This window comes from Schistocerca cancellata, chromosome 6 (assembly GCF_023864275.1).
Source record: "Schistocerca cancellata isolate TAMUIC-IGC-003103 chromosome 6, iqSchCanc2.1, whole genome shotgun sequence".
NCBI classification, from domain to species: Eukaryota; Metazoa; Arthropoda; class Insecta; order Orthoptera; family Acrididae; genus Schistocerca; species Schistocerca cancellata.
Genome location: NC_064631.1, coordinates 181,144,907 through 181,216,995, shown reverse-complemented (window position 1 = coordinate 181,216,995; position 72,089 = coordinate 181,144,907). Strand labels below are relative to the sequence as shown.

Here is a 72,089-nt window from a genome sequence, read left to right as displayed (position 1 = left end):
TATGGGGTGCTATTGGTTACACGTCTCGATCACCTCTTGTTCGCATTGACGGCACTTTGAACAGTGGACGTTACTTTTCCGATATGTTACGACCCGTGGCTCTACCCTTCAGTCGATCCCTGCGAAACCCTACATTTCAGCAGGATAATGCACGACCGCATGTTGCAGGTCCTGTACGGGCCTTTCTGGATACAGAAAATGTTCGAATGCTGCGCTGGCGAGCACTTTCTCCAGATCTCTCACCAATTGAAAACGTCTGGTCAATGGTGGCCGAGCAACTGGCTCGTCACAATACGCCAGTCACTACTCTTCATGAACTGTGGTGTGGTGTTGAAGCTGCATGGGCAGCTGTACCTGTACACGCCATCCAAGCTCTGTTTGACTCAATGCTCAGGCGTATCAAGGCCGTTATTACAGCCAGAGGTGGTTCTTCTGGGTACTGATTTCTCAGGATCTATGCACCCAAATTGCGTGAAAATGTAATCACATGTCAGTTCTAGTAAAATATATTTGTCCAATGAGTATCTGTTTATCATCTGCATTTCTTCTTGGTGTAGCAATTTTAGTGGCCAGTAGTGTACGTTTCTCATGGGACATGCACAACTATTGATATTCGTCATCAGTGATAAAACTTGCTGCAGTTGTAGAATTTTACAATTGCGGTTGATGTTGTCATTGATGGCAGAAATTAATGTATAGAGTTAAATAAATTCTATATGTTATGTTTTATATCAGAATACACATACTACAAAAAATTGTAGCTCTGCATCTTTAAATTCACGCAGATGTAAAATAGCATCAAACATCGATTTTTGGTGCAACTTTTTACCTGATCGTGTTCAAACTGTGGCCCATTACTTTTACATGTTTCTTCGCAGTCTATTATCAGATTACAGATTTCTAATAATATCAACATATTATGAACAGCAGTTGCATAACATTATGGCTACTTGATAAACAAGTACCATCGCATACCTGGTTTGAGCTTCGAGCTGATTGGAAGGGAGAGGAAATCCCTCTCTCTCTGTCTTTATTTTAACTCGCAATTCTCGCTAGCTATCGAAAGCACTTGCTTCCCCATTAAGGTACGCTTAGAAAATATTGTGTACATAATTCCGCGTAGTCAGCGCGTACACAACTTTCCCACTAGAGCGCGCCCTGCTAAGTGCAACAGCGCAGGCACAGCGCTCATCCATCTCCGCTCTACGAGATGGCGCTGCCTTAGAGACGGACCAAATTCTGCTCCCGCCGATCGGCGTATTAATATGTAACGCAGCCAATGAGATTGCTGCTAACGTAGAACCTTTTCTCCTCGCAGATCACACTCATGCAGCGATAACTGAATGCGCGAGGTATTATAACGAGTGTACAGACCTCCAATTAGTCAGTCTGCATTAGTCTGTACCAGTCTGCATTTGTCTGTACCAGTCTATAGTCAAGTTTTAGTCTGCGCCTAATAAGATTACCATATTCCTGTACATAGCCATGAAGATAAATGAATAGACACTTTGTCAAGTATCAGAGATATTTGAGAATAAGATTAACATACCAAGACCAAAGGAACTTCAGATTGTCAATTGTAAATAGCATCCAGAATCAAGTTATGTAATGTCTATGCTTTTTATTATTTTAATAAATGTGTGTGAAAATTAATCAAGTTCTGTTTAAAGTTGGTCACCATCAATCTGTTACTCTAAGCGTGCAAGTGGCATTTCTATCATCTGACCTAACGGCAGAAGATAAACACGCCACAATAAGACCACGAGACATACTGCTGACACTCGCCTACTTCGTTAGAGCGACAAGTCAAATAATCTGATGGTGTGTGTACCGAAGGTCTTACAGTATGCACACCACAGAAATGGATCGAAGAAGAGGAAAATTCCATGTAGGTTGCATCACAGTCAGACAGAGATTCCAAAGTCAGATATTGGTCTGTAAGGTATACCCAGGGTCAGATATAAAGTTAGATGTCAATTCACTAACGACGAAGAACGGAATGAAGTTTAAGAGAATCGTCTAGAAGAATAAATGCGGAAAGAAGTGGGACACTGAAGTGCAGAGCAATCATGAAATGCGTCTGATTCCTCTTAAGCTGTAGATACTATCTTAATGAATACCACAGCAGACAGTTCAGTTGAATGGGAATCGATATCCATGGAAAGAGTACCACAGAAGTTGGACAAACAAAGATAGATATAAGGAGGTAACGGAAAAAAAAACAAATGTAGAAGGTACAAAAACGTACAGAGAAAGGCTGGAATACAGCATTATAAGTCACTTAGGAAGGAAGTAACTAGGAGGAGATTGGAAATCAAAGCGAAATGGCTGCTGGAAAAATGTGAAGAAAGAGAGTAAGAAATGGTTGTCTGGACGACTGATTCAACGTACAGAATACTGAAAAGAACATTTCGTGTAATTAAAAGTGAGGGCATCAGTATTAAGAGAGTGATGGGAATTCCGCTGTTGACTGCAGAGGAGAGTGTGGATAGATGGAAAGAGTAAACTGAAGCCATCTTCGAGGGGAAGGGCTCGTCTGGTGACTTGACAGAAGAAGAAATGAGAATGGCAATGGAAGACACTGGAGATCTCATATAAGAGCCAGAGCTTAATACAGTTTTGGAAGGCAGAAGAGCTAAGTAACATATCTTCGCAATTTGCAAATCATTGGGGAAAGAGTCACCTAAGAACTACTCAAGTTGATGTGTAGAATATATGAGACTGGCGTGATACCATTAGACACAACCCCGATGACAACAAGAGCAGATACTTGCAAGATTCATCGCACAGTCAACATAACAGCTCATGTACGCAATTTGTCGACAAGAATAATATATACAGAAGAATGAAAAAATAAATAGAGAAGATGACAGATGAAGATTATTTTGTCTGTAACAAGGTTAATGGCGCAAGAAGAGGCACTTCTGACGTTGCAATTTATAATGGAATGAATACTTTTAAAAAATAGACACATTCATAGGACTTGTAAACCAAGAAAAAGCATCCGAAAATGTAATATTGCGCAAGATGTTCGATATACTGAGAAAAATAAGAATAAGATACAGCGAAAGACTTGTTATTACGTACAAGAACCAAGAGAGAAAAATAATAATGCAAAACCAAGAACAAAATGCTGTCCAATCTTCCTACCAATGAGTTCCATTCTTCGCTGATTCTGTTGAAAACACCCTCATTTCTTGTCCTATCAGTCCATCTGATTTTCAACATTCTTCTGTAGCGCCACATCTCAAACACTTCGATTCTCTTTTGTTCCGATTTTCCCACTGTCCGTGATTCACTTTCATACAATCCCATGCTTCAAACTTAACATTCTCAGTTACTCGTCCCCTATTAAGACTCACATTTGATATTAGTTGACTTCTTTTGGCCAGGAATTCCCTCTTTGAATGTTCTGATCTACTTTTTATGTCCTCTTGTCCATTATGAGTTATTTTGCTCTCAAAGTGGCAGAATTCCTTCGGTTTGTCTGGAACCTCGTCTACAATATTGACGTTAAGTTTATCTCTAATCTCGTTTCTGCTACACCTTATTAATTTAGTCTTTTGTTGGTTTAGGCTCAGTTCATATAGTGTGCTCATTAGACCGTTCATTCTATTCAATAAGTCCTATCGTTATTTCTCACTTTCACTGAAAATAACAATGTCACCAGCTTTTCTTATCACTGACAGCCTTTCAACATGAATTTCAATTCCATTTCTGAACCTCTTTTAATTTCATTATTGATTCTGCAATGTACAGATTGAATGGTAGGGCTGATTACATGCTTGTCTCACTCTTATTCTAATCTGAGCTCGTTGTCCTTGGTCTTCTTATGTTAACGTCTTAGCTGATGTACATATTGCATATTACACTTCTTTCCATAGAGGTTACACCCACTTTCCTGAGAGTTTCGAACATCTTGCACCATATTACATCGTCATAAATTTTTTATGTATCTACGAATGCTACGAACGTGTCTTGATTTTCCTTAATTATCAACATCTTGCACCATATTATATCGTCATAAATTTTTTATGTATCTACGAATGCTACGAACGTGTCTTGATTTTCCTTAATTATCAATCACAAACTCAGAAGACCCTCTCTGGTGCCTTTACCTTTCGTAAAACCACACTAATAGTCATCTAGCACTTCCCTAGTGTTCGTTTCCTTCTTATATATATTCTTGTCAGCAACTTGAATGCGAGAACTCTTAAACTAATTGTGCGAATGTTCTCGCACTTATCTGCCCTTACGACCTTCAAAACTGTGTGGATTCTGATTGTATATCTACAGACCCATAGAGTCTACAAACCAATAGGAATAATACACATAAAAAAAGTTTTGCATCACCTCGGTTCTGAGAGTTTCGGAACCTATACAGAAAACTGGAATAGAGATCAACATAAACATCATTTCAACCCTTCTTATTGCTCATGAAAACCACACAATGCATGTTGTACCACCATACAGCGAGACCTTCAGAGGTCGTGGTCCAGATTGCTGTACACACCAGTACCTCCAATACCCAGCAGCACGTCCTCTTTCATTGATGCATGCCTGTATTCGTCGTGGCATACTATCCACGAGTTCATCAATCCACTGTTGGTCCAGATTGTCCCACTCCTCAATGGCAATTCAGCGTAGATCCCTCAGAGTGGTTGGTGGATCATGTCGTCCATAAACAGCCCTTTTCAATCTATCCCAGATATGTTAGATAGGGTTCATATCTGGAGAACATGCTGGTCACTGTATTCGAGCGACGTCATTAACCTCAAGTTGTGCATTATCCACAAGTTGTGCACAATGGCGGTGCGAACTGTCGTCCATGTAGACGAATGCCTCGCCAATATGCTGCCGATATGGTTGCACTATCGGTAGGAGGATGGCATGCACGTATCGTACAGCCGTTGTGGCGCCTTCCATGACCACCAGCGGCGTACGTTGGCCCCATGTGATGCCACCTCAAAATAGCAGGGAGCCTCCACCTTGCTGCACTCGCTGGACAGTGTGCCTAAGACGTTCAGCCTGGCCAGGTTGCCTCTAAACACGTCTTCGACGATTGTCTGGTTGGAGGCATATGCGACACTCATCGGTGAAGAGAACATGATGCCAATCCTGAACAGTCCATTCGGCATATTATTGGGCCCATCTGTACCGCACTGCATGGTGTCGTGGTTGCAAAGATGGACCTCACCACGGGCGTCAGGAGTGAAGTTGTTAATCTTGCAGCCTATTGCGCACAGTTTGAGTCGTAACACGACGTCCTGTGGCTGCACGAAAATCATTATTCAACACGGTGGTGTTGCTGTCAGGGTTGCTTCGAGCCATAATCCAAAGGTAGAGGTCATCCAATGCAGTAGTAGCCCTCGGGCGGCCTGGGCGAGGCCTGTCATCGACAGTTCCTGTCTCTCTGTATCTCCTCCATGTCCGAACAAAATCGCTTTGGTTCACTCCGAGACGCCTTCCTGGTAGAAAGTAACATTGTGGACGCGATCGAACCGCGGTATTGACGGTCTAGGCACGGTTGAACTACAGACAACACGAGCCGTGTATCTCCTTCCTGCTGGAATGACTGTAACTGATTGGCTGTCGGACCCCCGCTGTCTAATAGGCGCTGCTCATGCATGGTTGTTTACATCTTTGGGCGGATTTAGTGACATCTCTGAACAGTCAAAGTGAATGTGTCTGTGATATAATATACATAGTCAACGTCTATCTTCAGGAGTTCAGGTAACTGGGGTGACGCAAAACTTTTTTTGATGTGTGTAGTTTGGTTCCCATATCACTCAACCGTTTTCGAAATTCCAAAGAACCTTTCCATATGCTTTCTTTTTTAAAAAAATCTTTATTGCAATATATAATAGTAATTATACAAACGTAACCCACTTCCTTAAATGATTAGTGGGTGCTAATTTTATCCAAACATTAATTGCAGCTAGATACAGATTTGACTAATTAGTGAGCTACAGCTATAACTAGATAACAATGGGCAACTAATTTGTTTATTATTGTTAATATTAAATTTATATTACCTACGCTTAACTAAACTCTATTGCCTGCAGCGTCATAGTTGTCAGTAGTTTATAAACCTACTTTTTAGAGCCTTGACCATCGAGTTAATCTCGATGGGCGTGCCCCTGACACTGGGCAGGCCAAGGATGTTATTCGCTGCAGGTTCCTAAACAGCTAATTTCCTAACCTAAGTCCTACTAACTAGTTCTAACCTAAGTCAAGTCTGGTGCTTTGTCCTGTATTGGTGATGTTGTACCCCACTCCCCCTAGTCCTGTACGCAGAAGATTCCAGACTATGAGCAAAGTCGGCCTATCCACGCACAGGCGGTATGGGAATAGGGCGCAAAATTGAGTATTTGGTGTATCTCAAACTGTTAAGTTAGTTTATGTCCCTCAGGTATTCTTTTAACACTTTTCGTGATACCTCATCTGCCAATTGGTTAAGAGTTTGAAAAGTGTCTTCTTGTCTTAGTAAGTGGTATGTGTTATGGTCAAATAATTGGTCACGTAATGTGGATGCTACATCATTGAAAGGGGGCACTCATAGACCACATGATCGGGAGTACCCTCTGATTCACCATATTCAGACGCAGGTGTGGCCCTTTTCCCAAACCTACATAAATATGTCGGGTATGGCCCATGACCAGTGAGAAAATGGATCAGTCCTCGAGTAGGTTCAAAGTATCTCATGTCCAGTCGTTCCCTGACACTAGGAAGAAATTCAAAAGTTCTACGACGTGTTTCTTCAACTTCCCATAATTCTTGCCACAATTGCTCGCCTCTTTGCCTTATCTTACCCTTATCCTCAACCCCAATGCCTAATGTCTCTTCTATCTTCGCGGTGTTCCCTTTCTTAACCCAGAACCACGCAGCCTGTACTCGGATTTTGATGTCCAGGGGGCAGAGCCCCATTATGGCTAACAGGGATCCCCCTGGGGATGTTCTATAGGCCTCCACAGACCTCAGTATCGTATTTCTCTGAACCCTTCCCACTGTCATGGCGGGCACAACCCTCGTGAGCCTGTGTGCCCAGACTCCCAAGCCATAACCCACTATTGATGTTAGAATACTGTTGTGATATAGTTTTATGAGATGAGGGGGAAGATGAAATCTTTTATGTCCGATGGAGATGAGATTGTTTAGTGTTCACATCGCTGAAGAACCGGTGAGCCCTTAATTCTCACAGTTGGGTTTCTAATTAATTGTCCTTTTAGTAATGGGTAAGTTGACTTACTTGGTGATATTTTCATTTTTGTGTTTTGGCACCATAGTTGCAATTTATTCATTGCTCTTTCTATTTTGGGCTCTATGTCCTCGCGACTACGGCCGCCAACCAACAGGAGGAGGTCATCTGCGTAGGCTATCACCTCTAGCACTTCTTCACTTTGTTGTAAAGTATCCAATAACGGCTCTATGTGGATGTCCCAAAACAGGGGTCCTAATACGGAACCCTGGGGGCATCCCTTTGCTATTGATTTTCCAATTCTCCCACTAGGGGATGATAACCAGACCTCCCTATCCTCACAATAGCTCCTCAGGCAGCCATATAGCGGCTCTGGAAACTCTTTCTTCCACAAGCAGGAGAAGAGCGAAGGCCACCACAGGTTGTCGAAGGCGCCACTGATATCTACCATGATGCCCACCACATACTTATGCAGGTAGAGCCACAGACCTCAGCCGATAGGGCGATTGCATCAGATGTCGATCACCCAGGCCTGAAGCCGAAGTACCTGCTGCTCATCCCACACAGCACTCGGTGTGCAGCCAGTCTGTCAGCCAGTAGTTTTTCTAATATCTTCCCAAGTATGTCCAGCAAACATATGGGTCTATATGATTTCGTTTCTGTTGGGTCTTTATCGCGTCCTTATTTGATGATCACAACATTTGCTGTCTCCCGGATCTTCGGGAGCTTCCGTTGTCTGAGGCATTCGTTATACATGTGAGTGAGTGGTGCAGTTAGCTGGGGAGCTAGGAATTACACCACCTCCGCTACAATGCCGTCTGGCCCGGGAGCTTGACCCCTCTTTAGTGATTTTATGTGGGCAGCCACCTCCTCTTCTGAGAAAGGGTAGACTGCCGTCTTATTGTTGTATTTTTCGAGGTCATAATGTCGTAGCTGCCGCTGTCCTTCAGATTCCCCATCTGCGCTATCATCAGGCAGCAGGGATTGGAGGAGGGCCTCAGCAATCTCCTGCCAGGATTCCGTCATCCTGTCCCCATGCCTGACTGTTGACAATTCCATAGGAGAGCGGATCTTTTCTCTGACTAATTTGTATGGTGTGCTCCAGGGGTCTAACGCTAATTGATTCTGAACATAGCTCTCCCAGCTTCTTGTCCTTACTGCTTTTAGTTCCTTTTGGAACCTAAGTTTGGCCACCCGATACTGCAGCAGCCACCTTTGCCGTTCCAGCCAGACGACACTGCGCTGGTAGTGCCTCCTCAACCTCCTGACAGACTGGCGCATATCCTCGAGTTCGGCCGACCATGGTGACGGAGAGGCCACCATGGTCTTCCTCCTTGTTGGTTAGGCTACTTTCACCGCTCTAGTTACTGCGCTCACCAGTTCCTCTGTTCTCTCATTTATGTCTATGTCCGGGTGTGCATCACCCTCTGGCAAGGCAGGAATGTCGCACTCCCTCGCTAGGCGTTCCCAGTCAGCCCTTTTATAGTTAAATTGCACCTCCCACCCCATGGTCCAGAGGGACACTCTATCACCTAGGGTGAATGTTATGAGATTGTGGTCGCAAGTAGTGGCATTTTCTTCGACTTTCCATTGATGGATTATATTTACTACGTTTGGTGTCACTAGGGTTACATCAATGTTTGTGCCTGGTCCTCCTCCCGCAGCGTAGGTAGAAGGGTTGCCGGGCTTGTTTGCCACCACATGTCGTGAGGCCATGATGAAATCTTCAACCTTTTCCTTGTTTGTGTCCCTTGTACTGCTGTACCATAGGGGGGATTTTGCATTGATGTCTGCAGTAATTATCATTTTTCGTTCCTGCAATGCCGTGGTTACTGTGGTCAGGTGGTCGGGTGTCTTTCGATGTCACCGTATTGATAATACATGTTAATTAGTGTTATTACTCTGACGGGAGATTGCAACTCCACGACATTGCAGTGACTAGTCGTGTATTGTGAGAGTATCATTGCTCTCAGGGCTTTGTTTGTAATTATTATCGCCGCTTTCGGGTCTTCCCCTCGGATGATAACCTGCCAGGTCGCGCCTGCAAATGCTATTTTTCCAGCTTGGGAGTACGGCTCCAGTAGGCAGAGCACATCCAACCTCCTCTCATCCACCTCCTTAGCCAGCTCTTGCATCACTAGTCTGCTGCTGTGAGTGTTGAGTTGGCCAATGGTAATTTTGGTCATTAAGGAAAGTAGGTATGTATGTGGTCGTATGTATGTCTTACTCCAGTAAAACGTAAGTCGTTCATTTGCCAACGCAGATTGTTCATAGACGCCATTGAGGTCGAATTTCTCTCCTCATCTTTCAAAAACTTTATTTAGTAGGTCAGGGTAGCCCGTTGCTCCAGCCTCGCCAATTGCATTGTATATTCAATGTTAGGATATACTCTGATCGGGTCTACTGGCGGTAACCTTACTACAGGGGTATCTTGTGAACTCGTTACTGTGCTTTCTTGGACTGGTTTCTGTTCTTTATGATTGATTTCATCTTTTGGGATTGCCACTAACACAGGATGCCCTTGCCGCTGCTGGTCTTTAATCGGCCGCATTCCCCGGCTGTGAGAGGAGAGAGTTGTGATCATGAGGGTGGGCTCTGTCTGAATACCTTTGTCCATCTTTGAGAGCTCAGTCTGAACACCTTTTTCGACTGTCTCAATTTTCGAGTCGCTCGAAAGATACCTCAAGAATTCTTTGAACTTGTTCACACTCATGGCATCGCTCCTCTTTTTGCTGGGGTATTTCCGCTTTGGCATCCTGTTCTGTTTAACGTACTCAACCATAATCGATTCTGTAAATCAATCTTTGTTCCAACATCTGGTATGTAGGGCAATTCCGACCTGTGGCTCCACAAGATTTCTTACCACGTCTCTTGCACGGGATACAGACACCAGCAGTCCTACAACTTTTCGGGTATGACCGCATTCGCCGCACCTGGAGCACGCCGACCCCCTGGTGTAGTGCCTCAGAATGTGGTCCAAGTCTCCGTAATTGTGGCAGCGAGGTACCACGAGATAGTCTCTGACGTTAACGGCATGAAATACAACATATAGTCTGCCCATTGTTATTACTTTCCTCCACATGGGTGCGGTAACCTCGGCAACGTGATGTACATCATCACGATCCCGAAGCCCCGTTTTGAATCTCAGTTTGAAGGAGTTTTTGAATTTCTCATAATTCATTTGCTCAAAATTTTGTTCTTTAATTGTTTCATGAAGTTCATATAGTATGATCAGAGGGTTTCTTTTTCTCGGTGGTTTACACTTGACCACAGAGTTCAGCTTGGGGTTGTTTAATAATTTTTCCTTATCTTCCTCGGTGGCAACCTCAACAAACACAGAGTTCCTAATTGGTTCGACTTTGTTTATTTTGATCTTGTCTCTTTCTGGGTCAATGATTGTGGTTAGTAGTTCTTGGATCTTTTTTACATTAGTGTCTTGGCCAGGCAGGGTCCTGAGAAAGACCGCCGTGCCTGGCCGCTTGGTAACCTTAGCGTTCGTATCTTTTGTGGTTTGCGACTTGGGTGGCGCTTGTGCAACCACTCCAGCCCAGGCCTTGGTCGGTTGCCTCCTCAGTCTGTCGTTCTCCTTTACTAATTCTTCTAGGCGGCCTTCGAGTTTGGCGTGGGCAATAGTCCATGCAGCCAACTCGTTTTTAATGATTGACAATTCCGTTTTTTATATTTTGCTCCAAGAGCAACGTAACTCGCGCATGCCTCTGAGTCACGGTGTATGCTTTTCATATGATCTGATTGCAAGTCTACCTAAGTTCTGTTTGTTTCCATGAGCTGAAGGGGCACGCATCTCGACGGTCGCTACTTCTCGCGGCCTCTCACCAGCTCGTCTGAGAACAAAGCAGCGTCGACGTGACAGCCACAGACAAAAGCGACACCCACCCTTGAATACCCAGCTGACTCTGGCCCTATACTATGCTGCCTGTGGCATGGTGTCTGTGGTAACCACAGATCTCAACCCAGATTCCAACAGTCTGTTTCTGACGATCAGTGAGCTTCCCACCACTCTGTTATCTTCGCCCCACATCGCCACTATACGTTCTACAGCCATTGCCCTACAGCCAAATGTCGCGTAATCTGTCGGTATGATGCTCGCAAGTCCCTTATGCCAAAGATTCGACCTTTTACAAAGTCAAAAAATACCCATAAACTGAACGCGAACATCCGTTGGACATTCTCTTTTGCGATCTGCTGCTGACTTATTCCAGTAGCGTTAGAAACACACAATAACCATCATGTACTCATACCATTCTTCATCTGTAGGTATGTCTTTCTGTACTGAAAATAAGCTCGCATAAGGATGAAATTCGAAAAATAATGGAGTATGATTTTTTAAAAGACATCATAGCTGCCACTGGCTGTAACAATTATTTGTTTTCATGACTGCAGTTTTGATCTTTTGCCCATTATCAAGTGATATACCGCAAAAGAGGAAAAATACAGAACAGAGGGCAGGTATAGAATGGAATTATCATGCCATCCATACGGCAGCTATATTACAAAAATGCTAAAAATAGCACATCACTTACGTTGCGCCTCAGTAGGTGTCAAAATTTACGAATCTTCTGACATGTATATATCTCATCGTCGTATTTGTATGTTGAGTCTTCTAAGTCTGAGAATACATCGAAATTAAACGAGGGTGAGAATCGTAAACATGGTATAAAGTACAGTTATTTACTGTTACCAATGTTAATATTATTAAAACGTGAATTCCCTCAAATCACTGTTGTGTACACCGTTTATATGACAACTGACGCAGTTGGTGAGGGAACATATTCAGAAGCCGTTTCTTCTTTGCTCTCATCAACGATTGCATGCCACGCAGTAAACGTTTTGCATCAGAGTGTCTTAATATCATTTTTATACTCGTCAACAGAATTTGGCATTCTGTATTATGATACAGTAATATGGCACAAGGAGATGAGTTGTTATAGGCCGTAATAGAATATCTGGTACTTATCCTCAAAGACTTACAGTAACTTGGATGCTCATAAGAACAAGGCACTATAATCGTATATCTCACTTAACATGTGTAGACGTTGCATTACATTAACATCACAAAAGCATAAATCGCATTCACGACAACTATTGCACATGAACTAATCCAACAGAACAAATTAAATAAAATAAACGAAGTACAATAAATTGAGATGAAAAGGTGTGCTGAGATACTTCTAACAAATTAGAGAGCATTATCTGCACCATCATCTAATTGTAAAATGTACTATTAGTATGTAAGGTACTGTACATGTACAAATGCAATCATACATTTCCATGGTCCTTAGAATGTTTAGCGGCAAAAGGGTTATTTCAGCTACACTTCTAAAACATGTCATACAATTTTTTCTGAATTACTAAAATATATTAGTTATGTTAAAATAAAAACGTCCTAAATATAAAAATGTGTGGGAGTGCACACGGTTCTTCCTTGTTTCCATGTAAAACAATACAACTCATTGGAAACGCCTTAAGGACTACTCATATTATTAAGCATTTCCCTGATTCTATGCAAATCTTCATGTCCTATTCTACTCAGTAAGTCAAAGTCACATAGAAGGTAACATACATAAGGATGCATAGTTTGCCTATTATTAGCACATAAAACTGACTGGAAATTATCTAAAAACCTCTTATTTCTTAAATCTGCCTGATTGTTGAGCACGTCGTGTGGGCGATTTTTGAAGTAGTTGTGTATTTCCATTTCTTCAAGTAGGTTGATACTTCTACTCTTAGGCAACGCATTTAGAATTTTTATGGTTGAATCTACATTAGGTGATGGAGCTCCTCTCGCTCTACCTGATGTAGTCCTTAAATGTGTTGCTGGAGTATGAGCTTTGTAACGTCTGGTCAAGGTATTCGTACTGAAACTCTTATGATTTCTGACAGTGTATACTGATCTAGTTTCAAAAATTAAATGCTACTTTCATAGACTCTGTGAGCTGGTGCAGGCAGAAAGTGAAAGCTGTGCTTCTACAGAAATCTGATTCACCGGCTTGTTCACTAATATGTCTTCTCCCGTCTTGTTCAGAGTTGCAGACCCAGGCGGCGGTTTTCCAGAAACGCCTCTCCAACTATTGGCGAACCATGGCGGAGTTGTTCGCACTCGGTGTGACGCACGTCTCACAGATGTTTGTTCCCCTCGCATTCGAACAGATGGTAAGTGGTGTTCTTTCCTCTTCTTATAAGCTGTGTTACGTGCACGAGGGGTGGGAAAATGACACACACTGCCTGGTCAGTTCTCGGAGTCTGTTTCCTGATTTACAAGTATCTGGTTCACACTGGAGCTATCTTTGGTTCTCCAACTGTAATGTTAACCACTGCAGAATGCTGAACCCACCTCTGCTTCTGTGAGCCTTATGGGGTTATAACACACAAAGCCTAAGCTCGGAAAGGTTCAGGATGGGGACGAAAATCGTCTGTATCTTTCTTTCTTCGTATTTTCTCACAACTTCCTTAACAGATTTAGGAATCTTTGCATCAAATACTACTTTACAAGCCTAAGCCAATTATCTACATATTTAGTGTAGACTAATCTAGATTCTGTTCTCTGGCATTTTACGGGGTGACAGTTATTGAACTATATACACTAATGGCCATTAAAATTGCTACACCACTAAGATGACGTGCTACAGACACGCAATTTAACCGACACGAAGAAGATGCTGTGATATGCAAATGATTAGCTTTTCAGAGCATTCACACAAGGTTGACGCCGGTGGCGACACCTACAACGTGCTGACATGAGCAAAGTTTCCAACCGATTTCTCATACACAAACAGCAGCTGACCGCAGTTGCCTGGTGAAACGTTGTTGTGATGCCTCGTGTAAGGAAGAGAAATGCGTAACATCACGTTTCCGACTTTTATAAAGGTCGGATTGTGACATATCGCGATTGCGGTTTATCGTATCGCGACATGGCTGCTCGCGTTGGTCGAGATTCAATGACTGTTAGCAGAATATGGAATCGGTGGGTTCAGGAGGGTAATACGGAACACCGTGTTGTCTTCCAACGGCCTCGTATCACTAGCAGCCGAGATGACAGGCATCTTATCCGCATGGTTCTAACGGATCGTGCAGCCACGTCTCGATCCCTGAGTCAACAGATGGGGACGTTTGCAAGACAACAACCATCTGCACGAACAGTTCGACGACGTTTGCAGCACCATGGTCTATCAGCTCGGACACCATGGCTGCGGTTACCCTTGACGTTGCATTACAGACAGGAGCGCCTGCGGTCGTGTACTCAACGACGAACCTGGGTGCACGAATGGCAAAACCTCATTGTTTCGGATGAATGCAGGTTCTGTGTACAGCATCATGATGGTCGCATCCGTGTTTGGCGACATCGCGGTGAATGCACATTGGAAGCGTGTATTCGTCATCGCCATACTGGCGTATCATCCGGCGTGATGGTATGGGGTACCATTGGTTACACGTCTCGGTCACCTCTTGTTCGCATCGACAGCACTTTGAACAGTGGACGTTACATTTCAGATATGTTACGACCTGTGGCTCTACCCTTCATTCATTCTCTGCGAAACCCTACATTTCAGCAGGAAAATACACGACCGCATGTTGCAGGTCCTGTACGGGCCATTCTGGATACAGAAAATGTTCGACTGCTGCCCTGGCCAGCACATTCTCCAGATATTTCACCAATTGAAAACGTCTGGTCAATGTTGGCCGAGCAACTGGCTCGTCACAATACGTCAGTCACTACTCTTGATGAACTGTGGTATGGTGTTGTAGCTGCATGGGCAGCTGTACCTGTACACGCCATCCAAGCTCTGTTTGACTCAATGCCCAGGCGTATTAAGGCCGCTATTACGGCCAGAGTTGGTTGTTCTGCGTACTGATTTCTCAGGATCTATGCACCCAAATTGCGTGAAAATGTAATCACGTGTCAGTTCTAGCATAATATATTTGTCCAATGAATACGCGTTTATCATCTGCATTTCTTCTTGGTTTAGCAATTTTAATGGCCAGTAGTTTAAAATAAAATCGTCGTAACTTCTGAACGGTTTCCGTTAGGGCGTTCAAACTGCACGGTTGGCCGCAGGGCGTCATGGTAATTAGTATGCGCAGTATGGTTTGGTTTAGCGACGAAGCCCACTTTCATTTGGCCGGGCTTGTCAACAAGCAGGATTGGCACATTTGGTAGGCTGAGAACCTACATTTCGCGATCGAGGCGGGGACTGTGTGGTGTACAATGTGCAGTCACGGAATAATCAATGCCGTATTCCTTGATGGCACAGTGACTACCGAATGGTACGCGAAGATTTTGGAAGATGATTTCATCCTCATTATCCAAAGTCACCCTGATTTCGATAAGATGTCGTTCACGCAAGACGGAGCTCGGCCCTATCGAAACAGGAGAGTGCTTGATGTCCTAGAGGAGCACTTTGTGGACCGCATGCTGGCTCTGGGGTACCCAGAGGCCACTGGCGTGGGCCCCGATTGGCCTCCATATTCACCAGATCTGAACACATGCGACTCTGTTTTATGGGACTATATTAAAGACAATATGTACAGCAATAGCACCAAAACCATTTCTCAGCTGAAAACAGTCATTAAGGAGGTCACTGACAGCATCGATATTCCGACACTTAGGCAGGTCACGTGGAATTTCGCTATTCGTCTGCGCCACATTATTGCCAATGATGGTAAGCATATCGAACATGTCATAACCTAAATCCGAATAGCTGTAGTGACATTTACATGTCGAATAAACTGTGTTGACACTGTAGTTTGTAAATAGTTAACGTTTTTTTTCATATAGTTCAATAATAGTCACCCTGTATGTCAGCATCTCCATCTTTGCTTATTCAGAATCTGTATTCCTGATTGAAGGAGGGAAGCGGGGTGTCGGAGATTACATAGCCAGTGAATTGTATTATTTAGTAAGGTAGCTTATAAATAAATTTTTACGTATTAATATGGATACTGTCATGGACAATATTGTTGCGGTTAGTTTCTGCGCACACTCCGCTGCACAGTGAAAATCTCATTCTGCATTCATTACATTGCGGGTTCAGTATTTAAGAGAGGTTTCAGCTGATATAATACCATACCATGTCACATTCGCCAATTATTTATAGATAAATAAACACATTCAGTCACTCCAGTGAATAGTCTGTGTACAGTAGGGTCCCAGGCCTGTCCTCACAGATGAACCATTTGTCCTCATGACGGGACAGCCCTGATTTCAGCTGGAATGCAGTATACACCTCATGGCCTCTCGATCGATAGACTATCTGATCAGCTTTTGCAGCTGCATATTTGATCCTTATCCTCTCTCTGCATATGTCCCCTGTGGACATCCGTCAGAACCCTCCAAATGGTAGACTTTGTTGTATGGTTTACTGCAGAGGTTGTTTACATCCAGGAAAAGGATGTAACTCAAATCGTCAGATGGTCTGTACTATTTGTCGCTCACTGGCAGGTTATTCGCCTTGGCATATGTATGCACGAAATGCCAAAATTCTCTGAGAATCGAATGTTCCAAGAAGACAAGCATGTCAACGTTGGTCAAGAGTTCGATGCTGACATGTGTCTTTGTTAACATGGCGTCCCACGAAGGCCCAGGCATACTCTCCAGACTTCTCAAAGATGTCCATGAGCAGATGTACATTGATGTTCATCATTTTACATATTCTCCTAAATCAGAGATGCCAAACTCCACCCATACATTCACTAAGTGCTCATTCTCTGCTTTCATTATGGACGTGCCTCTTAGTTTACTGCAGAATCCAGATATTACTACAGAAAGACCTCTTCTTTGTCACAAGATGAAACTTTGTATCATCGAGATATATGGCTCTGATACTATGCATATCTTCAGGACGCAATGACACAGCAAATTTCTAAAGAGACAAGTGCATGAAGCGTTGTGAATCCAGGAAGCGGAGCATTATTCTTGGTGTGATTCTCTTTGAAATGAGATTTCAGGAATGACAATAAACTTATCATCCTTCAACCCAAAATCACCTAAGTGCTGAACTAGAAATTGGGGATCATATTCACTTAATATTCACTTAAACTGTGGAAAAATACGAGTATGTGCTGTGGCTGTTGGTACTTTAAGTTGCACGTGTTGTGAGCTGCACCGTGGAACTTCCTTTTATAGAAAAAGTGATCTCTACAGGGAGCTTCCACATCTCTATCCAACAGCAGTATTCAAATGTAACAAGCAACTGCCTGCTTGTATAATGCATCATACTTCTTACAGTTGGTCATGAGGACATAGTCACTATAAATGCTATAAACATCCCATGCAAGATGTTTGAGCTCAGTTAACAACTGTCTCACAGGATTACCCCAACATAATTTTTTAATTTCTTGTGATTAGAGTTATATGTGCACACAACTTGCTAGGCAGCCACATATGGCATGTGTCATTCTGTGATAGCAGTACGGGAGACTGAGGCATCACCTCCACAACGCACCACAAGAGCTAGAAGACGCTGTAAATCGGCATAAATGACGAAGGGACAGGGCTGCTAGTGAGAGACATTCTTAGACTTTACAAACTTTTTATCCTTGACATGCATTTCCACAAATATTGGTTCCCGGCTCCAGAAGTCAGTGAGATGTCTTTCAAGATACCCACTCTTGGTAAACGACTTGAGACATCTACAGCAAAACTATTTCTCACCTTTTTTGTTCTCATTTTGGAGGGAAGTAGGTGGGACACGCACTTGATCCAAAAGTAGTATTGCTTATTGCCTTCAGAGATTAGCACCAGGCCTACATGTCTGGGATGTTAATTTGGAAAAGAAGAGGGGTCCCACTACTTTATGCTTGACTTATTTGTTGTTGCACACAGTGGGTTCATTTTCGTCTTCTTCTTCTGTCTTACCAACATCCAGGCCATATACGTGAATTAAATATTCGCGGTTTTGACGGTCTTTGGAATAACCTGGAATTCTATGTGGAATTCAGTGCCCTGAAAACTATAATTCATGTAGAAATCTGATGTTTGGTACATATCTCCCATGCCCTACATTTTTGGGGTAATTTCTATCGCTAACAAGAAGCGACAATGCAAAGCAATTTAAATCCCTCTCATGAAGATTCTGGACATTAATACATGCTTCTTTTAGCAATATCTCCTATGGAAGAGAGGTGTAACATGACCCCTCATTAAGTGGATTGAAAACGTATGTATAGGAATCAAGATAGAGTATATAGCTGAGCGTCTTACTGGACACCCTTTCTGCATCTCAGAAAAATGACCCATTATGACTCTCTTGGTAAAAGTTCCGAACCACTCACGGATCGACTTGCCTCATTATGTCGCCCCAGTTCTAACCCCACATTATCCTGCTCATCTCCTCAACACCACGTCCTATTTTGTGGGTGAATAAGTCCACAGCAGGGAACTGCTTTGCACTTCATGGTGGGATACTGTGTATCGTTGATGTATCCAGGGAGCTCCATTTCCAGAACTTCCTGGCCAGCATTAAGGGGGTGGCCAGATCTTGTTAACCAGCACTCCAATTGTCGATTCAGAAAAGTGAGATCCTGTTCCCAAATGGGTCATCGATTTCTGAATAATCAGGAGGGACCACAGAACTTACTTGGTGATCCATAGCAGTATGGGCTGGGGCACTGTGCCAATCATGAGACGGGCCATGGCACGGAGATCGAGCCATGCAAAGGGGGCATTGTTACTGAAGCATGCGAATGTGGCGGCCGCCAATATGAAGATACTGAGCGAGATGGCGCAGTGGTTAGCACACTGGACTTCTATTCGGGAGGACGATGGTTCAAACCCGCTGTCGGCCATCCTGATTTAGGTTTTCTGTGATTTCCCTAAATCACTTCCGGCAAATGCTGGGATGGTTCCTCTGAAAGGGCACAGCCAATTTCCTATCCCATTCTCCCCTAATCCGATGGGACCGATGACCTCGCTGTTTGGTCCCCTCCCCCAAATCACCCAACCAACAATCAGTTCGAAGGTCCTGGCTGGGGTGGGTGTGATGATATAGCGACAGCAAAGAGCAGAGATAATTTGAAGCGCTGGGCTGTGGGAGGGAAGAAGTGACCACCACTCTGGAGGTCCAGGCTGTAGCGATGATGACAGCCTCAGAGAGGGGGTGGGCTGCAGTGTAAGCACCTCCTAATAACTGCACAAAAGAAGAAAGAAACGCAGTTGGTTTTTTATTTCTAAATCACTAGATACTTATTGTATTCAGTCATTCATAATAAAAATAAATTCCGGTTTCTTACACATAAAACTGTTAATGAGTTCATTACTGGAATACACTTCAATCAACACGACATCAATGGGCATGTTGGTCATTAAGGATGTATCCAGGATGGGTATTTGTGGTGGTGTGTGGCATCGGCAGGGGAATCTGTCCAAGAGAATATGGACAAACCAGAATGACAACATAGGTGCAAGCGTACCAGTAGCTTCTGGCTGTGTCACAATACCGAAATTCTTATTGGACACATCTACAAACTAGACCATCTCATAAGTAACAACAAAAAATTTAATACTGTAGAATAATGAAAGTATTAGTACTCACCTATCTGCACCTGAACAATCGAGGTCATTCCCCAGGGATCACCATCATCATATCATCATCAACCGCTGATCGGGAGTATCTAAATAAGATCAAAAAAATTTATAAAATACATTTATTTATTGTTTAACCATTGTAATAGTATTTGCACATATCTGAAGCACATATAAACCCGTTTCTCTCTCGCTGTCACCATACACTTGCTTGACATGTCAAACTGATGGACAGTTGAATGATTCCATATTCGCCGGCCCGGTTGGCCGTGCGGTTCTAGGCGCTACAGTCTGGAACCGCGTGACTGCTATGGTCGCAGGTTCGAATCCTGCCTCGGGCCCATGTGATGTCTTTAGGTTAGTTAAGTTTAAGTAGTTCTAAGTTCTAGGGGACTGATGACCTTAGAAGTTAAGTCCCATAGTGCTCAGAGCCATTTGAACCATTTGATTCCATATTCAGGATGGCAGTATTATCGAAAATTTTCCGCGTTCAAAGTTTCGCAGTGATGTCAGCATGCCCTTATAGGTCATTCCTGTACCGTCCCAGCTTTTGCCACGATCGAATCGAGTCAACCATGCTAATGCCTTCCGAGTCTTGTTACATTTCATTGTTCTGGACAGATGGGGCGAAGTGAAAACTATTTAGAAACTTTATAAAACACAAACTTAGTCTGTGGATATTACAAAAGCTACATCTTTAAAAATGAAGCGGCCACACTCGTCGTGGAAGCCTTGCACATGAGCAATACTGTTGCACCAGGAGACAGGCAGCTTGGACTCCGGCAAGCAGGTCTTCAGCTATATCTACAGATGTTTCATACACCAACATCTTGACATAACTCCAGGGGTGTGAGATCCAGCGATCGCGCTGGTCATGGGACAGGACCTCCCCTTTCCAATCCAAAATAAGGGTAGGATTTTTGCAGACATTAACATCGAAGTGGGATGGTGCATCGTCGTTTTGAAACCACACAATTTCCCAGACAGCATTGGGGTACATTCTCCAAGAAATGTGGTAGCATATCTCGCAGAAACACCAAGTCACATGGGCAAGTCAAAAGATGAGGCATCAAATAAGGTCCTACTGTGTGATCTTGGACAACGCCCAGAAATACACTGACAGAGAATCGTTGCTGGGCCCACCAATATGGGTGGTGTGGGCATTGTCCTCACTCAAGACCAGGCTGCTGTAGCTCTTGAAAACACCATCACCCATGAATGAAGCCTCATCTGCGAAAAATACAAACTGTATGAAGTTTGGTTCTACAGCACTATGGAGGACAATCCATTGACAGATGTGAACACGTGGATTCAAAATCCGTTGGTCCCAGTGCCTGCATATGTTCTATATGATAGGGATGTAATACCTGTTCCACCAGTACTCCCCAGACACTATCCTTCTGACCATGTGTTTCATGGGCAAATTGACAGGTGCTTAATGTCGAGTGGTTGGCCACATGATCCACCACCATTTTTCCAAAGTCTGGTGCACAGATATGTCTTTGGTGGGAACCTTGGCTGGCTCTCTGTGGCGTGAACGAATCCGACTCTCTTACGTTGGTAATCACGGAGGTAAATTTCTCCCTGTCAGGATGACGCCTATTGAGAAAGCATTCTCTATACATTCATGCTGCTTTACAGACACTACATCCTGCTGCACAGTACATTAAATGCATATCTGCCAGCCGGCTGGAGTGGCCGGGCGGTTCTAGGCGCTACAGTCTGGAACCGCGAGACTGCTATGGTCACATGTTTGAACCCTGCCTCAGGCACGGATGTGTGTGATGTCCTTAGGTTAGTCAGGTTTAAGTAGTTCTAAGTTCTAGGGGACTGATGACCTCAGCAGTTAAGTCCCCTAGTGCTCAGAGCCATTTGAACCATATCTGCCAACTCCCATGACAAGTAAGTAATGTTCCATCTTTGATTGCAAGTTGTACAATGTAAACAGTAACAAACCTCACCATGGACATATCACAAGCTGTCTGACGCAATGGACAGCTGACATGAGGGGGCAGTCATGTGATTGTGACACACGTTAATGCTCCAGAGCAATGCATGCAGTCGTCACATGACACACACAAACTTTGAGCCAAGTTGTGTACAGTATGTCTGTTCGGTGGCCAGGGGTGTAAACTGTTTATCACCTGTTACCTATTCTAGTTTACAACAGACACCCAGGATCTTTGCATGAGTATGGGAAGTGCAGGTGTCACTACAATACATGCATTGAGACTGACAGTAGTTGCTTTGAACACTTACTATGAGCTACATTATTGTTAGGTGATGTATCCATAATTCAATAAATATGCATTTTCGATCATTTGTTCCCTGTCTCAATATAATCTGTTGTGGGACCACTGTGACCTGTTTCAATATGACCAAAAAGGACTGGGATACCCTGTACAGAGAACAAGAGCAGTTCTGTCACACTTCCCTTGGACATTCCTGATGACACTCTTGTCTCTGTAATGAACACAACATACTGAGTGCTCCTAAAAAATCTGGGGTATTGCGAGACAGACTCGCACACTAAGGGTTCCATACAAACTTAATTATGTGTGTATACAGTTGATCCATCCAGGGAACCGAGAATCCCAACGATTTTTGCCTGTTATCAATATCGATACTAACAAGATATTGTTCCCGGGAACACCAAGACTATTGTAGTTCTTCAGCTTAGCCCAAACATACAGATACAAGTGAGCAGGGGATTTCAGTTTATATATCTAGGGAGAGAAGATTTAATAATACATTTCTATTTACCTACTATGACATGACTACAACTTGCATTTTATGTTTGCGTGCAGTAGTGTTCGTGCGCTATGCTTTTCACAGATGATGAATGCAATGTATGTCCAAACGACAAAAGATATTTTTTATGTAACACAATAACAATTTCAGAAGTCTCAGATTTTTTCCTTTACTTGAATTGGAAAACTTAGATGTGTGCAAACTCCATGACTTTAAGTCAATAGGGAGCACCCTATAGGGTTTGATGAGTGAGTTTTCAAGTACCAAATTATGTGACATAAACATCTTTTTATTGCATTGACAGAGAAGCTTACAATTTGCACAACGCTGAGGGACCATTGACCTTAATATATGACGTAAATTTGAACTTCATACGCCAAACTGTTTCAGAAAAAAGGGTCTTAACGAACGGACAGGCAAATAGATAGACTGATAAAAATAACGAAGAAATATTTTTTTCGTGTTATACCATTGCACATTAGTAATTAACGGGTTCTTTTTCTTTACTTGTACTGTGAAACCTTGCTTATTACCAAATTTCACTGTTGTAGATCAATGGGAAGCAACCTTCAGGATATTCATGAGTGAGTTCTCGAATACCAAAATATGTGACGTAAATGGCTGTATCTTTTGATTGGATTGATTTATGAGCTTAAAATTTTGATGCCTCAAAGGGATCGTAGACATTAATATGTGTCACGAATTTGAACGTGATACTCTAACCGTTCCTAACAAAAATGATTCTTAACAGTTGGAGCTACAGACAACAACAGACCCTTATCGAATCCACTTTTACAAATTGAGACATGGGACCCTAATAATTTCACAGTTTTTTCTTTTCATCTAACGGAGATAATTCGAGAAGATATCTTCTCTGATTTGGTTTTTTTTTATTAATATCAGCTAGAACGACTGAGACAGGCTCATTTTTCCCATTAAAACTCTTAATGACAATAAACTGTACTACAGGGTAACACAATAACGGGAATGTTTGAAATGAGTAGTGGCAGCCATGGGCAGGTGGCAGCACTGTGCGTTCGTGACAGTTAGCGAGTAAACTGTCCGCCCTGCCCGCCATTTCAGTAATCATGGATCAGTGTAATGGACAACAGCGTGCCTTAGCCATAAAAATGTTTTATAAAAACAACGATAGTTTAGTAGCGGTGCAGAAGGAGTTTCGACATTTTTTGTAATTTAGGACGTCATGACGCCATTCCATCGAAACATGCGATAAAATAACTTTTAAGAGACCAACAGGTAACCAAGAAGTGTGTGTTCTCCAGCGAACATTGATGTTGTACGTGAGTCTGTCTTATGGAGCCCACGGCGTTCCATTTGTAAGCAAGAAGCAGTGGTTGGAATGTCCTGGGAATGTTTGCAGAATTCTTCATCTTGATTTAAAATTTCATCTGTACAAACTACAGATGGTGCAACAATTGAAGGACGATGATTACCCGTTACGATTAAGGTTTTGTCAACAAATGATGACAAAAATAAACAATGACAATGAATTACTAAAGTCGTGGATGTCAGCTGAGGCACATTTTCATCTCACAGTTTATGTGAATAACCAGAACTACCGTTACTGGGCAAACACAAATCCGAATGACGTTCATGAGCGCCCTTCACACGCTAGTAAAGTGACACTAAGGTGTGGCGCTTCATCACATGGGATTATCGGACCATATTTTTTCGCAAATGAACAGGGAAACACAATAACTGTCAATACCGATCGATACTTCGAGATGTTACGAACTTTCTTTACACCTGCATTGAACCACTTTCCAAACGTTCAAGAAGCCTGGTTACAACAGGACGGAGCCACATCACACACTGCACGGCAATCAATGGCAAATGTGCGAGTATTGTTTGACAACCGTGTGATCTCACGATTCGGTAACATTCCATGGGCCCCTGGAGAGCCAGATTTATCCGTTAGTGATTTTTTTCTTGCGGGGCTACCTCAAGAGAAAGTCCACACGATTCGACCAAGAACCCTGGATGAGTTGAAACAGAGAATTTGGGATGTAATTCACAGTATCCCAGCAACATGTTGCAACGGTCAATGAGTAAACCCAACAGCAGATTTCACGAATGTATTCGTACAGAAGGACGCCGTCTGAAGGACATAAATGCTATCATTGTTTCGTAAATGTCAAAGTTGTAAGGTTTCAATTACTATGAATGCAATTTCTTTCCTTAATCACTTCCAGTTTTTTTTTTTTTTTTTTTTTTTTTTTTTTTTTTTTTTTTTTTTTTTGGCTGTGGAAATGTTCCCGTTTTTCTATGTCACCCAGTAAATTCCTTCAAATCTGCAATATTCGATACGTGTTCAGATACAGATGACATCATGTTAGATGACGAGCACAGAACGGAGACTTTCGGCAAAAGTGAGCAGCTAGGCAACATACAGACACTACAGAATTTTGAGTCAAACTGATATTTCGTGTGTCCCCAACTAATTCAAATAATTCTTCTGATTTGGAACGGTTGATGTATGTCATTACGTTTGTAAACGACCGCAACATGTGTTCCTCATAACATTGGTAACGAGTAAGATTTTGACGGAATTGTCAACAATTTGACGATTCTCTATCGGAATATCGTTCAAAAGTTTGAATAGACTCTCATCGAGTTCCAGCCAAGCTATTTGGTTCTACATGTAGGAGCTTGCCCAGTGGTCGTCAAACTACGGCCCGCAGGCCGCGTACGGCCCCAGTCGAATATCCGATCGGCCCTCCGGTTCTCACCCGTGTTTTACAAATACACTGTATATGTGTGAAGCAACTAACCAGCCGAATCCAAAAACGCCAACTAACGTTAAGCGCTCCTTAAGAGCGTAATATTTCCGCGCAGTAACAAACAAAAATGCTTGGAGAGAAAGGAATATTTTAAAATGTGCTTGGTTTTAATTGACATTTATGAATTCGGCCATGAGCTAGGCAAAGACTGCCACTTACCTTAGGGGTACAGGGTAGACAGCGGAGCCACTGCGGTGTTAGAGGATGTGAGGGGGGAATATGTTGTGCTAGAGCAGCTGATAAACTATATACACAGTGTTACAAAAAGGTACGGCTAAACTTTCAGGGAACATTCCTCACACACAAAGAAAGAAAATATGTTATGTGGACATGTGTCCGGAAACACTTACTTTCCATGTTAGAGCTCATTTTATTACTTCTCTTCAAATCACATTAATCATGGAATGGAAACACACAGCAACAGAACGTACCAGTGTGACTTCAAACACTTTGTTACAGGAAATGTTCAAAATGTCCTCCATTAGCGAGAATACATGCATCCACCCTCCGTCGCATGGAATCCCTGATGCGCTGATGCAGCCCTGGAGAATGGCGTATTGTATCACAGCCGTCCACAACACGAGCACGAAGAGTCTCTACATTTGGTACCGGGGTTGCGTAGACAAGAGCTTTCAAATGCCCCCATAAATGAAAGTCAAGAGGGTTGAGGTCAGGAGAGCGTGGAGGCCATGGAATTGGTCCTCCTCTACCAATCCGTCGGTCACGGAATCTGTTGTTGAGAAGCGTACAAACACTTCGACTGAAATGTGCAGCAGCTCCAATGTGCATGAACCACATGTTGTGTCGTACTTGTAAAGGCACATGTTCTAGCAGCACAGGTAGAGTATCCCGTATGAAATCATGATAACGTGCTCCAAGTACAGTACATACTGACGAAACTAAAATGAGCTCTAACATTGAAATTAAGCGTTTCCGGACACATGTCCACATAACATCTTTTCTTTATTTGTGTGTGAGGAATGTTTTCTGGAAGTTTGGCTGTCCTTTTTTGTAACACCCTGTATATATACACTCCTGGAAAATGAAATAAGAACACCGTGAATTCATTGTCCCAGGAAGGGGAAACTTTATTGACACATTCCTGGGGTCAGAAACATCACATGATCACACTGACAGAACCACAGGCACATAGACACAGGCAACAGAGCATGCACAATGTCAGCACTAGTACAGTGTATATCCACCTTTCGCAGCAATGCAGGCTGCTATTCTCCCATGGAGACGATCGTAGAGATGCTGGATGTAGTCCTGTGGAACGGCTTGCCATGCCATTTCCACCTGGCGCCTCAGTTGGACCAGCGTTCGTGCTGGACGTGCAGACCGCGTGAGACGACGCTTCATCCAGTCCCAAACATGCTCAATGGGGGACAGATCCGGAGATCTTGCTGGCCAGGGTAGTTGACTTACACCTTCTAGAGCACGTTGGGTGGCACGGGATACATGCGGACGTGCATTGTCCTGTTGGAACAGCAAGTTCCCTTGCCGGTCTAGGGATGGTAGAACGATGGGTTCGATGACGGTTTGGATGTACCGTGCACTATTCAGTGTCCCCTCGACGATCACCAGTGGTGTACGGCCAGTGTAGGAGATCGCTCCCCACACAATGATGCCGGGTGTTGGCCCTGTGTGCCTCGGTCGTATGCAGTCCTGATTGTGGCGCTCACCTGCACGGCGCCAAACACGCATACGACCATCATTGGCACCAAGGCAGAAGCGACTCTCATCGCTGAAGACGACACGTCTCCATTCGTCCCTCCATTCACGCCTGTCGCGGCACCACTGGAGGCGGGCTGCACGATGTTGGGGCGTGAGCGGAAGACGGCCTAACGGTGTGCGGGACCGTAGCCCAGCTTCATGGAGCCGGTTGCGAATGGTCGTCGCCGATACCCCAGGAGCAACAGTGTCCCTAATTTGCTGGGAAGTGGCTGTGCGGTCCCCTACGGCACTGCGTAGGATCCTACGGTCTTGGCGCGCATCCGTGCGTCGCTGCGGTCCGGTCCCAGGTCGACGGGCACGTGCACCTTCCGCCGACCACTGGCGACAACATCGATGTACTGTGGAGACCTCACACCCCACGTGTTGAGCAATTCGGCGGTACGTCCACCCGGCCTCCCGCATGCCCACTATACGCCCTCGCTCAAAGTCCGCCAACTGCACATACGGTTCACGTCCACGCTGTCGCGGCATGCTACCAGTGTTAAAGACTGCGATGGAGCTCCGTATGCCACGGCAAACTGGCTGACACTGACGGCGGCGGTGCACAAATGCTGCGCAGCTAGCGACATTCGACGGCCAACACCGCGGTTCCTGGTGTGTCCGCTGTGCCGTGCGTGTGATCATTGCTTGTACAGCCCTCTCGCAGTGTCCGGAGCAAGTATGGTGGGTCTGACACACCGGTGTCAATGTGTTCTTTTTTCCATTTCCAGGAGTGTATATTGATACGTATTCCAAAATGTACGGATATATATTGATGCTCTTTCCCTAATACATCGATATACCGATATCAAAATGGCAATATCGAGTGCCTATTTTTAAATTTATATTATATCTCTTTCACCATTTTTGGTAAATACTCTATTTGAAGTTGTTCTTCTGAAACTGTAGCAGAACGCAATTTTAATTCCACGGTGTGGAGGAATTTTACTAATTTTCGAGCTTTCATCACGTCCAGGCTTTCTCTTTGACTGTGTGAAGCAAGTATATGTAGCACAAAAGAAAAAGCCCGATTGCACTTTGGGGTGGCGGTGTGAATGGAATAACAAGATTTCCGAAGAGAAGAAATAGCACACCAGATACGTTAACAACAATTTTTAACGCAACTACTGTGTTATATCTTAACACCGGCAATCTTCAAAAACAGTTACTGAAAATGATGAACGAAAATCGAAATGCCAAGACTGGTCTTCACGTAGCAGGAGACGTGTGAGGGGAAATGTTAATGCTATCGGCGCTCGGCGCTGCCAACAGAAACTGCAACGTTTAGCTTCACCACGCAATTTTGACACTACAGATAGGTCGCTGGCGTTGGCAGAACTAAAAAACAGATAGGTCAACATGAAGTGACGGGCAAATGCAATATGTAACGAAACCGAACGACAAAGCAATCGGACACCTTTTATTGTGCTAATTACAAGCAGCTATCATTGTTAGCAAAGTAGTTATCGCCAAGAGTGAACGTGTATTGTTTTCCTTTCAATTGTTGCTCTAAGGGGGATAGGTAGACTGCTAGCGTGTTGATGTACAGAATATCGAATAATACACAATGTGATCAAAAGTATCCAGACACCTGGCTGGAAATGACTAACAAGTTCGTGGTGCCCTCATCGGCAATGCTGGAATTCAGTATGGTGTTGGCCCACCCTTAGCGTTGATGACAGCTTCCACTCTCGCAGGCCTCCGTTCAATCAGGTGCTGGAACGTTTCTTGGGAAATGGCAGCCCATTCTTCATGGAGTGCGGCACTGAGGAGAGGTATCGATGTCGGTCGGTGAGGCCTGGCACGAAGTCGAGAGTCCTAAAACATCCCAAAGGTGTTCTATAGGGTTTAGGTGAGGACTCTATTCCATCCAGTCCATGACAGGGATGTCGTGTAACCACTCCGCCATAGGCCGTGCATTATAAACTGGTGCTCAATCGTGTAGAAAGACGCAATCGCCATCCCCGAATTTCTTTTCAACAGTGGGAAGCAAGAAGATGCTTAAAACATCAATGTAGGCCTGTGATGTCAGTGTCACCCAAAACATTAAGGCGTGAAAGCCCCGTGCATGAAAAACACGACCACACCATAACACCACTGCCTCCGAATTTTACTGTTGGCACTACACACGCTGCCAGATGACGTTCACTAGGCATTCCCCATACCCACACCCTGCCATCGGATCGCCACATTGTGTACTGTGATTCGTCACTCCACACAACTTTTTTCCACTGTTCAATCGTCCATTGTTGACGCTCCTTACACAAAGCGAGGCGTCGTTTGGCATTTACTGGCTTGATGTGTGGCTTATGAGCAGCCGCTCGAACCATGAAATCCAAGTTTTCTCACCTCCCGCCTAACTGTGATAGTACTTGCACTGGATCCTTAGGAGTATGTTTAGGAGTATGGAAATCTCGTGTACATACGTATGACACAAGTGACACCCAATCACCTGACCACGTTTGAAGGCCACGAGTTCCACAAAGTGGCCCATTCTGCCCTCTCACGATGTCTAACGACTACTGAGGTCTCTGATATGGAGTACCTGGCAATAGGTGGGAACACAATGCACACCTAATAAGAATAACGTATGTTTTTGGGGGTGTCCGGATACTTTTGATCACATAGTGTAAGTCAGTACTTAAATATACAGCTCTAAAACCAGCAGTATATTTACAATATGTAACCCACATTTTTATAGGCGGGTTCGTCGAGATTCTTTCCGTCTATATATCGATACTATTTTTCGGTATGTCAAGAGCCATTACTGACATGTTATTAATCAACTAATCATCCGCTCACACAGAACATGCAACAATTCATCAGGCAGTTACAGTGTCACAACTTTTGGGGCGCCGAGGTAGCAGCAATATGAAAAGGTCGCAATTGACACGAAGCATTCCAAATTGTGCTTACTGTCAACAATCAGTGCTTAGGGGCTCACTACCAACTTGATAGGGCCCACACTGCAGATAAACTATTGGGGGCTCATAACATGTTAGTTTATGTTGGTTACCAATTAATAATAACATCGGTGCACTTGCAGCCCTAATGTTGGTATTGACTCTTGAACAAAAATGTCTGACGACCACTAAGCTTGACGCTGCTGGGGCCCCCAGAGCATTTCAGTCACACATACTGCTAGGCTAGTGTGTATTCATTCATTCAAACGTTTGTATTGTTAACTGCCAAGAAATATCTGCAGCTCTCTTAACTGTCAATGGTGTGTATTTAATAAGACACCACTAGGTGCCTGCTATGCATTACTGTTTTAATGCCTGTACAATACTGCATGTGGTACACTCATGCACCTTCAGTAATTTCAGTGTTATGTAATAGTGGTATATGAAACTGTAAATTAAGACTCACAGCTGCTTGTGAACGTTATGCAACTTATTCGAACTATTTTCTGTGTGTCCCAGGGTAACCACACGAGTGATCAGCGACTCCACACTTGGATTAAGGACGTGGAACATGTGAAAGACATGCTGCACACGAAATTAACTGGATGGGTTCACGATGTGCAATCTGTCAGCAAACAGATAGCGCACTACAAGATAGAGGAGAACAATGACAGGCCTGGGTACTTTATATTAAGGTATAAACCAGTGTACACTCAAATCTTTGTCGAACTCACCATGATTTATTAGTGTTTATTTCACTTCTTCCATGGAAGTATTCATTACTGTTATAGGAACTACTAGGATCATTTAATTCAGGATGGAGTAAAGAACTAGGACTGACAGACAGTAGTGAAGGAGATAGTTACGAAACTAGTGATTTACAAAGTCTTTTGATTCCATATAGCCTTCAATTTTTTTGTTCGTATTTTGTCCTAAAGTGTGCCACATATTACGTAGCAGACGGGCGGAGAAAACCAACACAATGAATGGTGTTACTGCTTTGACTAGAGTAAGTACTGATGCACATAGATACTTCCGAAGTTTTCATATTTTGTGGAAACAATTATGTGGGAAAACCTGTGGCACCTCATGCAAAAGCTGAGCATCTCCTCACCTTATGCAGGACAAAAAAAAGTCACCTGTAGGGGAAATTATGCTAATACCACATAGTAGCGCTTCTAGTCCAGATACTTGCAACAGATCGGTGAGGAAAAGAGGTCACATGTCATGCTGATCTCAATAGACAAAGAAAAAATCCAAGCAGCGATGAGGATTAAAGAAAAAATGGAAAGATGTCACCAGAAGGGAGCAAGCAGATATACATGGTTCTTATATTTTGTGCTGTGACTGGTATGTTTAAATCAGTCCATAGCACAGAGCGTAAACACTGGAAGTTGCGAGAAAGAGGGAAACATAATTGTCTCTCGAGTGGTAGACATATGGGGCCATGGACGGAAGTAGTGTAGGAGATATATTGGCAGTGTGGAGGGTGACAAAATGGCTGCCATGTGGGAAAGGGTAAGCTCCCAGCAGACGTCTCATGTCTTGTGGAGGTATTCTTCGATTATTTTAGGTGGGTTATTAAGAGGTAGCTATGGAAGTGGAAGATATGGTTTAGGATGGACAATTAGACTGAGTCATCATTGCTTGTAGTTGGATTAAAGAGTTCTGCAGTTATATCTGAAGAGGTTGGCAGAGGGGTCACTTTGGGGATGGGTATGCCTAGCAAGTAGACTTGATTGTCTGAAATGCAGGTTATCAACTGACAACCACAGTTAAGTTCATCATGGGAACTGATGTGGATATACAGGTGTGAAGAGAGATTGGTCAGTGTGAGCAAGGAAATTACATTGTATAGGATGACTCGGAGAGGTACAGGCAGTAGCACAGTTAACTGGTAGGGTGCTAAAATATCTGCTTAGGATAAAGTTTTCAGCCGGATGATTGAACATTATTTGCAGCCAACTGGGACTGTTTTTGAGGAACCCCATTGCTACTCCACATTGCTTATTTGGAGGGGATTTTTGGTTCGCTACTCCACACCTGTCACAGGTACTGTGAATGGGTTACTGATTCACTGTAGATTATAGGCAAACATGAAGATAGGATGATGGAATAAAAGCATGGACATTCTGGGAGGCAGTGGGCATGAAGGTAAAAGTGACTGGGGAGGTAAATTGAAAATTGGAGGTGGGTAGTTTGGAAGACAGAGGTGTACTCCACAAAGCAAGCAGCTACATGGGTAGCAGAGTACTTGTGGAGTGCACATGAGTGTTTTAGGCTAGATGGTTGTTTGAGGTACTCTCATGTACACTCGCCAGTCGATAACCATACAGGGAAATCAGACCACATCCAGAGTAAATACAGTTCGACTGCAAAAATTTTATCAGTAAATTGTCAAAGTATTCATAACAAAGTTCCCGAATTTACTGCCCTCCAGGAAAATTCTCAACCTCAAATTATTCTTGGCACTGAGAGCTGGCTAAAACCCAAAGTAAAAGCTGTGAGATATTTAGCGAGTCTTGAAATGTTTATCAGAAGAACAGATTAGACGCCGTAGGAGGGGGGAGTGTAAATTTCAATCTCAGTAGAGAACTCCAATGAAGTGTGATAGACATGTTATGTGAGACCGGATAACTTCACTAAGTGAAACCTAGTAAATCAAATATAAATTTAGAAAGGGCAGCTAATCAAATTTTTACTGACATTGATAAGTGGTTCATAGCCAATTCACTGTCATTAAACTTCGGAAAGACCCACTATATGCATTTCAGAACTTAAGAGATTTCCTTTTAGTGTGTGTGTGTGTATAAAATATGATGACATGGAAATGGGAGAAGTTCAGTGTGTAAAATTCTTGGGATTACAACCTGATAATAAATTCAGTTGGGAGCAACATACGGTACTAACGAACTGCTAAAGTGCCTAAATAAGTCTGTGTTTGCAATGTGAATGATGTCAAACATAGGAGATACAAATAGGCCTATAAAAAAAACTGGCATAGTTTGCTTATTTTCACTCCATTATGTCATATGGTATCATATATTGGGGTAACTCCACAAACAGAGAAAAAATTTTTAGAGTACAGAGGCATATAATAAGAGTAATGTGTAGTGTAAATCCAAGAACATCATGTCGAAACATATTCAAAGAATTGGGCATACTAGCCACAGCTTCTCAGTATATTTATTCCTTAATGAAGTTTGTTGTAAATAATACATCTCTTTTTCCAACTAACTGCTTAGTACACAGTATCAATACTAGGAATAAGAACAATATACACAAAGATTTAAAATCACTTACTCTTGCCCAGAAAGGAGCCCAGTATTCAGCAACACATATTTTCAATAAGTTACCAGCAACCATTAAGAGTTTAGTTTCAGACAAGGCACAATTTAAACATAATTTAAAAGAATTTTTGCTGGCCAACTCCTTCTTTTCCATCTATGAATTTCTCAACAAGTGCAGTAGACCATTTTAATGAAAATTTATTATACTTTAATTTTTGACAATACTTGGTTGTAACAGCCAAGTAACTAGCTACTGTGTGAATGATGGATTTAGTGAAAGCAGATGTAAGTATTAAACCTGTAAATATTAGAAGTTTAATTTTAATTAATGTACATAATTTTACTGAGGATCATTAAAATTAATGAAACTCAAGTTTTTCTAATTACATTTCTGTAATGTGTTTATCTGACATATTCCACACCCAGGAGGATCCCCTCTTTTGTGGGTCTGTGAAATGAATAATTAATCTAATCTAATTGTCGGATGTTTTTACCGACCACCCGACAGCGCTATTGCAGTTCTGGAGTCATTCAAAGGAAGTCCATAGTCAGTTGTGCATAACTACCCAGATTATGCGAAGCAATAGTTGGTGGTGACTGACTGTCTGTCTGTCTGTACCCCCTGCAGTGAATCTATACATGTCCCAGTTTATACTTAGTAGGTTACAGTCTTGTGAAGTACTTTTGAACACGTTTTCCGAAAACTGTCTTGAGCAGCTAGTTAGGCAGCCAACACACAATGGAAGTATCGTGGCCCTTGTAGCTACAAACAGGCCAGACCTTATTGATGGCATCAGTATAGAGACGGGGACTAGTAATTATGATGTCACCATAGCGACTAAGGTTACGAAAGTTAATAAATCAGCCAAGAAGGCTAGGAGAGTGTTTCCGCTAGAAGTAGCAGATAAGCAGTTGTTAGCACATCACTTAGGCAATGAACCGCAATCACTTAGTTCCAGACAGATGGCCATAGAGGAATTACGGGCAAAGTTGAAAGAAATTGTAAATTGTGCTCTGGACAAGTATGAGCCTAGTAAGTGGATTAAGGTGGGAAAAGACCCACTGTGGTTTAATTATGAAATTCGGAAAACGGTGATGAAGCAAAGGCTATTCCACACTCGGTTCAAAAGATGATGCGCAAATGGCGAAAGGAAAGATTCGTTGATCTGTGAAAAGATCAATGCGCGAAGCATACAACAGCTACCACTGTCATACCTTGGCTAAAGATATGGCAGAGAACATGAAAAAATTCTGATGCTATGTAAAACTGCTAAGCGGGTCTAAGGCTTCCATTCAGTCACATGTTAACCAGTCTGGTTTGGTGGTAGAAAATAGCAAACGGAATGCCGAAGTTTTAAATTCCACTTTAAGAAATTGTTCACGCAGGAGAAACATACAAACGTAGCGTTGTTTGACCATCGCACAGAGTCCCAATTGGATGACATAGTAATAAGCAACACTGGTGCAGAGAAACAACTGAAAGAGTTGGAAACAAATAAGATGCCAGGTCCAGATGGAATCCCAACTCGGTTTTACAAAGAGTCCTGTACGTCGTTGGCCCCTTATTTGGTTTGCGTTTATCGCGAATCTCTCGACCACAACAGGTGCCAAGTTGGAAAAAGTGCAGGCGACTCCTATGTGTAAGAAGGGTAAAATAAAGGACCCACAAAATTACAGACCAATATAGTTAACATACGTTTGCTGCAGAATTCTAGAGCATATCCTGAGTTTGATTTGTGGACATTATCTTTTCGGTCTCTACAAAATTTATTATATTCAGTGTGGCTTTAGAAAGCATAACTTGTGTGAAATCCAGCTTGCTCTTTTCTCACATGACATACTGTGAACTATGGATGAAAGACAAAAGCATTTGACACAGTACTCCACAGCAGAGCTAATGAAGGTACGTGCATATGGGATAGGCTCCCAGATATGTGACTGGCTCAAAGGCTTCTTAAGTAATAGAAGCCAGTATGTTGTTTTCGATGATGAGTGTTCATCAGAGACAGGTAACATCAGGAATGCCCTAGGGATGTGAGATAGGACCGTTGCTATTTTCTATATAAGTAAATGATCTGGCAGACAGGGTGGGCAGCAATCTGCAATTGTTCACTGATGATGCTGTGGTGTACAGAAAGGTGTCGAAGATAAGTGACGTAGGCTGATACAAGATGACCTAGCCAAAATTTCTAGTTGGTGTGATGAATGGCAGCTGGCTCTTACTCTAGAAAAATGTAAGTTAATTCAGATGAGCAGGAACAACAAATCTGTATTGTTCGGATACAGCATTAGCAGAGTCCTGCTTGACACAGTTGCGTCATTTAAACATCTGGGCGTAACATTACAAATCAGTATCAAATGGAACAAGCCTGTGAGGACTGTGGTAGGGAATACGAATGGCTGACTCCGGTCTATTCAGAGAATTTTAGGAAAGTGTAGTTGATCTATAAAGAAAACCACATATAGGATGCTAGTGCGACCTATTCTTGAGTACTGCTCGAGTGTTTGGGACCCATATGAGGTCTATGAGGTCGGATTGAAAGAAGCAGTTCAGAGACTAGCTGCTAGATTCGTTACTGGTAGGTTCGAACAGCATGCAAATGTTATGGATATACTTTGTGAGTTCAAGCAGGAATCCCTGGAGGAAAGACGGCATTCATTTCAAAGAACACTCTTGAGAAAATTTAGAGAACAGGCTTTTGAAGATGATTGCAGGTCGATCCAATTGCCGCCTACATACATTTCGCGTAGGGACCACAAAGATAAGATACAAGAAGTTAGGACTTATATATGGTGGCATATGGGCAGTCGTTTTTCCCTCACTATCTGCGAGTGAAACAGGAAATAAAACGACTAGTTGTGGTACAAGGCACCCTCCACCACTCACTGGATGGTGGCTTGTGGAGTAAGTATGTAGAAGACAATAGTTATGAGGAATTATTGGTTTCATGCCCATGAATTTAGTGAAATGGTATTTGGTTTGGTTTTATTTGGATTGGTGAGGATTTATCTGCTCTGCTTCATGTGCTTGGTCTTATAACATATGCATGAGGTTTATTGGGTAATAGGTGGCCCTAGTTCGGTGTAGACAGGCCATTAACAGGAGTTTATGACAGTGGTGATGACAGTACAATGGTGGTGGATGTGGCTGGAGCTCCTGGCACCGACAGCTGGGCAGGCAATGGGGGTGGATCGTGGTTTGGGGCTGATGATCGTGTTGGTGACAGAGCTATAAATGTTGATGACAGTGTCCACATTAGTGTAGGTGGGAGTGATGGTTCTGGAGCATTTGATGGTGGCAGTGGTGAAGAAGCTCCATAATTACAGCCCATTGTGTGTGGTAAAACAATATAGAAGACAATGAAGGATGGGAGATTACTTGAGAAGGACCATTAGGAGAGTGCAGGTGAAAGAGCTGTGGCGGTGGCGTGATATAGTGGGTCATATGAATAAAATGGAGAATATAATGTGTACTCGAAACTTTGGAGAACATTTTCAGGTTCACATGAATAAATCGAATCGGAGAATATACTTCATCCAACAATGTTCTCAGTGACAGTGAAAGGGTAGGGAGTGTTGCTCGAAACTTAGAATATTCTCCAATTTTGTATGAATAAAACTATAGGAGCTTTTCACAAGCAGAGGACATTCTTCATTTTTTGGAGTGAGCTCTGTAGCACGCTTTGAGCTGATTAATTTCTGTTGGGGTTAAGTTTTACTGTCTTATTGGTAGTAACAGGAGAATTTATGTTGCTTGGAAGGCAAAAAGGCTGTACGAAAAGACTTAGGCATAGACCCACACGAAACAATTGTGTCACTGACATTTTCAGATGTTCATCATCATGTCTTCTCACAGCACAAATCTTATTAATTTTTCGGATGTCTGATTATTGTGAACATAACAAAATATAAATGGTGTATTACAAAACTAGCAATTCTTTTCTCATAACAAACTGCACGGGTGACCACTTACTCACTTGACAGTGACCAGAGCACTGAATGTCTTATTTATCCAAAATTATCTCATGATAGAAAACTCTTGACAGAGTTCTGGTTTGAAGTAGATAAAAAGTCATGTAATGTTAAGATTTCGTTCACATAATGTGTTCATCTATCTTAATTTAAAAAAAGTTTCCCACGTTGAAAATTCAGTAACATTGCAAGAACATGCATTTTCGTAAACAGTCCATAAACCTTTTAATAATTTGTTGCTCCATGTAAATGTAAAATTGAAACATAGTGCAACACTTCCAGAACACACTTGCACCAGTTTCATATTTGTACTCCAAATAGCTGGCGTATTTGAGGGAGCTGAACGAAATTTAATATTATGCGTGCTATGTGTGCTGGACACAGCAGACAACATACACTGAGAACCTTCTCAGTAAGGAGAGGGGGTAGTGAGAAGCAACTCTGTAAGAGAATATGCTTTGACTTTTTTAATCATTCGAGCTTTCTCAGAGAACATTCTTATGACCAAAAGTGTGACTTTGTCAAACATTGAACCGACACTACAAAGACCAAGGATGCATGTGGGGGCCCAGAGCTCCAATGGTAGTGGTGGAGCTTTGATACTATCTTTCCAGTTCAGTCAGTGCATCATTTCGTGTGTCTTCTATAGCTTACATATCAATAGGTAAACTCTAAATTCCAAGAGTCCACTTAATTGTTGGAGTCGCATGCTATCTTTAGAAATGGCTCCAGCACTACAAGCTAAAACCATGGATCGCACATTGTCAGTTTGTGTATAAAGGTTGTTCCCAGGGGTCAATTTTCTTCCATGACAGTAGTCTGCCATGCATTTGTACAGAGTGTCTGGACACTCAAATTCCTTGTGGCAAATATTCATTGCATCTTTTGTTGATTTGCCTCTCTGTGTGTCAATGCACATGCTTCCAAATTGAATATAGTAGTCAATATTGTATCATTACTGATGTGTAGTATCCAGAAGTTTTGAGGCTTTTCTTTACTTTTTGCTTTAGTGACTATTATATGTTCACCTGCTTCTTGCACTAAAACTCTTTGTTTGGTTGTGACAGGAAATTAACCTGTTCGTTTATGTTAAAAGCATCCCTTTCCCGAAATTCGTCACCAAACAAATCTCCATATAATGATTATTCAGACTTTTTTTAGTATACACCTACTTCCTCCACCTGTGCTATTTAGGTAATGAATTTCATCAAGGCACAGATTCTGAGCCGAACCTTCTTAGTGGAGTATATCTCGCGAAGAGACCATGAGGATAAAATCAGAGAGATTAGAGCCCACACAGAGGCATACCGACAATCCTTCTTACCACGAACAATACGAGACTGGAATAGAAGGGAGAACCGATAGAGGTACTGAAGGTACCCTCCGCCACACACCGTCAGGTGGCTTGCGGAGTATGGATGTAGATGTAGATGTAGATGTAGATGTAGAATGGTACTGTACATCCAAACACAACAGCCTGCTGGGATACATTACATGGAAATGATTTGCGAGTCTTAGCACTATGACATCACCTGTCTTGAGAAGAATTCCTTTCCAATGAAAACTGGGACCCAGAAATCAAACTGTCATTTAAAGGATGAAGCTGTATGATAACTAATTCAATTTTTCTCTCAAGTAACAGTGATAACCAAGGAATATGCTACAAGGAGTACAGGTTGTTCTGCATTGTATGTGGCAGTATGTAAACTTTCCAGCGTTGATAGTGCTGTAGGGAAGACAGTCATAGATTACTTATGAAAAAAGATGTCTCACTTCTATTGAATGCTCTTCATTTTAATATACCAAGATCGATTTTGGGGGTTCCATTCCGATCATAATACGTACCTGACACACATGCGTCGAATCAACAAACAGAACGCTGATCTTATGACAATTGTTGGCTGTAAGATGGGGTTCAATGAAACTTGCACTGTCAATGGAGAGACACACATCAGCCAATGGTTCAAAACCAGTTAAACATTTGTGTGCAACAGTGGTGCACTATTTCGTCATGTCTTACATCAATAGCATGTACTGCTGCACATCAAGCTGAAAATACCAGTGTGAAACACCGGAATACGCACTTCATCAGGATCCACACAGAAACATTATGAAAATACAACTGATAATGTTTTAAATGAGTGAAACGAAACACTTATTGTGAAATAAGCACACACTTTAGTAGATGCAAAGGTTGATGTGAAATATTTTAAGTCATCATAGCATGCCGTCTTCAACTGCTGGATTAGCTGCAAGAAATTGTCAATAGTCCTCATCATTCTGTCAAACTTGAATGTATCATCAAACAGCTCCACTTATCCAGAGTTCTGCTTTCAGTTGACCTACCAGTCTCAATATGCAGAATTATTGGCATTGTCACATCAGTTAACTCAAATACGAAACTCCCTGGGAGATTAGAGTTGTGTGTCAGATGAGAACTCGATCCCAACATTTCAAACGTGTGGACTGTCCATTACAGAGTGAAAATTCATTCAGGAATCAATTCTCTAGGCCACTGGTCACTGCTGAATCCTTTCTTCCAGAAGTGCTAGACCCGCCAGGTATGCATGAGTGCTTCTGTGAGGGCTGGAAGTCACAAGATGAAGTAGTGTAGGAAGTAAAGCTGTCAGGGCAGGTTTTTATTCATGCCCCTCTAGCTCCATGTGAATTTTTTCAAGGACATCATATTCCCCATTGACTGTAGAAATTATTTATCTTACAATTGTAGTTTAGGCATTTGGGCCACTTTCATTCAAGTCACACTGTAGATTTTGCTTCAACTCATGTCTGATTTCAATATCTTATGATATGTGTACATGTCATCATCTAAAATAATCTTTTTCACAGTAGAAAAATAGTGACATCAAACAAATGTGAAGCTCTGTGCATCATGAAATGATCCTTTCAAAAAATTCTACATGACTGAACACAAACCACAAGAAGTTAATCAATATGTATTGTATTTCAGTTCTTAATTTTATTATGTATACAGATAAGACACTTAAGTCTGGACAACTTACCTTCATCCATAAGGATATGAATGAATTGTTCAAATTTGTTAAACTAATATCAGATGTTCACTGTCTTGCAATGCATGTGAAATTCTTATTTAAAAACAAGGTGTATTCTGTAGCAAGCATTGCAGTCCTGCTGTTTAATGTGTCTAACCCTATTCTGGGCTGCTATCGTTTGAGTAAGATGCTGACTATAACTGTTACTTGCAGAACATTAATTTACATCTAAAATCCGTTCAAATACTTTGAAGGTGCAGATACTTAAAAGGTGCAGATACTCTGAAGGTCGCTATTTGTACCTGAAATCTTGATGTGCAAGAATACTAAGAAACCATTGATATTGCAATTATTTACTTTGTTCCTTCACTCCCTCTGAAGAATGCAAAGGTCCCAGGTTTGAGTCCCTATCTGGCGCACAGTTCTAATCTGCTAGAAAGTTTCTAATCCACTGCCGAGTGGAAACTATTCTGTATACTTTGTATAGTGAATGCAAGGATGCATAGTTGGTTTTTAACTTTTAATCTCATAACTTGTGTGTTGCAGGAGGCCGCTGTTGAATGATGGCCCACTGCTATACCAGCCGTGGTTCCTTTCCTTTTGTGATGACTTTAGTGTACTATGTAAGAAGTGGCAGCCAGAGGCATCACAAATGTTCGGTCTCGCAGATGCACTGTACACCTTCTATCATAGCAGCTGGTATAGTAAAGCATCGGACTTCAATCAACACTACGGATATTATAATACTGTGGGTAAGTTTAATAATGGGACTTGTCCACTTTATGGTTGCACTGACGACTGTTCAGTTATTCAAAGAATGAAGTTGAAATATCTTTCTGGATATCCAGGTTACGTGACTGTCACAAGATAATCATTAGTGTTCTTTCCGATTTCAGTTTTTCGATTAGTTGGTAATGCTCCATACGAATCTATTACAAGATAATTACTTAATTTTGATGTATTATTGACTTCTTCATTAAAAGGGAGTAAAAAAGACTACATATACAAAATTTTGGAGTGTTTAGAGAAGATAAAAAGGAACACACTTTATGAGTCAACAAATGTCACAGGTGCACCCTCTACATGCTAAAGGTCCATGAAAGTTTCGATGCTAGAGATCAGAGACTTTGTTCAAACTGAAGTGAAGTGTGTTTTGGAAATAGTACTCAACTGGCAATTAGGTGCTAATCAGGGCATAACACTCTCAAAACAATGTTTCATAAATAATGGCCGCAACCTCAGCCCAATTGGCAACTAGCTCACCCGGAGTATCTGCCAGTAACTCATGCACCGAACACCTCGGCTCCCTTCCATGGGAAGTCAGCAGCATCCCTAAAACGATATTCAGCACATGGCAATTTGAATATCACCTTCTCTAAACACTAAAATTCTGTACATGTGGTATTTTTTACACTCAGTATAATGCTTGGTTTAAAAATGATTGGATTCTGTAATGTAACAGCTACAGACAAACTAATCTTTTGTCAGTACTGTAACTGGTGTAGTGTTCTAAATTTCTCATACATGATCCTGTTATGATATTATTCGTCAAAGAAAACTGGTAAATATGAAAAATATTTTGATTTGAGCCGGATTAGTTAATTGCACAAGATAAACTGCTAGTATTATTCTTACAAATGTTAATACTAAGAACCATAATAAAACTGATAAAGTTCAGTATGAATGTGTAATCATGGCGAAGAATCGTTTTGAAAAGTCTCTGTTAACATGCTGCAAGCAAGCAAGATAGCCAGGCGCCGAGACATGGTGGCACTCGCATCGGCAGCTGCACAGTGCATGTGGCCGATTGACTGCTTGCCAATCTGGGGAGGGGGAGCACGGGGGAGGCGGGTGTGTGAATGGGCAGAGGTTCACATATACTCACGCAGATACGTAGACTTCATCAGTGCGACATACGTTGACGTGCAGTCTCCCAATTGGTTCCATTACAATGATCAAATCTGATCGGAAACTTGGTCACCCATTTTCTTTACAAAGACTAACATATATATATAAGCTAATACATACATATGAAACTAATTCTTCTCTGGGAGTACAGTTACTAACCAGTCACAGAAGGTAATTAATCTGTCCCAATCAATCATTTACACAACACTGCACTGAGCAGATATTTCAATGTGAACAGTAATTGCTATCATTGTTCATTACTGGTGTAGTTGGTGTTACCTGCATTATATCTTCTAATTGCTGTTCCATTTCAAGTCGTCTTCACCCTTTCCTTCCCTGTACTGTTCCTTCTACAATTTCGCAAGGAGGTGGTGGTGGTGCGCTGTGTGACCTATCCACTCATATCATTCCCCATGGTTTTTTCCTAAGTCACTGGTGACAGGAAATAAGAAACTTCATAACTACAAAACTCAAGAGGCTGGAATTTATTTATATTGTGCAGAGACAAATCATGTAAGCATTTGTAGGCAACCTTCTATTTTACTGAGATGATCACTGAGCAGCAGAAGTCGAGGAGACCAGGTCCATCCACTAAAATATTCAGAAAATATCCTGAACAATGTCACAAATTTTGTCAATGGACTTTAGAGAATTGCCTCTACGATATATTCTTTCCATTAGCACTTCAAGTACAGGGTTATTACAAATGACTGAAGTGATTTCACAGCTCTACAATAACTTTATTATTTGAGATATTTTCACAATGCTTTGCACACACATACAAAAACTCAAAAAGTTTTTTTAGGCATTCACAAATGTTCGATATGTGCCCCTTTAGTGATTCGGCAGACATCAAGCCGATAATCAAGTTCCTCCCACACTCGGCGCAGCATGAGCATCAATGAGTTCGAAAGCATCGTTGATGCGAGCTCGCTGTTCTGGCACGTTTCTTGGTAGAGGAGGTTTAAACACTGAATCTTTCACATAACCCCACAGAAAGAAATCGCATGGGGTTAAGTCGGGAGAGCGTGGACGCCATGACATGAATTGCTAATCATGATCTCCACCACGACCGATCCATCGGTTTTCCAATCTCCTGTTTAAGAAATGCCGAACATCATGATGGAAGTGCGGTGGAGCACCATCCTGTTGAAAGATGAAGTTGGCGCTGTCGGTCTCCAGTTGTGGCATGAGCCAATTTTCCAGCATGTCCAGATACACGTGTCCTGTAACGTTTTTTTTCGCAGAAGAAAAAGGGGCCGTAAACTTTAAACCGTGAGATTGCACAAAACACGTTAACTTTTGGTGAATTGCGAATTTGATGCACGAATGCTTGAGGATTCTCTACCGCCCAGATTCGCACATTGTGTCTGTTCACTTCACCATTAAGAAAAAATGTTGCTTCATCACTGAAAACAAGTTTCGCACTGAACGCATCCTCTTCCATGAGCTGTTGCAACAGCGCCGAAAATTCAAAGCGTTTGACTTTGTCATCGGGTGTCAGGGCTTGTAGCAATTGTAAACGGTAAGGCTTCTGCTTTAGCCTTTTCCGTAAGATTTTCCAAACCGACGGCTGTGGTACGTTTAGCTCCCTGCTTGCTTTATTCGTCGACTTCCGTGGGCTACGCGTGAAACTTGGCCGCACGTGTTCAACCGTTTCTTCGCTCACTGCAGGCCGACCCGTTGATTTCCCCTTACACAGGCATCCAGAAGCTTTAAACTGCGCATACCATCGCCAAATGGAGTTAGCAGTTGGTGGATCTTTGTTGAACTTCGTCCTGAAGTGTCGTTGCACTGTTATGACTGACTGATGAGAGTGCATTTCGAGCACAACATACGCTTTCTCGGCTCCTGTCGCCATTTTGTCTCACTGCGCTCTGGCGGCAGAAACCTGAAGTGCGGCTTCAGCCGAACAAAACTTTATGAGTTTTTCTACATATCTGTTGTGTGTCGTGACCATATGTCAATGAATGGAGCTACAGTGAATTTATGAAATCGCTTCAATCATTTGTAATAGCCCTGTACTATTTTCAGCAATGGCACCTGCCACAATATGTGCTAAACAATTCTATTTGTTTGAATCGCTATATATTTTTTTAATTTATTATTTTATTCTTGTAGCAAGACTTCATGTGCACTAGATTTGAAAGTAGTTCTAATTGTTCATTTCTCTCCTTGTGACTATTCAAAAGCTTCTTGCTTGGTAGAGAGTGACTCCATTTAAATGAGAATAGGGCAGGCACCCAGCTTGTGCTCTATCTGCGGGAAAATTAATTACAGCTGCTGGTATCATTATTGATCACTTCAGGCAATCTAATTCGTTCCTACTTTCAGGGTTGTAATGGGGCTGTAAACTGACTGACTATGAAATCGAGATGGTCGACAGGGGTTACAATAGAAAAAGAAGTAAGTTGTTATTAGAATATGCATATATTACAACTAGGAATGCTAAAACTGCACAGAACAGTCTGTTGCCAATAATTTACCGTATCCAACCATAAACATAACACTGGCATATAAAGGGAAACACTTACTGTTTTTGTTTGTTTTAGGGCACAAAAACAACTAAGGTCATACGCTTCCCTGTCACAACAGTAGAACACAAAGACAAAAAAAGGAGTTAAAAGCCACTACATGTTAAGCCCAATCGATGGAAGGAAAGACAGCTAAAAATGGACCTTTTCTTGGAGAAAGGGCCATAAAATACACCGTAAAAGCAATGGAAGTCCTGAACTAAAGATTAAATGTCCTTCACCCTTTCGCTACGATTGATACAAAGTAAAAGGCGGTCAACAGCCCGCATGTATTTCACTAAAACGACCAATAATTCAAGCGGCAAACATAAATTAGAACGTAAGTGGGTTTTTAAAAAAAAACAGCATTCTGTCAAGAAACTGCAAACTGTCAAAGGTTGAGGGCAATGAGCAATAATTGGTGGGGGATCACCACTTAACAAATGGCGAGGGCTAAAAAAGACAGTGCTCAGTATGCATCCTAGCTAAAAAGATCTCCACACAAAGAGAGGGCCAAGAGGAATTTGGTCAAGCCACTGGGAGAGGTTTAATTCCCTGGAGCTTTTCCCATGAAGGAAAGACCAGTGATGATGCCAGAGTGATATCACCTGCCAATAGATGGCAACCCGGAGATCAGAGTCGGCAACATGGAGATCAGAGGGCGAGGAAGAACTAGCAGGCTGATGAGATATGAGGACTGCAGCCTTGGCAGCAGTGTCAGCAGCCTCGTGTCCCGTCAGACTGACGTGACCAGAGACCCACACAAACATCACAGTGGCTCCATCAAGAGTAAGCAAGTGAAAGCTTTCCTGGGCCCATTGGACTAAGGGGTGGACAGTGTACAAAACGCTGAGGCTTTGAAGTGTACTGAGATACGCTTTTCAATTGTCATCTGCTTCTACTGTGTTGTCAGATGTAGTGCATGGCTTGATACAGTACTAAGAAATCTGCTGTAAATACTGAGCAGTATTCCAAAGGCGATTCCAAAAATGGTCGGTGCCAATGATGAAGGCATACCAATACCGCAGTTCATTGAAGAGCCATCAGTGTACAAAAAGGTACTATAAGGTGAACACGAGCTGACACATGAAGCCCAGGTGGTGAAGGGTTCACACCCACAGGGAAAGTGGCAGATAGCATGAAGTTAAGCTGCCAGAGCAATAGCCGAAAACAAACTCCAGGAGGTAACAGAGAAGAGGGACACGCCCCTTACTGGTGATCAAAGGATTCATCAAAGGAGGAGGCATAGGATGGGTGGCCAGGCATGGCAGACAAATTGCGTGCGTATCTGCTGAGGAGACAATCACAACGGTATGACAGCTTCTGCATACAGACTCTCAGGTAGACTCAGGTAAAAGGTGCCAGTGACCAATCCGATACTCCAAAGGTGGATTGTATTGAGATGGTGTAAGATTAACGGACATGCAGATACATAAGCAAAACACCCATAGTCTAGTTTCAAACAGACAAGGGACTGGTACAAATGGAGGGGGGTGATCTGATCTGTTCAGGAAGTACTGCTGAGGACATGTGGGACACTGAGGGACAGTGTACAGTGGGCGGCCAGGTAAGACACATGGGAGCACCAAGAAGCTTTTGAATGGAACATGAGCCCCAGGAATTTCACAGTTTCAAACCAACAGAAGAGCAACAGACCCAAGATGTATAGAAATCCATACAACTGGTTTTGTCTGTGGAAAATCCAAAGTCATTGTCCATGCTCCACAAGTAAAGGCGATCAAGATAATGCTGAAACTGCCGCTCAAGTTGTAAGTCTGTGGAGAACTGCAATAGACCGAAAAATTTTCAATGAAAGCGGGGCCGGAGATGGCAGTTGGTAGACAGGCCATAGTAGGATTAAAAGGACAATGCTGAGGACAGAACCCTGAGGTACACCATTTTCCTGGATACAGGAGTCTGACAAGCCAGAACTCACACGTACCTTGAAAACTTTGTCTTTTAAACATTCCTGAAGGAAATGGGGCAAGTGGACTCTGAAGCCCCAAGTGTAGAGAGTACATAGGATACCAGTCCTCCAGCAGGTGTCATAGGCTTTCTCCAAATCTAACAACATGGCCACAATCTGGTATTTCTGCAGAACACCATTCATGACATGGGTTGACATAGTGAAAAGATGGTCAACCACAGAGCAGCGTTCTCGAAATTCACATTGTGCAGTGGTTAGTAAATTGTGAGACTCGAGCCACCACACCAGAGAGGCATGAATCATGCATTCCATCACCTTGCATATGTAGCTAGTGAGAGAAATGGGGTGGTAGCTAGAAGAAAGGTGTTTGTCCTTACCAGGCTTAGGTATGGCTATGACAGTGGCTTCATGCCATGTGCAACTGTACGTATGAAGTAGAAACTGCTTGCTGGCAAGAGAAAGGTTCTGTAACATCTGAATGTGAGCACTGTCCGGCCCTTGGGCATCATCTAGCTTCCTCACGGTAAAAGCAGCATCGCAGCACTAGCACTCGTGATTCTTAGAAGAGAAGGGTATCACTCAAGTCGCCTTCCACTTGTTTCCGATGGTGAAAGGCAGGGTTATAGTGGATGGAGCTCATAATTTGGATAAAACAGTGGCCCAAGGTGTTGGAGAGGGTCCACAATGACATCCCCTGATATGGGCAGACCGGAAATTGGGGAATGGACTTTGGTCCCAGAGAGCCATCGGAGGTTGGCCCAAACAACGGAAGACGGAGTGGAGCTATTCAAAGAACTAGTAAATGAAATCCAGCTAGTTTTTTTGCCGTCCCGAAGAACACGACGATACTGTGCATGCAACTCTTTATAGTGAATGCAGTTTGCCATCACAGGATGATGGTCAAAAATGCGGAAAGTGTGTCTGCAAGCACAAGATGCGTCAGGGCATGCCTCAGTCCACCAACGGACTGGAACATGGCACAGTAAGGATGAAGTACGAGAAATGCAACGTCCTGCAGCGGTAAGGGTAAAGTTGATAAGGTATTCTACCTGGTCATCACATCTGGGGAAATGTTCATCAAAGTTTGCCAGGGAAGAATGAAGCCTCCAGTCAGCCTTAGAAAGCTGCCATTTTGGTTTGCATGTGGGTGGGATACGAATCAGCAAATGGACAGCACATGGAAATAGTCACTCAAGTATGTGTCACAGAGAATACACCACTCGTGATGATGGGCAAGCTAAGCAGTGCAGAATGAGAGGTCCAAATGGGAATAGGTGTGCATGGAGTCTGAAAGAAACTTGGGTGCTCCAGTGTTAAGGCAGATGAGGTTGAGTTGATTGATGTCAGCCAAGAGGGCACCTCTCTGACAGGTTGTGGGAGAGCCCCAAAGGGCATGGTGCACATTGAAGTCGCCAAGCAGCAAAGATAGGTGAGGGGGTTTCCAACAAGCTGGAGGAAGTCTGCCCTGGTGATACCGAATGTAGGGATGTTGACAGTACAAAGGGAAAAGGTGAAGTGAGGAAGGAAAATGTGGACTGGAAAAACTTTGAGCCTGGTATTCAGGGAGATGGTGTGACTATGAATGGCATCCTAGATGAGCACCACGACTCCCCCATGAGAGGGAATGCTGTCCTCGGAGGAGGGTCAAAATGAACCGGAAAGAAATCCGAGAGGTCAAAGTGGTCATGAGGATGAAATTTTGTTTTCTGGAGGCAGAGAACAAATTGACACTTCAACTCCAAGAGCAGCCATCATCCTTTCTTGGTGGATCTACGACTGCAAATGTTCCATTGGAGGAGAGTCATAATGAGGAAAGAGGAGAGAAAAAAAACGAAGATTTGTCACCTCGGCAGCTGCTGAGTGCCAGCCTTTGAAGACACTCTGCTACATGGTGCAAAGGCTGGAGGGTCCTGCTCCATGAGATCTACAGAAGCATTGGCATTGTCCCTTGGTTGGTCTGCAGAATCCAGGGCAGAAAAACGATTGACGGTGCTCACCTGTGACACGGAGGTCGGTAGGGTGAGGGTATCATGTGGAGACACTGTTGAAGACAATCTCTGAGTCAGTGAAGACGAAGACCGTTTGCTTTTGTTTGATTTCTTGGAGCCTTTGTGGTTGGTAGATGACGATTCAGATGTTTGTTGGCTGGAAGGACATAAAAAGTGTTCGTGGAGTATTTCTTCTGTCCTTTCCAACCCGCTGGTTATGTAACAGGTGATTTTGTTGCGTGAGGTAAAAATTTAAAGGCTTGTTGCACAGCTGGAGGAGGAGATGCTACTGTGACACTGGTTGATTTTATAGCTATTGTGCATGTCTGTGTGTCCATGTCCTCCATGAAGCGAGATTTAGCGATAAAAGTATTGTAAGTGCCAAATAGTAAAATGAAGGTTTCCAATTAGCCAACAACTTGTGAGCAACAGGATAAGGCACCTTTTCCTTCACCCAGATCCCCTGGATGGCCCACTCATCCAGATAGACAAGACAATCTCGGGAGTAGGCTGCATCGTTGCCATCACAATTGATAAAGTGGGGAAGAGAAGGCAGACAATTGCCCTTGTGAGCAGCCCAACCACAGGTTACACATTTTGCAGGAGGTCGAGAGGACATTCAAGTGCGGTTGTAACGATGGCTCTGGTAGCAACGCATCCGTTTCAGAATGCACGGCCAGACCATAATAACTTCATAACCAGCTTTGATCTTGGATGGAAGCACTACTATATCCAATATGAGAAAGATAGTGTGTGTGGGCACTAAGGATGCACCTTACCTCTTTCATCACCCAATGGACTGCAATGACAGCCTGATCAGAAAGGTATGCTAGGATTTCTGCCTCAGTCAGACCATGGAGCAGCCTAGTGCAACTAACATGAGAAGAATTCAGCTTTTAATGAGCCTCAACACATACAGGATAGCTGTGGAGGAGAGTACCTGAAAGCAGTTGTTGTGCCTGATAATCACTAGCGGCCTCCGAAAGCAAAGTGCCACTGCATAAACGAGAGCATGATTTCACAGGGCCTGCTATCAACACCTTTCTGAATAATAAATGGATTAAATGTAGCACAGGACTGACTGTCTTCAGTATGTGGAACAACAAGGAACCAAGATGCAGCTGGGAGGAGGGTCTTTGATTCATTAGCGTCATCCTGTTTACATTTAGTGCACATAGACTGAGATGATGATTGGCTCACTGTGAGAAAATCCCCCATGACTGCCACCATCTCCATTGGTGCGCACCTTCCAACTGCCCCCCCCCCTCCCGCCACCCCAAGCGGGGGCCTCACCCTGGCTTAGGTGATTTTCAGGTATTCAGGAGGTATGAACTGAGATGTGAACAGACGTACCAACTGGCAATTTGTCTGAGCTGTTACCTTGCCAATCACCCCTGGCCTGTACTTGAGGACATGTGCGAACCCTACCTGTCGACCTAGCCTCTGGGAAGCACATGTTAACCAGTCACCTGTTACGCCTCACATGTGTAGGCCGACCAGAAGTGCACAGGGAGGAAAAAGAAAAAGATAAACCTTAAATGGCAAAGCAAAGGATAGGAGAAAGAGGAACGAAGAAAGAAATGAAAGAATGAAAAAACAGTGGAGGAGGTGCTCTAATGTCAGGGTCCTGAAGTGCAGAACACATTCCCATAAACATCCCAGACACGTTCCCCAAGGGAGGGGAAAAAGAAAGTAAGAGGACAGACATGCAGCACGGAAAGAAAAAGATGCTGCAAAACCTGGGGCCCCATCGTAGCAAGCACAAACACCCCAGAGAGTGCTTATGTGAAGCTCCAAGATATTTAGCGAGTTGGGGACCTCTGTTGGAAAAACAGATTAGAGGCCATAGGAGGGGGAGTGTTCATTGAAGTTGACAAAAATATTGTCTCCAATTGAGGTGTAAGTTGAGTGTGACAGTGAAATCATCCAGTCACATATAACAGGTCTAGGTGAAACAAAGTTAATTGTTGGACGTTTTTACCGGACACCCGATTCTGCTGAGAAGGTTCTAGAGTCATTCAAAGAAAGCGTATGGTCAATAGCGCATGAATACCCAGGTCACACACTACCAGTTGGAGGCGACTTTATCCTACAGAGTATAGACTGGGATGTCTATGGATTCATTGTGGGGAGTGCAGGCAGACAGTCATGCGAAATACTTTTGAACATGTTTCCTGAAAACATGTCTTTAACAGCTAGCTCAGCAGCCCACATGCGCTGGAAATATCTTAGACCTTGTAGCTACAAACAGGCCAGACTTAATCTACAATGTCAGTATAGAAACAGGGATAACTATCATGATACATTTGAATACAGTATTATTAGTATCCCATTTGACACAGTCAAGTCATTTAAATATCTCAACATAATGCTGCAAAGCGATATGAGATGGAACGAGCATGTTAGAACTGTGGTGAACGGTCGACTTTGGTTTATTGGGAGAATTTTGGGAAAGAGAGGTACACCTTTAAAGGAGACCGCATACATGATGCTGGTGTAACCTATTCTTGAGTACTGCTCGAGTGTTTGGGATCCGTACCAGCTCGAATTAAAAGAAGACACTGAAGCAATTGAGAGGCAGGCTACTAGATTTGTTATTGGTAGGTTCAAACAACATTTAAGTGTTACAGAGATGCTTTGGGACCTCACATGGAAATCCATGGAGGGAAGGTGAGGTTCTTTTCGAGAAACTTTGTTGAGAAAATTTAGAGAACTGGCATTGAAGCTGACTGCTGAACAATTCTACTGCCACCAAGATACATTGCATGTAAGGATCGCAAAGATAAGACAAGAGAAATTAAGGCTCATATGGAGGCAGTCATTTTTCCCTCGCACTATTTGCAAGTGGAACAGGAAAGGAAATGAGTAGTAGTGGTACAAGGTACCCTCTGCCACACACCGTATGGTAGCTTGTGGAGTTTTGATGTACATGTACTTTGTCTTCAGCTGTCCCAAAACATTAGCTTAAAACCTATACCTAATCCTATTTCCTCAAATAACACATCAAAACACACCAGCAGCGTAATATGCAATCCGTACATCTGTTCTGTCAGCTCCAGTAAGATCTTCATTACCCACATGTTATCTCAATACTATGTTCACGGCTTAATGAAAACCATTACAATCACATCACATATTCCCATTGTCACTCTACACTCTACAAAGCACAGATAAGTCCGACAACATACCATCACATGGGGTTGCCACTGGCCACATGTGAGACATCCTAATTCCAGCACCTCATCCTAACAATTTAGTTGAAGAATCCAACACTAATCTGTGCAACTACCAACAGCTGGCCCTGACATCTTCATCCATATTGCCCCCACCACCTTTACCTACATTATTATGACACATCATAATGTCCACAGCTGCTGCCCTGCCAAACTTGGGTGATGGTGTCAATTTGTTAACAGCGTGCAAGATTTCAGATGACTTATGTTAACACTCCCAACTTGAAAGCAACACCATCCAACACATCATACTTGCCTTGCCTAACCCAACCTCCTTGGGTGCATCACTGTACCTATCCTCAAACCAATTTGAAGTGATCACCAGCCTCCCAACAATCCCCTGCATCATATCCAACATACTCAAACCCCTCCCATCCAACCCCTCGAACAATTCATGCAATACATCTCCCACACCACTTGGATGGACTGCTGAGATTCGTCCAAGCCTACTTTGAATGCTACCCAATTAACTTTCACAATACCTCACTACATCCACCCTTCAGGATAACTGTCTCAATCCACATTTACCCACACTCCCCTCCAGCATTACAGTCCTTTTACGTCAATCCTGTTGGCTCCACCTATCCTTCTTCCACACCATTAGACACCTCATATAGTGATGCGTCTGCTCACACGATTACTAAAATTTTGGTATTTTGTAAAAATTGAAATTAATCACTGGAAAGAAAACTTAGAATTAACTGGAGCCACTGTTGATGGTGGATACATTTTTGTTAATGACCAAACTGACTTCCAGAAAAATGTTGTAAAATTTAGAGAAGATTACGTCTTTTAATACCACCATCAGTTTTGTGGGGCGGGTATCTGTTATTTACAAGTGAAATGGAATTGTAGCTTGGAGACTGTGGCCAGAACATTTAAGGTTCCACAATTGTATTCAAGTTTGCAAAATGCTTCATGATGATCAGCAGTTAATCTCAGGGACGCTGTAGCAAGTTGCAAACGAATAAATGGCTTAATACTAGTTGTATTCGGCCATTGCATTTCCATGCCACAATCCATTAAGCTCATATTGGCCGCTGACTGTAACAATAAAACATTTCATGCATCCATTAGGAGGACTGTTAAAATGAGAACTCGTGGGACTTAGTTTTATAACCATTTATTATTAAATTAATGTATATTAGTTAATACATGACACTTGCATACGATTTGTCTACACAAAAGAAAGGTTAGTTACCGATAAGCAAGGAACGCAGCTATAGTGTGTCCTATCAGTGCAGCGGCTAACAGAGAAGTGAGTAAGAGATCCAAGCAGGAATGCTCTTCGCTTACTTAAAAAAAAAAAAAAAAAAAAAAAAAAAAAAAAAAAAAAAACTATTATAATTGATTGCAGTCAGCCACAGGCCAACTGCCACTATAGCTTTGAAATGTTATTTATGAAATTATGTACATTAATTTTGTGGAATGTAATTGTAAGTTATTTAGGCATGAAGTTATTTATAGCAAAAAAATTAAAATAGTGCACATTTTTGTGCTTTCTGGCATTTTTGCTATGTTACATTTAAGTAAAAATGAGTCTGTCCATGTAATGTTTAATTCCCCCACAAAGGCTTGAAGCTATTTCATTTATAAATTGCCTTCAGTGTTTATATTCCTTTCAGTACAGTTAAAAATGAAATATTTTTCAATGTGCAATTATTCATTTAAAATTGTTTGTACACAAACTGTTGTTTCAATACATTCCCATGAATGTCAATTAAAATTTTATTTACATATGCACATAAATAAGTAAATGAAACAGTAAATTAGTTATACAAATCGGAATGTAGTCAATCAGATTACATTGGATTTATGGTAGAATGATTAAGGTTTTGCATGAACTGGTATATTTCACAGCTTTTTGATGTTTGTTTAGATTTCAATGGTTTTCATTTTCAACAACGTTATGTACACTTCTTGTCCTCATTAGATGTCTTGAAGATTGTTGGTTGTATGTGTAGAGCTGGAGAATTTCGACGATATGCATTTATATTATGCTATGTAGACTCGTTGTTCCATTGGTACATGAAATTATAAAGGTTTGCTGTTGTGTTTCGCCACTCCGCAACCCCAGATGAGGGCATGTTCTTAAGATGAGGGAAGTGCCCCCATCCACTTCTGATGGAATGTTTACATCTGCATCTTGCTAGCAAATGACTGGCTTAGCTGTCAGCTTACTGTGACATCTGACCCACATGGCAGCCTTGGCGAGGAACGAGCAGCTGAAGTGTCGCCAACTCATTCACCAGTGTCCTAGAATGTTTGTGGAAAAGATAAAAATAGCAGTATCAGTTGTTTGATAGTTGCTGCAAAACACTAAGCTACTACACACACTGTAATCACTGACTGATGGTTTCTCTGTGCAAAGTGCACTCGAAGTAAGGTTATGGATTGCTATTTAGAAGTTTACACAAACTTGAGTTCTGGAAAGTTGGTCAGGCAAGGTTTCATGGCTAGTTAAGCCACATAGCAGGAACCAAAGTATATCTGTTCACTGCTATCAGAGTTTTCTGTTTACAGTCCATACATAGCACTAATCTAATATTTATAATGCATACACGTGTGTCTTGTTAAGTATTCATTTAGTCACTGATGCACGGTTACAGTTTTAAATGTAAAACACGCACTCAACACCACATGCTAACATTAGTCTCTGAAGCACTCCACAGTGTTGTTGGCAGCAGAATTGACAGTTATGGAAGCAATATATTCACATACATATGAGTGTGTTATAAATTGTGTCCCTGTTGCGTAGCATCCAGTCAATACCAGGATATTGTGTTTACTATTTCATCATGTTTCTCTTCATGTCACATATTGGTACGGTGAGTGCTGCACTGTTTCGACTAGCCTCGTGCTTGTTTCACTTCAGAAGAGATTCTCAGAGACACTAAATGTGACGATTTGCTACCGAACTCCAAAGGTGCATTTTTCATGGGTATTTAGTCCATACAGTTTAGTCTTTTCCTTGCATTACTTCGTGTCATGAAACACAAGTTTTGCAAACTGTAAAGTCGTATCAGTTTGTTTGCTCTGGTTTTAACATATTCATGTTCTCCTCTGTACGATGCTACGGTCAGATACGTTTCCTTGGCCCACTGTCTTATACATTTAACCCTTAGAGTGCCAAGCGGATCGTGCGCCTCCAGCAGTCAGAGGCGCTGTGGCCTGCACTGTCATCCGTATACCTGCGCTAATGTGCCTGACCCTCAAGCTGCCGCTTGGGGCGGAGCACCCCTCGCTGCCCCAGCCGCACTGTGCTGAATATTTCTGCAGTGACTGCGACTCCACGCGAAATATTGTGTCCTCTCACAGCTGATACAGAATACTCGTAAATGGTCTCACTATGTAGTTCCCCTGCAGGTGAATTACTACAGAATCAAACTGTCTGGTAACACTATTTTCCGTCACCAAGAATGATATCTTGCTTGTAGTTTCTTTGCACTATTTTTGTAGATTATGCCGAAAGCGACGTGATTCGTTAGCTTTACATCAGTAGTTTATTGTTCTTTCTTGGATACAAGTTTATAATGTCTGCATTTATTTATGCGTTCCTAACCGTACTAACTCAAGAACGAACAAAATAAGCCATAGATTATAGATTACTGTACGTTATTTTTGTTGTTCAGAACATCGTATTATGTCGTTTATAGGAGAAAGCGACATACAGATCGTCTTTCATATCGCACTACAACATCGGAATTTACTGTGAGCAACGGTAAGAACAATTTCACTTCACGTCGTGAAATTCGTATTCCGGTGTGATAAGAAATTTCATATGGCCTACTGCTTGTATCGCTGAATAGCCCGAATATTTGTTGCGCTTTGTAATTACCAGATTATGCGTAATTTTGTTTATTTGTTGAATACTTATATGCAACAATCAAAACTACTGTACAAATTTCGTCAGATTTTCCAACATTTGAAAGATGTGAAATCTCTTAATTTTCTCTATAAGTGAATTTAATGTGCTAACAAAAAGACAGTCATGAACTGTAAATTTAGGCATTACTTTTACACTTTGTAAATATGTTTCCCATCCTTCTTTTTGATCCGGGCTTTGGACCGGTACTGGCGAAGTTAAAAACATTTTTATTTTGCTTTTTCCCTTTTTCCAATTTTTTTTCTTTTTTTTTTTCATTTTCGAAGTTTTTTTTCTAATAGCATTATTGTATTCGTTGCATGCTGCAATTAATAATTCTGTCTTGTGCGGTATTTTTCAAAACAGGGTACGACACACAATGGAACCTTGCAAGTTTTACATTCGTACCTGCTTTCTCGACGCACTTTTTGTTTCCAGCAAACAATGCATCTATGCATTAGCGCACTTTTCTTGGATTGCTCACTTGTTATAATGTCTGGAAAATGCCTTCCCACAAATCTTAGAGGATTATCATCAGAACACCTTCCTCTGCCAGCTTTTCTGCGCTCTAACGCATACGTTTCTGTAAGTTCTCTTACCAGTGACAGATGAAACTCTGCTATCGTCATTTTACGACCTGTTAGTGATCTGTGTAGGACACGAGAATTTAAAACACACAGATCTAGAACATGAAAAAACAACTTTTTATACCACTTCATTGTTTTCCGAATACATCCGACACAGTTAAGCAGCATATCAGAACGGTCAACTGCTCCCATATTCAAGTTATAATCTACAATGCTTTGTGGTTTCTTAATTTTTTTCTCCAGTATTCCTGTCAATCTTTCCTGTGTCAACCATTTCTGTGGTGTTACAGGTGGTCAACATCCACACTTCCCTTTTGTCACACCACTTTATAGCAAACATTGTATCAGTACACAAAAATTGAATATCTCCACGTTCCAGTTTCTTCTGAAGTTTCGGCATGTTGTATCTGTTCTTACGGATAGTACCACATGCGTTCGTCCCATGACTGTGAAGCCAGGCAAACAAGTCTGGTCTTGAGTACCAGTTATCGATGTAGAGGATATGTCCACGTTCTAAATAGGGCTTCATAAGTAGCCACTATATCACCACTTTTCCCCAAATTGTGGAACTCAGTTTCTGTTGATGCCCCTGTATAAACAATGAAATCCAAGACATAGCCAGTCTTACAATCACATAACACAAATGTTTTTATACCGAGTCTACTCCGTTTCGATGGAACGAATTGTCTGAAAGATAAGCGTCCTTTGAATAATAACAAACTTCCATCAATGCAGAGTTTCTGTTGTGGATTAAATGCACAATGGAAAGCTGTACGAACTTTATTGACAATGTTCCAAATTTTGAATAATCTGTCTCCTCCAGTACTTGCAAAGTTGTCACTGAAATGTAACATTCTCATAAGTAACAAAAAGCGGTCTCTTGACACGAGTTGACTAAAAATTGGTGTATTTACAACATCTCTGGTCCAGTATTCGCTAATTTTCAGTTTTTTTCACGCCAGGCATCAGAAGACAAACAGCTATGAAACAATACATTTCTTCATATCCAGTATCTTTCCACTTTGAGATTCGAGAATGCACTGATTCGGGAGTGTTCTCCTTGGTGAATAAATAAAACTGATTCGTTTCGTCAGCTATATATTTCATCAGTTCTTGTGTAACGAATAACATGAAAACTGACAGAATACTTGACTCATTCCCTATTTGACACACGTCCCGACAGCGTATCATCAAATGCGTGATTAACTGGCTGAAAGTCATTTTCTTTCCAGTCAAATATATCACTAAGATGTGCTTGCTTAGTAGGTGTTTCACTATCACTTTCCGATTCTTCAGATTCAGAACAACTAACATCTTTTGTTGAAACATGAGACTGCTTTGACACCCCTGCTGACGTGGATGGTTTATGAATAGAGCTTTCTGACTCTGTGGAAGAGCTATCACTTTCGTCAAAGTCAAGTAGTGCATCCTCACTGTCGCTCCTCGTAAGAACCTCCATGATTTCTTCCTCAGTGCAACCACGTCATCTCGCCCTTTTCCTTGTAAAATACAAGACACGAAAAACACTGATGTAAGTTCCGATGAACAGTGAAATGTAGTGCGAAGCCTAGGCTCACAACAGACAAGCTAGCGGCCAGAACTGTGAAAGGTTACTGAGACATGGGACGGGAAGTCCGCTGTCCGAGTTATCTCGTCATCGGCACTCAGGTAGCAGCACGCCTATACTAGTCATCAGCGCTAAGGGGCCAGCAAGTGGGTGCGACTTAACTCGTCAACAGTGCTCAGGTGAAAACCGGCAGCTGCAACTATACTCGTCATTAGCACCCTGGGAGCGGCATGCAGTATGATGAGTAAACTCGTCAAAAGCAGTCAAATGGTTAAGTAGTTTTAGAGGACCCAGATTTGTGTAGCACCCCCTGTTATGTGACACAAGGCTCCTAACTTTACTACAAGGAAATTTCCTATATTTACAAGACGAAAATTTAAATGACAAAGTGTCAGCAAAACGTGAAAGACTCAAATGGTCATGGCATGGCAAAGAATCAAATCCTAATCGTAATTTCATCCTTCATGTGAATAAGGCGTGGCTCATCTCTACTTAGATACCATGACACATGTGAGAAAAATGCAATAAATATACAAACAAAAATACACACACATACTTTTTTTAAAATCCACATTTTACAGAAGTCTTTGGTTTTGTTTTGTGCACAGCACCTAGGTTTTGTACACTGAAAGAATTTCAGTGTTTGAAATGTACTTTTTTCCGTTAACTCCAGGTTTGTTTAAAATTCTTTCATTTGATAAGAATAAAAAACTTACATCTAAGTTAATGTTCATGACATGAATAAATTCCTTCGTTACGACACTTCATATTAAAGATTTTCACTTTTCTGCTGATGACACACACTTCGTCAACATGGCATAGACATACAACCTTTTACACATTACAAATAATAGTATCTTGTCAATTTATAACAACACAAAATAGTATAAGACAAAAATAACCCACACACACTATATATACATGACAAAATAATTATAGAAGAACAGGTTATTGGCAAGTTTTTCAAACTGTGTAGACATATATCTTCACCAGATAAATCTTTTCAGACTGCAGTGGTGGTACAATCCTTGAATCTTATTTGTATTTGGACATGCCAGCAAATATGATCCTTCAGAGGTACTAAGAGTACAACAATTTTGTTTAGGTTTCGAGTGTCAAGTAACAAGATGCATGCCTCCACCTGCTTTATTTATTGCTAACAATGAACAAGTGACATTGATGTTTCTATAATATTCCATGCAAGCATCTTTTCTGTTTCCTATTTAACTGCCTCCCTTTTTGACCATGGAATGGAATAAGTTTGACGTGAAAATGTGTCCTGTGGAACAACATTCATCTTGTAACCATATCCTTTTATGAATCCACATTTACAAAAGATAATAGCAGACAGCAGAAAGCTGAGCTTTCCGATTTGTTAAGGTATTCTGATTTCATGCCTTAGTGTCGATCTTGTTTGAATCATGTAAATTATCACTGTCTTTATTATATATGAGCTTTCTATGTTCATTGTAAACAAGATGATTGCCTGCCCATGACACCTTGCTGCCTACAATCTTTAATTTAAGTTCTGGCAAAATTTGCTGTGGCGTGTCTTAGTGCGCAACTAATTCAAAATAAACTTTTCTTACCTCCAACATTTATTCGGTATGTTCCACTCTGGAGGTCAACCTTTCCATCCTACTTCCTAGACGTAGACAAGAGCTTAACGATGAAAAACATATATTCTATAGCTCTGTTTTCAAATAATACTTCCATCTATGTCTGCTTTTTAATCCTTTGCAGCCGTGCACCAATGGCTCCCAAGACATCACAATTCTGCACAGGCAAAGTCGGAACCCTTCTGGTCTCACAAGTCTCATTAAAAAAAATTTAAAGCGAGTACATTTAATTTTGCCCCCCTATCTATAATGATCGTGGTTGGTATTCCACCTAGTACAGTGTTTACTGCTGCCTGAACATGCTCTTCATAACATTCTGTACTCGACATTGGATCTTTATATAACTCATCCTTTATGCCAGTTCCTTCAATATAACGAATCACATTCATAGTAACATTATTCATTTTGCCCCCATTCCATTCAGTGTCCAATAGGACTGCTTTTAGTTTGATGTCTGAGTTTGTTGTTGAGGTTGCTTATCCGTAACCTAAGCTGTTTGCATTGGTTGGTTATTACATCTTGCTTGATGCTGCTGGTCTTGCCAACCGGCAGGCGGCTGTGAAAAATTTGCCGATGGGGGGGCCCCTGAAAATTAAGCTGCAACTGACTCCCGTTTTGATTTTGGTTTTGCCCACAGTATCCTTGGTTTTGCAAGTGTCTGTTATTCTGATACCCGGGGTGATATCTGTGGTTACTGTTTTTTATTTTTACGCACAAATTCGGAACCTTTCTGGTTCCATGCATGCCCAATGTCATTCCTGTGCTCACCAGTATGCATGCCACTGTTGCCATATCCAACATGATTGCTACCATTGTTTTAGTTCACGTTATGTTGCGGTCCATCACAACAATTGCCGTTCATTCTTTTCAAGTCTTCTTGATTTAAATCAGGCGAGTCCACCACAGACGAAAAATTTTGCAAACGGTTGCAGGGAGCGTGTATTACCTTTTCTTGAATATTGATAGGCAATTTGTCTTTAAAAATTCCTATAGTGTCTCTGTCTGATACGGGATTGTCCCAATACCGTGTCTTTCCAATGTACTTTTTAAAATAATTCCGAAGACTTTCTTGCTTGGCATTATAAGTCTATGGGTTGAGTATTTCATGTCTTAAACAAATATTGGTGATCATATATTCACGCATGTCTAAGAATGCCTGTTCAAATGTCAAACAGGATTCTGCCGTTGCCATAGCCCATACCACGGATTCACCCTGTGTGTACGAGGCAGCAATCTGAATTTTCTGACATTTGTTTCACGTCTTTAGCAATATGCCCTTTAAAACTGTGTAAATATCACTGGATGTGGAAACCTTTTTTCTCGATAAACACCTGAAATTGCCTATGCTTGAGATGGCTTTCTTCCAAGAGCACGGCTGCTAATGTTGGTGCTGCACCCGCGGTATCTTAACTGCATTCTGCAATTGTACCATAAGGTCCTATTTAATTTTGTACTCACGGACTGTTCATCAGTACACTCCAATGTTTGCAGCATGTGCATGGACCCCTTTATTGTGTCATGCAGCGTATTAACAACTCTTTCGACCTGTTGTTTGGGGTTGGTTACTTGAGTGCACCATTGGGGAAAATCTGCTAAAATTTTACACATTTTGTAAAGTTCTGTGCGAATAGTTTCGCCCTGCAGTACCTGGCTTGGACACAACTTCTGCACTTATGGCTTGCATCCCAGCATGTTTTTCTTGTTTGACCTTTTTCGTTATTTTGGTATCTCTTTTGGAAACCCATTCATGAAATTTCTCCCTGAACAGTTAGCTCATGTCACATTTTGATGCAGCCCTAAAGACAACTTATTTACCTCATTAGTGAGGTTCAAGACTAGTTTCAGTTTCACATTGTTTGTGTTTCATTTTTATGACTCCATCTGATAATTTATTTACGATAACGGTTATCTCGTGGCACATCTTAGTCAAATTTGAAATTTCTGTTTTAGCTTTTTCCAATATCGTAGTGATCTGTGTATGTAATCTTCCACTACAGCATCGAACTTTGTGTATCCAGTCTTATGCACTGATGATTCGCGAGTGCGATGACCTTTGGCATGAAAAGGAAAATGAAAATTGGCTTTTGGAATATACAAACCTTGAGGGAGGAAACAAGTGGCCAGGGAAATGAATAACTATAAGCTTGATATCCTGAAATTGAGAAGTGAGGTGGCCAGAGTTTGGTGTAATGCAGACATTAGATGGAATTGTGTTTTTATACTCAGGATGTGGAGAGGAAGAGGAACACTGGGATGGAGTTGGGCTATTGTTGACCAAGGCAGCAAAGAAGAGCATTCTAGAATGGAGACCTGTGTCCAGTAGGATCACGACTGCCAGATTTAAAACGAAGGTCCGAAACATGACGCTCATCTATTGCTATGCCCCCAAAGAGACATCAGGGATTGAAAAGGAGGAGGAGTTCTACTACCTAGTATGAGAGACTGTAATGAAAGTGATCAAGAAAGATACCCTCATTGTCATGGGAGACATAAATACCAAAGTGGGAGATAACAATGATGGGGGTACATGGCTTGGTTGAAATGAACAATAATGGGGAAAGATTTAGTGACTTCTGTGCAAGCCATGACCTTGTAATAGGAGGGACCTTGTTTCCTCATTGGAGATGTCATAAGATAACATGGATATCCCCAGATCATATTACAGAAAATCAAATTGAACACATTGCAGAATCCAGGAAGTTCAGGAGCAGCCTGAAAGACGTGCGGAATAGTAGCAGAGCAGACACAATCAACGATCATCATCTTGTTACTGCCAGTTTCCGAATAGATTGGATGTCCAAACATACCTAGAGGAAGATCACCCGTAGAAAGGAGGCCAAGGGAAGAGTAAACCAGAACAGGACCAGGCAACAAAAGGACGCACAAGCTGATTATAGAGCAGCAGATAAGGAAGTGAAAAGGAGTGTGAGAAGAGACTGTAGAAGATGGATAGATGAACAGGCTGAAAGAGCAGAACAGGCAACATGGAGGGGGGGATGTGAAAGAACTATATACCACTAAGATGCTCTCAAAGAAAAGTTTCCAGAGGAACCGACCAGTAAGGAATAAGAAAGGGGAGATACTAACTACACATGAAGACCAGTCATGAAAGTGGAAGGAACACTTTAACGAAGTTCTAAGTAGAGACCTTGGCAGTGAGATAGAAGAACAAGAACAAATGAATAGAATGATCCTAGTCCCAACATTGGTGTAAATGCACCCACAAATGTTGAAGCAGATCAAGAATAGGAAAGCACCAGGACCAGATAATATAACATCCGAGATGGGGACACCACTGTCGAATTATTGTACAACCTCTTAGAGAAGATATGGAGAGAGGAGAAACTGCCAAAGATTGGAAATGAGGTATTATGGTGAAAATACCCAAGAAAGGAGATGTTACTAACTGCAACAACTGTTGGGACATTACCCCATTGTCAGTACCGAGCAGGGTACTTTTGGGATCATTTTAAACTGCATTAAGGATTCTGTGGAAGCACAACTGAGGAGAGAGAGGGGGGGGGGGGGGAGGGAGAGAGAGAGAGAGAGAGAGAGAGAGAGAGAGAGAGAGAGAGAGAGAGAGAGAGAGAGCAGGCGGGTTTTAGAAAACATTCACGCTGTGTGGATCTTATCAATACTCTCAGAATTATCTGGAACAAAATGCAGTGTTGCAACACACCCTCCATCTTACCTTCATTGACTTTGAAAAGGCTTTCGACTCTATTCCACATGACTCTTAGATTGACAGACTTGCAAAATATAGCATTCCAATGAAGATTGTCATCATCATCATCATCATCATCATCATCATCAAGGAAATGTATGAAGACTATGAATGCCAAGTACTAAATAATGGAAAACTAACAGACCCTTTCCAAATTAATTCGGGAGTACGACAAGGGTGTATTCTTTAGCCAACACTATTTCTTTTGGTGTTGGACCATGTGATGAAGAGAGTGATGGGGGGACGGAAGAGATTTGTGCAATGGGGGATGCGAGACAGGCTCGAAGACCTAGATTTCACAAACAACATATGCTCAATGGCACAATGATATCAAAATATCGAAGAGAAACTGACCAGGTTACAGAGAGAGACAGAAGTTGCAGACATCAAGATAAATGTTTGCAAAATCAAAGAAATGCAGATAAATTCGACCATCACGACTAGGCTTGCCATTAATGGAGAGGATGTAGAACAGGTCCAATGCTTTCTTTATCTCTGAAGTATAGTCACAACTACAGAAGATACTGAGGACGACGTCCGTAGTCGTATCCGCAAAGCAAATGGTGCGTTTGTACAACTGTACCCTGTTTGGTCTTCTTTGAGATGTGCCTATTTCTCCAAACTCCAGCTTGTCAATCGCAAAGTAAAGGTTGTTCTGTTGTATGGTTGCGAAACAAGTCAAGTGTCAAGTCAAGTCACCTGGCTCGGACACAACTTCTGCGCTTACGGCTTGTACTGCAACATGTTTTCCTTGTTTGAGCTTTTTCATTATTTTGGTATATTTTTTGAAAACACATTCTTGAAATGTGTTACCATGTTTTTCTCCCTAAGCAGTTAGGTCATGTCACATTCTTTAGAGGCAACTTATTTACCTCATTAGTGAGGTTTGCGTCTAGTTTCAATTTCGGATTGCTTGCATTTCATTTTTGCGTCTTCATCTGATAATTTATTCACGATATCGGTAATCTCGCAGTATGTCTTAGTCAAATTTGAGATTCCTGTTTTAACTTCGTCCAATGTCTTAGTGATCCGTGTACATAATCTTCCACTATGGCGTCGAACTTTGTGTATCCAATCTTATGCACTGATGATTCCAATTGCAATATTTTGTTGTTTTAAATTTTCAGATTGTTGTTCGAATTTACTTTCAAAGCTTTCAGATGATGTCTGAATTTATTTTCAATGCTTTCTGATTCTTCAAGTCTATTTTCGATTATGTCCAATTGTTCTTTGACAACTTGCGGGAATTCTCAGTAATTCGTGTTGTCAAATCGTATAATGGCACAGCTGACTGTGCTAGCGGCATAACAGTTCACAAATTTGCGATAGTACATCCACTCCTTCAAACAAGACATTTACATTTTCTGCTCCAGATTCTGATACTTCTGTATCAGAATCTGCCATCTGTTTCAGTCGGCTCGACTGCATTGTTGCTATCGATTGGAATTTAGTTTTGTCTTTGCTGATTTGCATCCATGCTCTCAGGCTTTCCGATTTTTATTATAATCTCACAATAAACCACAGAAGTTAAAATTATTTGCACAAATCCAAATAATTATACACTTTTAAAAATAACAAAGAAATACATAAACAATGCAGAAAAATTACTTACAATTATGAAAGACAAGATGAATGCCAAATTACGGAGAGAGCAGAATGGCTAACTGTCCATCTTCCCAAAACGCTGTTTTGGCTACTTCTGATACAGCAATGCTTTATAAGAAAATTGTTATCCAAAAACGATCACGAAAATAAATCTTTTCAGATTTTGTATTTAATGAGCCACCCATAAAATAAGTGAAGTTACCGAAATGCAAAGGCCGGCTAGCAATATTGGTGTTCCTTACCTTTTTTACAGCACAGTGTGTGAGGACTGGAATAATTCTCTGGTTTCTCCGATATGTGCTGGTTAACATACAACTTCCACCCGTACACGGTATCTCCAGATTTGTGGATTAATACGTCCTCCCACAGATTAGAGACATGAAAAAGAGAACAAACATGTAATTCATGTATAATGATTTTTCCATGCCCCTTGTTGGATGCCAAAATGATGCAGCTGCTCATGCAAGATTGCTTTCAGTTTCTACTCAAACCAAATTTTAGTAATCACTGGAAAGAGAACTTTAAAAATTAACTGGAGCAGACGACCATTGTGGATGATGGATGCATTTTTGTTAGTGACCAAGCTGACTTCTAGAAAAATGTTGTAAAATTTAGAGAAGATTGTATCTTTTAATACCACCATCTGTTAGTCTCAAAGCCAAGGTTCCATTTTGCCCATAAATGTGGCCATTTAAAGGTTCCCTGCGTGCATTCAAGTTTGCAAGATGCTTTGTGATGATCAGCAGTTAATCTTAAGGATGCTGTAGCAAGTTGCAAATGAATAAATGACAGAACACTAATTGTATTTGGCATTGTGTTTCCATGCCACAATCCATTTAGCTTGTATTGCTTGTTGGCTGTAACAATGAAACATTTCACGTATCTTATATCTATTAGGAGAACTTTTAAAATGAGAACTCATGAGTCTTTACGATCATTTATAATTAAATTAATGTAAATTAGTTAAGCTAATGCATGATGTAACCAGAACAGCAGAGAAATGAAGAGTTTGAGATGTGGTGCTACAGAATAATGTTGAAAATTAGGTGGACTGATACGGTAAGAAGCGAAGAGACTCTCTGTAGAAACGGGGAGGGAAGGATTGTATGGAAAACACTGACAAGGAGGAGGGGCAGTATGATTCGACATCTGTTAAGACATCAGGGAATAACCTCTGGGGTACAAGGGTGAATTGCAAAGGGCAAAACTTGTAGAGGAAGACAGACGGCAGAATACATCCAGCAAATAATTGATGTAAGTTGCAACTGGTACTCTGAGACAAAAAGGTTGGCACAGGAGAGGAATTCACAGCCAGCTGCTTCATATCAGTCAGAAGACCAATGGCTCAAAAAATTTCTTATCGTAGAAGTCCTCCACAATAGTCCTACTCCTTAAATTCAGTGAACATTGCTATGCATCCTGATCCAACAGACCTGTTAGCCTGACTTCAGTAAAATGCTTGAACCCGTCCTAATGCACAGTATCGAGAAACACTTAGAATACCACCTACGCCTTCACAACATCCAGTGTGGCTACTGTCACAAGTACACCATAAGTTATCAGCTTCTCAGACTTATCTCACTACTTTTCCTGCAAGGAACAAAAGCTGTTGTGCTTATTTTTCTTCCCCCAGAAAATGAAAAGCCTTTGATGAAATTTCGTATAGAAGCCCCATGTTTAAACTAAAAATCTATGCTGTCCCTCCCAATTATATCTGCCGTATAGCTCCTTTTCTGACATACCATCCTCCTTTTGTCACTGTAAATCTTACCCAGCAGCATATCTTCATCTGTCTACAGGAATGCTTCGAGAATTAGTTTTTAACTTCTCTACCATCTCTGCAAAGCTGAAACGCACCAGCCAGTTGCTCTGTTAGCTACACGATGCCGACAACATCCATCTTCTTTATCCCCAACCAGTCTTCCAACCTCCCTAACATTCCCTCCAGATCTACATTAACAACCTCACCTCTTAGTGTAGTCTCTGCTACCTCAAAATCAACTATGTTAAAAAGCCACACAATTATTGTAATAAATACAACCAGTCATTTCCCTCCCCCTGGCGTCCACAATATCACAGAAACATGCCTCTGTGGTGGCACTTGATTCAGAGGTAAGTTGGTTCAAATCTAAGAGGTGGCTCGTATATCCTTAGCAATGAAAGGGGGGACGGAAGTACAATGTTTCTAATGACCAGACCTTGCATCAGCATCATAGATTAAATTACCTCTCCTCAGTGTCTCATGGCATGTGGACTTTTAACACTGTTGCAGGTGACATGAGTGGTATCATCGATAATCGCCTGCAGCTAATCGGCAAGCCACTGCCACAGGGATGCTGTATGTCTAAGCGTTATCATCATCGGGCACCAATGAGAAAGAATTCGTAAGCCATTCCTCGCGTAGTTACGAGGCACCATGCGGGACAAGTGTTTCCTGTTCTGCTGGTGTCTGGTATGAGCTCTTTTGGAGTCCGGTCTGAGTTCTTTGCTTGTCTGCACTTGACGGAACTGTAGTACCCTTGTAGACAGAACAGAAGTTCCACTTCTGCCTTCAGAGTGTCATTGTAACGTCACTCACTCAAGCCTAGTCTGGGCTTGCATGTACAGAGTGTTGAGGGCAAACAAAAGATAAATATTTATCACAGCTGCAGTAAACGTTCAGTACAGACTTGTACTGTAATGCAGCTCATTGTTTTCAGCCACTCTTGTGTATCAGAACCTCAATTAATACCAAACATGCTCTCACAGTTACAGCTACAAGGAACTAAAGATAAGTGTACTGCTTTTCAATCAATAAGGCATTCTGTTCATTGATTTTTTTCATTTTTCTTCTTGAACATGTATTCAAAGCAGAACACATGTCTGTCAGATGTGGATGTTAACTCTTTTAAGTGTGGTGGTACAATTTGTGTACCACCTTACGTTTAACCAAGGTTGTACGGTGGTACATTATTTGTACCACCAATTTAGATGCGTAGAACAGCGCATTCTCATGGTAGATTACTTGAACTACTAGCAGGGCATGTTCTTTGTAGTTCTTAGATGTATGCACCAGATGGCAGTTGTTACTGGGTTCTTGTAGCAGAACCAGTACTTCATATTTCTACGTCAGGTGCGCTCAAGTACACTGTGGAGACATTGTTTGTGCAACATTGTTTGTGCAACATTGTTATTCATTACCTGCTAACGGAAGTTTCCAACAAAATTTCTATTGGAATATGTAAGTACATTTGTTTATTGCAGTTTTTTGTGTTGTTCAGACTATTTCTATGAGAAATTATTAAAATGTAACTAATTATTCATTGGTTCAAAATATGTACCACAACAGTCAGTCTACTTCAAACATAGGTAAATCTTACTCTTTACTTTTCAGTAATAATGAGGGGTCAGAGAAAGCTGAATGAGTCTGAAATTTTGAAAGCCCTTAAAGAGGATATTCCATCTGACGTATCATTTGATAGTGGGGACAGTGATGACACCAATGACAATTCTTATTGTCTGGAACCAACTGCAACCGAAACTATTCTGTTTGATTCTGATACATCAAGTGATTCTGAGGATGAGTGACCAGCTACCGTTTCAGTGATTAGGTCAGCAGAAACTGAGCTAAGTCAAACCGTCACAGTGCATCAGACTCCAACTGAGATTGCTGATCATCAGTCAAATAACTGAACATAAGTGGAGCAAAACTGAACGCCCTGCTGATGCCCCTGCATTTACTTCCCAGTGTGGTCCCAGTGTTTTATTGTGGAGTTAGGCACACCATCACCATATCAGTTATTTGGAGTTCTGCTTAGGGAAAAGGAAGACATGCTTCCAAGACTATCATGCATCTTGATGCACGGTGGTACAAAAAATCAACCACCTCTCTTGTATCCAACAATGATTATAAAAATTGAATTTTTGTGTACAATGGTAATAATTATATCCATTCTATTATAAATATGTTGTTTGTATGAATTTTTGACAATAAAAGTAAGTCGTGTACTTCTAGAGCTGTTTTTTGGTCAAATTAGTTGTACATGAAAGAGTTAAGCTATTAATGCATCCATTACAGTCACCTACACTCAAATCAGATACATTCAAGCCACAATTCCCACACAATGCAAGGATAGTGCCCAATGAGGGCTCTCACTTTTTCTCATATCTCGGACTAATCGGGCACCTCCAGCCTACAGCAGATTCATATTAAGAAAACTGGCAATATGTGGATATTTCACCATTCAACCATCATCTATACTTGGAAAAACCCACTGAACAATGTGATGCTGTCCTAAGACAGTGGTTCAAAACCTGATTTTCCATCAAAATTTAGTTTCTCCATGATACCACTAAACAGCTTAAGGTGAATGATAGGATGGTCCCTTTGGAGGGACACAGCTGTCCTGCTTCCCCATACTGTACAATTCTAGCTTATGTTCTATGTCTAATCACTCTGTCATCAACAGGACGTTAACCCCTAATCATCTTTCTTCTTTCATTTTTCCAAAACCCTAACTGTCCCAGCCTCACTTCTACTAGTGTAGCTTAGATCACTGCACTCACAAAATTTTACCATTCCTTACTGTCTTAGAGGACACCATGCACTCTGCATCATCTTACCCCTCTCACAAGCAAACTCCACCAGCTGATTAGGTTACCCTCTCGTCTGAAGTTCCTTGAAGTTTCTCACAAATTCTACACATCCCACAAAACTTGGGGATGAAAACCAAATTTTTCTGCCCAATCCTCTGCATATCTGGGCTCCAGCTGCACCTATGTCAGCAAGTCACACCTTCCTTCCACTTGCCTTCCCTTCGTATGCTATTTTAGCAAAACTTCAGCTGGCTGATTATTCCTGTCCCAAAACAGCATGCTGCTGCCACTTGTCTGTCCACATAGCTATAATACTGGCATCTATATCTCTTCAATATATAAATGCTCCCACTTCCAGCCTTCTGACCACCACAATCCCTCCCTCACACTTCCATCTTCCCACATCAATTTATCAATCATACTTCCTAGCCCACTCCCACACTTTGTAATACATACATCGTTTCTGGCCTACACCTGCATCATATTATATTACCTTCATAGCAGTTATCGGGACCTGATTCTCACTGATTTACCAAAAGCACTAGCTTTATCTTCATCATAGTGTCATAATCAATATCAACGTCTGTGTGTTGTTTTTAGAGACGCTATGCCTTTCAATTTATTTACAACCTATTATTTTATTCCTTCAATCTGTAAAAACTATAAGGTATTTTAATGTCAAGAGCAGCAACATGTCTGCAACTTCGTGTGGTAGGAGTGAAATGAATAATAAAAAAATTAGCTCTCTACGTCAAAGTCGTGTTTTTGGCCTTTCACAGAATCTGCCCGTGTATAAGAATCTTTTGGAACCTATTTGTCTACACTTGCACTTGCACTCATCACACCAACGAACTATGCACAGATGATGATGTATAGCGTATCAGTATCATTTTCTTTGATTTGCATTCCGAACGAGAATGATGCTCAAGAAAAACAACTATCACGACTTCTAGAATGTAGCAGATAAAGCTGAAGCTTGGTTTCGTCACTACGGTGCTTTGTTAGCCATGGTCCTACAGCAGGCTGTGGTCACTGGCCATCTTTCTACATTTGGACTAACTTACTCAGTTAATTGTTGTGGGATGCAGATACTTATTGGTTCTCCAAACCATGCTGCAGTTCAGACATTTTCAAGTTTGACAAATCAGTGTCGGAGATGAAAGAAGTGATAAGTGACAGAAGAAATCCCAGGAGCAATCCCTGAAGCATAAATCTCTGGAATTGTAATCCCACAATAATTCACTCAGCAGCCACACCAATTGCATTTATTGTTGCATTACTCATGTTACACGAGGTGTATGTGAGATTACATTTCTGTGTGTATTTTTGAATTTATGCTAACAGAATATTGAGAGTAAATCATTCATTGTGGTAAAGGTATTTCCCAAATCATCAGCTACTGTAGTTTGTTGTGCTTTTCCTCAACATTCTCACACTAACAAAACAAACTTGTCACAAATCTGTTGCATCACTGCTCTTAACTCTGCATGATGGGGTCACTTGGTTAAGGGACAAAACTGAAATGTCAGAAAGACAAGAATTCAGCCAGCATCCTCTTTCTTTGTACACCACCTCTGGAAGTCCCCATACACTAAGGTCAAGACAATACGTTCTATATCAAAGTGCTTAGATATAAAAGCTACATATCCAGCAGATTGGTATATGGACCATCACTCCTTACACAGAGATTTGTGCATCTCAATGTTGATATGTTACGGGTCATCCTTTTAATACTGCTATGAAAGGCTTCCTCGACACTTACGTTCACTTTTCCATTAATCTTGTCACATTGAGCCACATTGGATTTAATTATTCCTCAACTGATTTGCTGGTGTGGTAAGATGCAAAATTTGTCATAGTCATTTCCAAGGGCTGTTGGCACGGTACTGTTGGGAATTCGTGATCGCCATTTTAATGTGGCTTCAAATGTTGCGGAACCACACTCAATCCAAGGTCACATTGTTCATTAAGAAACTTGCGTACCTGAATAGCAAAACGTGCTCAAGCTCCATCCTACTGTAACAACACACGATCCGTGGCTGCATTGTCATCAAGCTGAGGTTTGAACACATCTGTTGTACAGTCAAATGAAAGTTCCCCTTCGGTGTGCTTGAAAAAAAAAAGTAGTCCGAACAGGTATTGTGAGCACACCCTAACCCATATAACATGAGGTGGGTCCATTTCCAACTGTTTCAGATAACGGATGTTTTCCTTGACCAGAAAACAATATTTCTTCTGTTCAAACTGCGATGAATTGCACATTTATTAGAAAACAACACTCTTGAGAGAGACATAGCAGAAATAGGCACAACAAAGTATGGTAGTGTACAACTCACAGCTCCATATCATTGTCAGATAATTCAATAACAAACATCAGCCTAAATCTTTTTGTATTTCTTTTTTTTTTTCCCCCTATGTGGTTGTACACTATTGACCGAGATGCTTGAAGTCCAACTGCTCTTTTGCAAATGGATTTCATTGGGGACTGCTCAAGGACAAGAGAGAAAGAGAAAGAGAAAGAGAGAGAGAGAGAGAACAGAGCACATCTCTGCCAAGCAAAGCTGCTTTATGAGGTGGACCATGGCAAATAGTCTCATCCACTCTTCCATAGTTTTTCTTATCTGTGGATGCACCCACACATACTCCACCAATCTCTTCTTTAAAATGTAACTGTTTTACCTTTGATTCACAACTCAGAGTATGGATATGAAACAAACAATACAATACTGATAACATTGTTTCTCTCTCTCTCTCTCTCTCTCTCTCTCTCTCTTTTGCGAGCTTCAAAGCAGGAATAT

General features: G+C 41.8%; 1 long non-coding RNA gene across 1 annotated transcript; it reads right to left on the bottom strand.

Annotated features, from left to right (window-relative positions):
• Window positions 1-52,856: 52,856 nt before the first annotated feature.
• Window positions 52,857-67,867, bottom strand: LOC126088516 (uncharacterized). Its single transcript, XR_007519948.1, has 2 exons — window positions 64,959-67,867; window positions 52,857-54,005 (listed from the first exon to the last, which is right to left on the bottom strand). It is a non-coding gene; the product is annotated as an uncharacterized LOC126088516 (long non-coding RNA).
• Window positions 67,868-72,089: the final 4,222 nt, after the last annotated feature.